Below are 72,089 nucleotides of genomic sequence, written 5' to 3'. Positions count from 1 at the left end.
TTACTACAAAAGTGTTGCTTGGATAATCGGCTGGCAACTTCTTCATTGGACCTATTTATGCACTCTGAAACTGCTTCCAGCGTCTCAGTACTGGTACCGTCACTTCTCCACAGTACACCAAAGGACAATTAGCGCAAACACCACAGTCCACCTTTAAAAAACACCACACTTCTTCACTAATAGTTCGACACACCACATCTGTCCATCTTCACCCTATCGAGTCCCAGCTTTAACTAAATGCACTTCAGTCCTTCGAGCCCCCTTTTCCACGATTCATCGCTCATTTGTTACTTCCAATGACACGACACCTTTTCACAAAATACTACTGACTCTTCCAAAAATAATCAGGTATATTCCTTCCATTCATCTGTACAATGACACATCTTGCTGTCAACTTACTTACTTCGTTTAACGCTTGCCTCCCAATAAACAAAAAATAATAAAAAATACGTAGGAATAAAAATATTCCTTTAAGACCAAAGCAACCTCTTTTAAATGTATAGTACTTAGAAATCATAAGGAACAAGTGTTACAAGCGTTTGTGTTCAAAAAACATAACAACATATTTATTGAATACATTGAATTGTACAGATAAATAAGAATACTGATTAACCTATTAAATGAAATCAAAGCGTATACCGTTTATCATTGATAACTTTTGTTAGTTTGTGGCAAAGAAAAACTCAACAAATGCCTCCCAAATTCCAATAAAGATTAATTATTATTATTACAGTAACATATTGTTACATAATTTTATTACAGTTAGGACTATATATACATCAAAATTTAGAAAACTAAATTAAATTGTATGCATACACACAGTCATACCCTGTATTTCCCTTACTGCAAAGAGACTAGTGCTTAGGTGGCCGGAGTGGCCGTGCAGTTCTAGGCGTTTCAGTCCGGAACCGCGTGACCGCTACGGTCGCAGGTTCGATTCCTGCCTTGGGCATGGATGTGTGTGATGTCCTTAGGTTAGTTAGGTTTAAGTAGTTCTAAGTTCTAGGGGACTTATGACCTCAGCAGTTGAGTCCCATAGTGGTCAGAGCCATTTAACCCATTTTTGACTAGTGCTCAATGCCCCATTACATTTCACTGCCCTATTCATACGTTTATAAACAGTTCGTGACAGAGCAGTACTTCAGGTGTCTACACTGTTCCTCGACACTAAGTGCTTCATAAGGCACGCCTCTTTGAATGTACACATATCTCCGCTGCAGCCAGAAAGCTTATCTGGCAGGTAAACCACCAATCGTTTCAGACCTTGACGACAGATGCCTTCAACAACCACTGGGTCGGTTATGGTAGTAATTCTAGTGCTAGCAGTAACTTCCCAACTGTGTCTTGACTCCTTAGCGGCCAGTTGTTTACCTTTTCTGCCGATATTCATCTCTTCACCATAGTCTCTCCCATTTTCTTGGTCTCCCAAGTGCTTTTCTATCAGATCTTTCTTTGCTTCAGATTTGTTGGCTTATTAACTAAACTTTCTGCTGATACTAAATGCTTCGCTACAGCGTTGCTTGCTTCATACTGACTCCCAGCTTACTGGATTCCCGAAAAGACTTCTTTTCCTATATCATTTTTTATATCTGTGTCCATGACCTCCTCCTTTTCCTCTTTGCAAACATCTTTCTCCACTTTATCCTTTTCGTCTGCTTTAGTAGAAACTCATCCCAGCCACTTCATCTCATCTTCACACCATCTTCCATTTTCGAAATGTTTCCTTCTTGTTGTAAGGAAATCAAGAAATATGTATGCTAGAGAAGAAATTAACAACTCGAGCAATAAAATCAAATCGATATGGACTGTTGTTAGATGGGAGACAGGGGAAGTAGCCACTGGGGTAGGTAGTATTACTGTCAAAGACAATGAGACTATCTTAACCAACAGTACACAGGTGTCCAATGTATTTAACAATCATTTCTTAAGTGTAGGAGAAAAAATTGGTGAGAATAGCTCAAACGAAAAACCCAGGCAGTACATGGAAGAGTGTTGAAAAATATTTGTCAGATTAAGTTTCATCTAACAACCTCTTGTGAAAGAAGGAAAATTATTAAATCTTTGAAAAATAAAGGATCTGTTGGAGTAGATGACATCTCTAACAAGTTATTAAAACAATGTGGAGCAATTACAGCTAATGTTTTGAGTCACATAGGTATTGCATCACTGACTCAGGGTATTTTTCCAGACACGTTAAAATATGCCAGTGTCAGGCCTCTCTACAAAAAGGAGGAAACCACCGATGTCTATAATTACCGGCCAGTATCCTTGCTTAAAGCATTTTCGAAAATCTATGAGAAAATAATGTATTCAATAGAGGTTAGCCAGTCAATAGGATACTTAGTATATCACAGTTCGGATTTCAGAAATGCTGTTCCACTGAGACAGTAATATACAATTGAAGTGTCCATATAACAGAGGCTTTAAATAGTAAAATGTCACCAGTAGCAATATTCTGTGACTTATCCAAAGCATTTTATTGTGTGAACCATGACATTATGTTAGAGAAATTACAATTCCATTGTATAAATGAAACAGCATATAAGTGGTTAAAGTCATATCTACAGAACAGGAAGCAAAAAGTCTCTTTATGCTTCAAGTGCTTCAAAGGAGTTGGCCACTTCATATAACAGGGATGAAATTACATTAGGTGTTCCACAAGGTTCGATCATGTGTCCCCTCCTGCTCTTGATGTATGTGAATGACCTCCCTTCCTATGTGAAACAAGGTGCTAAACTGACACTGTTTGCTGATGATACAAAGATAATTATTAATCCAGTAAATGAAAGTCGAATAGAAAATGATAGAAATAAGGTATTTGGAAAAGTTATTAATTGGTTTCTTGCGAATGGGCTTGCTCTGTACTTTGAAAAAACACAGTACTTCCAATTTTGTGCTGCAAAAAGTATAATTCCTTCAATAAACATAATATCCATAGAAGTCAATAGCTGGGGTTAAGCATACTAAGTTTTTGGGTGTACATATAGATGAGAATCTCAATTGGAAAATTCATATTTTGGATCTCCTAAAGTGACTAGGCTCAGCAACTTTTGCAATCAGATTAATTGCCAATTTTGAGGATGTAGAAATTAGTAATCTAACATACTTTGCATACTTCCACTCTCTGATGTCATATGGAATAATATTCTGGGGCAACTCAACACTTAGGCAAAAGGTATTCACTACTCAAAAGAAAGTAGTTAGAATAATGTGTGGGGTTCATAATCATACATCTTGTAGGCATCTGTTTAAAAGGTTAGGAATTCTTACAACTGCTTCACAGTACATTTACTCAGTAATGAATTTGTTTCTCAACAACATGGACCAGTTTAAAATCAACAGCGACGTTCATGATTACAATACCAGAGAAAAGAAGGACCTACAATATCCTTTAGTTAACCTATCTTTGGCGCAGAAAGGGGTAAAATATGCTGCTATAAACTTTTTGCTAAATTACCAGATGAAATAGAATGTCTGACAGTCAGCAGTAATAGTTTGAAAAACAAATTGAAATCATACCTCCTTGACAACTCCTTCTGTACCATAGATGAATTCTTGAATATAAGTAAATAAATCTGGAGATATAATATATGCATTTTGTGCCGTTTAATGGAATGGGATATGTAATAGAAATATCTAGGTATAACACTATAATGTAAAAAAAAAACCTTGTTTCCTGTGCGCATTTCTTGTGCATTTGACACGTTCCACATCATAACGTTTTTTCCGTGCTATTGATCAATGGAACACGTAATTAACTAATTAACTAACAAGCTTTGATGAGTGCCAATTATGGCTTCTAGTCTACTTTATCTTGCGGTTATTGGACCTGATAATTCATCATAATTGGCCTCCATTTTATATTCTAATCTCTTCATAATTTTGAGTAACTGTCTCAACATGATATTTACGTTAATTTCTTCCATTGGTCTTGCTTCTTTGCTGATATCTATCTTACATAAAGATCCTCCCCTTCTCTTACATGATCTTCATTCTCTAATTTCCATGTACTGGGTGGTTACAACTAAGCTTTCGCTACTTGAGCCACTAATTACTGCCGTGGGGGGTAGCCCCGTGATCTACACTGCCTTGCCACCGTTGGCATGGCTCGCCCCGTCGCAAGTTCGAGGCCTCCCTCGTTCATGGGTATATGTTTTGTCCTTAGCGTAAGTTAGCTTAAGTTAGACCAAGTAGTATGTAAGCATAGGAACCGATGGCCTCAGCAGTTTGGTCCCATAGAAAATTGTTAGCAGCACTATTTACCGCAAGAGTATCCAACTATATAGGAAAATGGGGAGATAGACCACTGCTACAATTGCGTTTTTAGTAGTGCTGTTGCCATGAATTGCAGTTAGGCACCTATACTGGAATTGTGATGTTGGAGGCACTCAGACCCCAAGGACAAGGTCATACTGTAGGAACAATACACGTTCCACTCATTTGTTTCGCGAAACATGTAACCGCTGCAATAAAGAGCACAGATGTCCTGGACTCACCTGTTCTGAAGCACCATACACCTCCACTCCGTAACACATTTGGGGCAAACCGAATCACTGACCGATGGTTTCAAACTGCGTGGCCGCTAATGTCACCAGATTTGAACCCACACGATTCCTGGTTGTGGGGTTACCGGCAGTACAGGGGTTACCAATGGGAAACTACCACACTCTGGAGACTGAAGATGAACATAGTTAGGGACGTAACCAATATCGCACATGAAATGTTTCAAGCAGCAGTAGAGCAGTCATTAAGTTGGTTCCCGATTGCGTGGATGGTCGTCACACTGAGCAACGTTTGTGAGCTGCAGTGGAAACATAGTACAAAGTTAACAAAAGTTACACTCTCATGTAGATATTAAAACTAATTGTTCAACTGTTTGTTCGTTATTTCTCTCTCGTATGCCCTTACAAAAGCTTGCTCAAAATTGTAATTGGCCTACCATCACTCGTATCTCATAGAGGTCCTCTCAAGTAGGGAAAGTCTAATTATAGGCACCCTGAATTTCTATTATAGTCATATTTTCGGCTCCTTTCACAATAGACGTTAACGGTTCCACCTTTTTTGACAAATTACAGTGACATCAACGTTATTACCTTTTCTCCTTCAAACGTCTTTGGCAACTACATATTATTGTGAGCATAGGTCAGCCCCAGCTTAAAAAGGACACTGTGAATATTGTATTTATGTTTCCTCTTAGTGGCTCAGTTTCGATCGTGCAGAAAATATAAGATACTTTAAATCGTGACGTGTTTGTGAAAAGACTGTTTGAAACAGAGAAAAAACAACTAACAGAGTGTTGTGAACACGCATTAACAAACCACATATGCAAATATCTATCCCCGTGAGATCCAGTTTATACATATTTTTTGTCTTCCGAAAATATGATGTATGTGGGCAGAAAGAAAGGAAAGAAGAACAAAGATGAGGAGTGAAAGGAGGAGGAACTAGGAGGCTGTCAAGAAAGAAATGGAAAGTATTCCTGAAGAACATTGGTAATACTATGAATCTTCAAAACCATCCTTTAATGAAAAGCTCTTATGAATTTATAGAATTCACAGTGAATGAAAACACTTCAAGCCGCTTTATCTTTTTTGTAGTTTCTTATTGGGAACACTACCGGTGTCACACATTTGCATGTCCATCCTCCAGGGATTCACTGTTAATTAAAGAGCAATTCTCCGAACGAGATTTTATAAAAAATGAGGAAAATTACAAAATCTTTTAACGTTATTTCCTAACTAATTGTGCATTAACTGAATCTTTATTTAAAGAAAAGCCAGTCAGTCAATAAGCTGAAACTTCCCTTAGTTCAGATGTAAATTTAAACTCTTAGTTCATGATTGGTTATTGTGAACTATTAAACTGGTACTAATGACCAGTAGATGAATGTCAAACTGGACACCAATGGTCACAAGACCTAGCAGAAAAAGTAACTAGAGGCATAAAATATATGGCTAAAAATTGTGGCTAAAGTAATCTTTTAACGATGTTCACGATATGTAATGTCTGTATGCTCTAAAAGTGCAGAAGTTTGTTATGCCAATGTTATGGACTGGTAATTGGAGGTGTTATAGTAGAAGCTCAAGAAAGGAACTGCTTGCAAATTATCTGGCCGACGGTTATGGTTAACCTAGTGCCAATAAGTGAATGTGGTTAGTCACCAAGGTTTTTTTTTTTAATTTTATTTTTATATATTTTTTTCTTTGCAGAGACTCCTTCATAAAGGCATAAAATAAGTAAACGTATTCCTATAAGAAGTGTTTTATTCAATAAAATGGTCTTTTAGTTCTCTAAAGTGACAGATTGAGAGGAACGTTCGTATACAGGCTTGTAACATCGAACGTGATCAGCCTGTTCTAAGGTGTGCATTCCCACATTGCTAACGGGATAGATACTGATTGAACGTGGGGTTGATCTGTCATTCTGTTATTCTGCGCAACAGATTAATCTGAGATGTATCCTTTACCCTGTGGCTCCTGCAAGGTGCAATTTCCACACTCACACTACTACAGAAGTCAGACAGACGCTCCTAACGTTTTAAAGAGAAATGCCTGAAAAACTTTCAGCAATAAATATCTTCTGGAGTCGTCCGCAGTAAGGAAACGACACAAAAATTCACAAAATTTCTTATGTAACTAGTGCGACACTTGGGTACTGGAGTAGTGCTAGTTAGTGTAAGAAAAATGTGAAACTAACGAAAGTTATTATTTATTTTGCAAAAATTCTGAGAGATCACAATGGCACTTTTAGTTATGAATTGAACAAGTTATATCCTGGTTATTTTCGGAATGTGAAGTTACCTCTCAAGGATAGGATTCGCTAATGAAATTTCTATACAAAGTTTAAGATTCTTGTTGACTTGGCAGAATGGCTGAGAGGCGCGCCTACTCAACTTGAATAATTATCCTTTAGAATGTTGCTAGGTACAGTCGAGGCTGTCACGTGTGAAATGCAGTGAAGTGTACTGTTGTGGAGAAAATATGGGGCTCGCAATAGCTGTAACGCACAATACCATAAGCTGCGATGACTGCTGTCTTCGCCGCTCGCTGCTGACAAATAAGATAACTCTCGTTCTATCTCGATTGACCTTCGCCAATCAAACTCACCCTACGTCTTGATGAAAAGGATTACTATTCGCCCCTAGTCTAACTCTTGGCGTGGTACACCGGTCAGATAACCAGTCCACCGCGATGCCACTCAAAAATTCGCTCACAGGCGTTTAACTATAACTCTATCCGTTCACACCGCACAATAAGTGTGTCGGCCAACACAGTGAACAACGCTTAATTGCAAGGACTCAATATAGAGTGTCGCACTTCGATTCGATCTCGACAGAGGCGCTCTCCCAGTGAAGTACTGAGGAGAGACATGTTCCTCGCTCCAAGAGCGACCACGGAATGGCGCCTCTCCATGCCAGACGTGAAGGGGTATATCATTCAGTCTCTTCCATTACTCCTTAAGCTCAAGGTGTCAGAAGTATTGTCAGCCAATCAGCATTGCTCTTGTAAAACGGGAGAATGACGATTCGTTTAAGGTGACCAATCTGGAAATCTGTAATATCGGCGTTTGGCGTTTTCTGTCTCCCTGTGAAAGTCCCTGAAACTGTATTCTATATGTAAAGAATGTGTAGGCTAGCAGCTCCCACATAATTTAGTCGAATTTGCTTTGAAGCCGAACACGGGGTCCTACCTCCTTTCCCTCGGGCGAACGCTGTCTGCTCCACAGGCATCCACCAGCCGACGTAGATGTGTTGGGACTGGCCTCCTGGCGTGCGGTTGCCTCTCTCGAACTAAAAGCTCTTGTTACCGTCATGTCTGGAGTGTATGTGTATATGCCAGCCTCGAGTATTTCAACCACGGTTCGCACTTGCGATTTATTAGTTATTTGCATATCGTTTACATGAATTCATACAACATTGACTTTATCTTATCGAGTTGGGGTTCGAATGAAGTGTCTTGTTGTGCGGAATATAATTGTGAGGGCGGAATATGTAAGAAATGAAGGTCAGGAGACCACAACGTCTTATAACACTCTCAACAGAAAAATTACATTACAAAATTAAAGAATTAGTTACTTCTGAACGTAATTTTTCTGATAAAAATAGTCTAGATGTGGTTAACGAAATGGAAATGCTTGAATTCGCACTTCACACTAATCTGATCTCGTTCGATATTACACTCCTGTGTACGAACTTTCCTACCGATTTGACACTTAAGATTGTTGCAAAGGAAGTACTATTGTACAAAAAAACCAACAAAAGTGCAAACCGCCGAACTCTTGAGCTTATTAAAGGTAGTGTGTAAGCACAGCTATTTTATCTTTAACGGCAGATATTATGTCCAGTCCCTATAGGTAGTCCTTCATTATGAATCCTAGCTGGCATCTTTATTAACTCCCTATAAAATGAATTCTGCAAACAACAGTTTGAAGAAAAGTTCAGTACACAAGCTAAAAAATGAATAAGATTGTTTTACACACTCAGACATCCAGAAAATGTTATGTAATAGTTGTCCTAGTTAGTGTATAGGACAGACTGGAAGTGGAATTACAGTCAGGTATAAGTATCATCTGCTGGTAATGGAAGGTGTAAATGTAGACGGTTCTACTTATGGAGAGCATCCGCTTATTTCTGGCCATTCTCCAAGGAAATCTAAAGAAACATTTACAAGCAAAAGGCTGGAAATTAGATCTGTTACAAAATCATGAAATATTCAAGCATTTAGCTGATAGAGATGGTAACATCTTGAATGGTGAGCTGCAGCTAGTAAGCAAGAACTTTCTAGACGGCTTTACGCTGCTGCTCACGGCCGCGCAGGATGTGTTTACCGATCGCCGATAACTTCTGGGAGCTGCACTTTTTCGTTACAATGTATAACACAGATTCACCTGTATCACAATTTTTGTTGTACATAGCTTTAGTGATAGCCTTTTTTACACATTCTGGTAATATTTTGAACCTAATCTGAGATCAGAATTTCTGGCTGTTCTGTTTTATGTGCCGTTTGTAAACTTATTTAATGCTAAGGTGAAGTTCCTACATTTTAACCATTAGCTTCTAACAAAAGTTTTGGTTCATGGTACCCCCTTCTGTACAGTATTGAAGACTTTAAAGACTACTACTCGCAGGGAGAAACGTCACTGCCATTTTGTTCTCTTAGAAGCTTCTCTTCGTAAAGTTTCTTAATGCTTAATGTAGAATTATAGTCTTAAGTCATTGCTAGTGATTCTATGTTCTTAAGATAGATGTCTCAAGCCAAATACCATTTAGCTGTTCTGCTTCATCTGGGATTTATAACCATCATTAATACTGAGCAGAAATCGCTTAATTTTTGTAACTAGTTTTCAACAAACTTTAGTTTATAGTACCCCATCCCCTTGTCTTACAGCAATTATTACGTTTAACTGCAATATTAGCTACAAACACAGCGAAATGTCGTTGCTATGTCGCTCCATTACATGCTGCTCTTTATAAACTTGTCTAATGCAGAGCAAAATATTTTCCATTATATCAATAACATGTCTCAAGTCAAATACCATTTAGCTGTTTTGCTTCATCTGGGATTTATAACCATCATTAATAGTGAGCAGAATTCGCTTAATTTTTGGAACCAGTTTTCAACAAACTTTAGTTTATAGTACCCCATCCCCTTGTCTTACAGCAGTTATTACGTTTAACTGCAATATTAGCTACAAACACAGCGAAATGTCGTTGCTATGTCGCTCCATTACATGCTGCTCTTTATAAACTTGTCTAATGCAGAGCAAAATATTTTCCATTATATCAATAACATTCATGGTACCCCGTGCCCTCCTTTCTATACAGTGTTCATTACTTTCAGTACACATCTTTCTGCGACGGACGTTCAGTATTTAATGCAACACTACTTTTTCTGAAGATTATATTTATTCATTATTCCAATACACCATGGTATTCCCCACTCTTCTGGCTACTAAACTCTATTTTTCAATACAATCTCGTTCAGTGTCAACGGCTTTCGCCACCTTATGACTGCTTGGTTCCCGTCTGATGGTCGACGTCGGAGATAAGACTTGCTGCATCAAAAGACTCCCCATCGACCAACCAGGTAGTGTCTCCCGCGGAGAGCATCTGTCGTTGCTCTTTATGGTTCTCTATTAGGCAACGAGGAACGCAGCGGGCACACAACTTTGAGTACCCCAACTGATGGAGGAAAGTGTCACGCCTATCAACAGAGACATACAGTCCTGCAGCGATGTTTTTGGTTGTGATCCGTCGATCATCTCAGATGAGAGTGTCCGCACGCTCCAATACTGCTGGCGTCACAGCTGCCGGCACGCGGGGGATCGGACAGGTGACGCGACATTATTGTGATGAGGACAGATGCTTCACCCAACGACTCGCCGTTCTTTTGTCAACCACCAGGTTTCTGTAGACATTCTTCAAACGCCGTTTCTGTAGACATTCTTCAAACCCCTATGAATATCTGCGTATATAAAGGCAGTTCTTTGTTTGGAATGCACCTCCTTTAGCGACTCCATTTTCAAGGCCGTGATTAGCGCCGTCACCGATCAGAGATTCGTGGAAGTGTAAAGACTACTGCGGGATTATTCTATGACGTCGCAGAAAAAATTCCACCTTTTCTAAACCGAAATTAGGGGAAAAAGAAAATATGTTGAATTACTTTTTGGACGCTTGCGCATCAATGCTATTTTTGTCTGTAGAAGGTGCTGTTTACTAAGTTCTTTAACGGTAAAGAGAAGTGTGTCTTGTAACACCTCCGATTTAATTTTAGCCGATCTGGTCTGATGGAATAGCAGCCCAATGATCATTAATTAATGTGACCGTGTACCTAATGGGGCTGGCAATCGGAATTGACTGCTACTGAGTTGTTACTTTCCAGTTTGTCCTTCTCAAATACGGTAATAACGAAATGTCTGGTAACAAGAAGAACACCAACACAGTTTCGCTAATCAAGAACCTATATTCGTCTCAAAGGCACAAAAACAAGGAGACAGCCACTGCCTTCGCCATACACATCTAATTACGGCTAATCTCAGCACAGGCTTCTTTGCTATTCATTATCGTCACACGCTAATCCAATCACTGCAATCCAACACTACAATCCAACACTGCAATCGAAAATGATGCCGGCGCGGTAGAGGCGAAACCAAAATATCGGCACAGAAATATCTCTGATCACTCTCGTAATTATACTTCTTCACTTTCCCCGTATTATTCTAGCACAAAGGGGTTAAACCGCGGCGATGGCCACTCCCTTTGTCGGTAAAGCCTTGCATTACAACAACTGGCCTCCACACAGCTCGGCCCGCAACATGGGACTGACTCAACTCACACTCGCTCTCGCAACACGAGACTATCGATTGTTTGCCCTATTGACCTGTGCCGAGTGCAAACTTATAGTAAGGGCCTACGGACCCCTTACATCCCCGCCCTAGAAAACTTCTTTGGAGCCTCCGGCGTAAAAGAATCGGCAAGGGAATTAGACATTACTACATCTGAACAAAACACATAGTGTAAATAATTAACGAAATTACAATTCACCAAATTATCCCTCGACTCTGGTAGTGGGCTGCCTCCACAATAATATTCTACAAAAGGTTATTACATCTCACAAACATGGCATTGTCCAAATCACAAATTTTTATTCAGCAGCAATAATCCTCTATAGTCCATATTGAATGAAACGCACAACATACTATCAAAAATTATTACGTGAACACATGACATATGAGTTATTATATTACAAACTAGTTATTACAGGTTTTACACCCATTTTCAGATAATCGTCGATATGAAATATGAAGTTCTAGTTATAATACATCAGAGAATACAATGCAAATAAACATTCCCCTTTTTAAAATGTCCGTTTAACAACTAAAAGTCCTAAATATCTTAGTAGGTTTATTCGGGTCCTGGTAGCTCTCACTCTTGACCGGACCTGATCTGGAGTGTCATTCAGTTTTCCAGTCCCTCCACCTCTTCCTCTATAATCAGACGAATGATTATAATGATTCCTTGGGTTCTTCCTTCCCTCTCGGTTTTGATCATTAGCTTGATTGTGTTCCTGTGATCGAACAGATTCCAACTGCTCCAGTATCTCCATCAAAGCGTCCCTATCTTTAATTAGGCTCCCAGATACAGTTTCTTGCATTCTCCGATTCAATCTTCTTTTTATCGCAGATATCATTACGTCATCACTCAGGGGTTGTTCCAAGGTCTCGTTCAATTCCCACAAATGTTCGGCAAACTCTCTCAACGTTCCTCTCCATGTACTAAGTGACTTGTGGTGTAGTAGGTCCTCAATTCCTGCACACTGATGACTTTTGGACCAGTATTTCTTCAAGAATTCCCCTTCAAACTGATCAAAACTATTAGTCCCTTCCTTCTTCCTGACTCCCCAAGTGAAGGCGTCACCTTCCATCCTATCTATTGCAAATTGAATCTTGTCTGAGTCTTTAAAATGTGCTGTGAAAACTCCTTTTAACCATTTCATAAATATCATTGGGTTTAACCCTCCTTTCGGTTTAAACTTCTGCCCTGTATTATTTTGGACGTACCGATTATCACTGCCAACCAAGGTAACAACTCTACCTTCCCCAACGGTTAAAGTGGCATCGCTAATTCGTCTATTAATCTCTTCTGTCTTGCTCTCCAATTGTTGCACCCCCTGTTGTAATTGCCTGACCTCCATTGCCACCCTCTTGTTATCCTCTTCTCGTTGTACGGCTATAGCATTTTTCAGATTGACAGCCAGTTGGTTTTGCCTATCTCCTATTCCCTTAGCCGCATCATTGCATTGTTTCTGCATCTGCGTCACCTCGGTGATTCGATAATTGCAATTTGTTTCCACTTCGGTGATCCTTTCTCCCAATTCGGCTTTAGTTTCTTCAATATCGTCTTCTATCTTTTTTGTTAACTTTCCTTCCATCTTCTCCACATCTCCCTGGACTTGGTCTATTCTCTTCTGTAGCTTCCTCTCTCTCTCGTCAATGTCCATCTTCAGTTGTTCTTGTAACTCCTGTATTTCCTTCTTCAGATTACATTCCATCTTCATTTGCGATGTTTTGAGCTCCTGTGTTAGAGTTTCCTTAATTGACTTTTCTAAGCTTTCACTAGCTTCTTGTAAACCTTTCTCTATTGATTTGCGGAATATTTCTTCCCTTTCTCTAGTTTCTTGTAAACCTTTCTCTACTGATGCGTGGTACATTTCTTCCCTTTCTCTAGTTTCTTTTGAAACGTCCCCTTTTGAACAATTATACATGACTGTGCTTAAACTGACACACAATATTTTTTAGCGCAACGCAATCTGACTTTCAGATATCCCTACAAAGGAATGGTCCTGACTAACATTAACCTGTACCTATCACAAATCACTTACCTCACAAAAATCTTCGTTACTCAAGCTACTGCAATACAGCGAGTGCCACTACTGCCAGCTAAATAAAAGATTCAAACTACAGAAGGCACTAACTACTGATAGGCATAGTTAGCAACTGAAAGATGTTAATAGAGAACAAACAATGTATTTACCTTAACATCATAATATATATAGCAGTTCATGCCAACCAGTCTTATAAATTTCACAACTCCACCATGTCTCACCCCACATCCACCACTGCTGGCGGCTCACCTCCAACTGCGCAACGCTACGTGCTGTTCACATCCAGCTGCCGCTGCCCAACACTACAATGGCAGACAACAATGCAAACTAGCCACAGACTGCACACAGCACAGCCAGTGATTTTCATACAGAGCGCTATGTAACGATGCCAATAAGAAAACATAAACAGCCTACTTACACTTTTAGCAAGTCTTCCTTTAATGATGCTGTGGCCTCCTTTATCAAGTCTGCCAACATCGACCACATATCGGCACCCTCTGAAACTGACTTATTTCTCGTCGTTTGTCCCGGTGTCGCGGGATAACTAGTTGAATGTGCTAATGGGCTATCTAATGACAATCCACAACCACTGATTCCTGAATCATCTCTGTCTTCCTGTCCTATCCCTTTCCTTTCAACTACTGCCTCACAAACCTGCTTATTTCCAGTAGACATGTTTGGTTTATTTTTAATGCACAGGCAAGTAATATAAAATAACCTCTAGTAACCCAAAACACTCCTAATTACCACGAAACTAATCAAACAGTACCTGCAGTATTTTCAGTTAATCCCCAAAATTGATACAATACGTATGAATACTGAACATAACGACTCTCAAAACCTAATAATTTCAAATAGCAATTTTCACATACACAGTTTATGCAAAATGTTTTAAATAAGATAAACCACACCCTTCATCAAATCTATAAACGTAAAAATCCCCAAAAATATTGAGCATATCTGTATAATCACTATTTAGACAGCGCAGCATGCATCAATAAGTATGCTATATTTCAGAGTACGTCTCGCAAACTTTTCGGAATACTATAATTGGGCACTTTTCCTAATGTAAAAATCAGTTAAAAATTGTTTATTTACCGCGAAGACTGGACACTGCAATCGAATAGCAGCCCAATGATCATTAATTAATGTGACCATGTACTTAATGGGGCTGGCAATCGGAATTGACTGCTACTGAGTTGTTACTTTCCAGTTTGTCCTTCTCAAATGTGGTAATAATGAAATGTCTGGTAACAAGAAGAACACCAACACAGTTTCGTTAATCAAGAACCTATATTCGTCTCAAAGGCACAAAAACAAGGAGACAGCCACTGCCTTCGCCATACACATCTAATTACGGCTAATCTCAGCACAGGCTTCTTCGCTATTCATTATCGTCACACGCTAATCCAATCACTGCAATCCAACACTACAATCAAACACTGCAATCCAAAATGATGCCGGCGCGGTAGACGCGAAACCAAAATATCGGCACAGAAATATCACTGATCACTCTCGTAATTATACTTCTTCACTTTCCCCGTATTATTCTAGCACAAAGGGGTTAAACCGCGGCGATGGCCACTCCCTTTGTCGGTAAAACCTTGCATTACAACTGCTGGCTTCCGCACAGCTCGGCCCGCAACGTGGGCTCGCCCAACTCTACACTCGCTCTTGCAACACGACACTATCGATTGTTTGCCCTATCGACCTGTGCCCAGTGCAAACTTATAGTAAGGGCCTACGGACCCCTTACAGTCTGTATGAGCAGTTCCGTTTCGTAAATTTGGTATCTCACTGCCCCCCTTCTTATAGTAGTTACTAATTTAACAATTTTATTACATGTACGGTGAAATGTCGTTTCTCCCTTATAGTGCTTTGTGAATGTTCCCACATTATATTTGTATAAACACTTTTAAATTCGTTTAAGTTCATATGATTTTACATTACCAGTGGCCGTACAGAAGACACGATTTTCCTCTCTTTTTCTATTGTTTCTACATAAGCTAGTCAACGCAGTGTGCGAACATTTCTTACGCGCGCATCTTAACTCCCTCTGCAGCTGTCTTACATTAGTGTCAGAATATTTATATTTGGGCTATTAACTTTGGGTCGTCTGGACTGCACACATGTTTACCAAGATGGCGGACACTGAGTGACGCGCGTTTCTTTGGCTCGCGAGTTTTTCTGCTCATTGAAGGTGTTATAGAGAAGTGCGGCAGTCCACAACGTGTGCATCCGACTAAACAGGTGTTACTTGCCGTGGTGTGTTGTTCTCCGTTGATTACCACAAGTGATAAGTGATAAGTGAGTGAAAAATGGGAAGAGCACGAGTAAGCGGCAGCAGGCGAGGCTACAGGGGCGCAGGCAGTGCGGGCGCCCGGTCTCCGGCGGCAGGTGTGGCCTCGCTTCCCGACATCGGGGAGCTCGCCCGGTCCCAGGTGAGTGCGGCGCTGCACAGTAAAGACACGCTAGACGTAATCGTGCAATCTATCACGGACTCTGTGACGGCCGCGGTCATGGACAAACTGCAAGAGTCTGTCGGGCGCAACAGCACCGAAATCCAGTCTCTTAAAAAGTCGCTGGCCGCACAAGAGAAAAAAGCCGCCGACCTAGAAGCTAAACTGTCTGCGGCCACCGATGAAATTGAGCAGTATCAGCGAAGGAACAGCTTGCGCTTGTTCGGAGTATCCGAAAACGTTCGTGAAAACACCGACGACCTGGCCATTAGCCTCGTGCGTGAGAAACTTGGCGTGCAGATCGACGTGGCCGATATTGACAGAAGCCACCGTGTTGGGCGCAGGATACCAGGTGCGATGAAACCCAGGCCCATAATAATTATATTTGTATCATACCGGAAAAGAGCTGAGGTGTTTGCCCAGAAAAGAAAACTCGCCAAGAGTAGGGTTACCCTGAGGGAAGATCTGACGTGCGAAAGACTAAAAGTTTTGAACACTGCGATCACACAGTTCGGCCTTCAAAATGTGTGGACCCAGGATGGCAGGATCGTAGTCAAGACGGAAGGAGGGAGGAAAACGGTGACGAACATGTCCGAACTGAAAGACTGAGCGAAATCTCGCGAGACACAAAGTTTCATATTGTACTCTGTCTAATATAAGTTAATTTTTATTCTTTCTTTTCATTTTTTTACGTAAATATTGCTTCGTTATTTCTATAAGTACCATGAGTACTCTATTTAAAATCAGTCAATTGTTTCACATAAATATTGCTTCTTTATTTGTCTATCATAAGTGCTCATGTATATTCATATTGTCAGTCAAACAGGAATTAACATTCTCCATTAACAGGAATCTCCTTAAAACCGCCTTTCTGTATCCGTTATTTTCATCCTCGTCACTACCACTCCTACTACTATTATGTTTTTCGTAACCACTACTGCCACTTTCCATCTTTCTTTTTGCACCCTTCTCCGATACCTCCAGCTTGTCTTTCACCTTTAGCCCACAGACGCTTGAGTCAGTCACGACCTTGGACACACCTGTAAATATGTCTTCCCCCACGAAATCCAGCTTTTGTCCCTCTTCCGGCCAGCAGGTAGACGGAGCGCGCTCAGTCCTACAGGCGGCCACAATGGGACGGACCGGTTCCGGCGGCGGGCTCTTTGTGGCCCACGCGAACGCTCAGTCGCTAACGGCTCACTTCGCGAGTTCTGTGACATGTTCTGCCAATGGCTGTTCCATGTTATCCTCGTCTCTGAAACTTGGTTGAAACCAAACATTCCTTCCGACGCTATCCGAATCACTGGTTACCCTCTCCTAAGGGCAGATCGTGAAACACGACGCGGGGGTGGTGTGGGTGCCTATGTTCGCTCTGATCTGAGACCTACTATACTATGCACATCGGATGCAAAGGGCGAAGGAGAAGCAGAGTTCTTGTTTTTCGAAATAAATACATCAAATCAGAAACTGCTAATTGGAGTAATCTATAAACCTCCAAACGTCGGTGCTATGTCCTCCTTTCAGTCTGCCCTGTCCTCGCTCCTGACACTGTATGAACACATAATCATTATGGGCGACACAAACATCGACTTACAGTTAAAATCTCCCTCTGCAGAAAAACTAAGGAGACTGTTCCACTCCAATGATATGAGTTTAACACCGCTGGACCCAACTCATCACACACCACACAGCCATACACTCATAGATATAATAGCAACAAAGCGACCAGATAAAATAATTCACGCCAATCAGACATCCGCTCCAGGAGTCTCTGCTCATGACGTGATATTCTTAAATTACTCAGTACATACTACCAAAGAAAAATCTCACCTGGTAACCTACAGAAACCTAAAAAATGTTAACCATGACGCTCTTCAAAAGGTTTGCTCAGACTTCCCTTGGCATGATATAAGCAATGAACCGACATTAGACGGAAAAATTCGGGAATTATGTCGCAAAATTATTGCACTGTATGATAAACATGCTCCTCAACGCACTGTCAAGGTAAAGAGAGCTCCCGCTCCGTGGCTCACCACTGCATTACGCCAGTTAATGAATAAATGTGATGCTGCCCATAGGGCCTTCAAGCGTAACCCAACTCCCGAGGCATACGAAGCTTATAGGAAACCCTGAAATGGAACCAAGCAAAGCGTGAGGAATGCCAAAATCAGACATGCCCGCTCTGTTGTATGCGGCATATCAAAACCTGCTGCACTGTGGAAAAAGCTGCGCAGTTTCGGTATAGGGAAGCGAAGATCTGACGCTGTTTATCAAGCGTCTGCAGAAGAATTAAACGATTTCTTCTCAACAGCTGTAAACTGCCACGCAGCGACAAATTACCAGTCCCAAGATAACAATCTCTCGAGAGACAAGTTTTTCCTAAAACATGTCACTACCGGCACAGTACACAAGGCAATTATGAGAATCTCTTCAGAGGCAGTAGGAAATGATGGAGTGAGCATTGGCATGATTAAGAACGTCGTAAACACTATTACTCCAGTTATCACAGACATCTTCAACCTGTCTCTTGTCAGTAGTACATATCCTACTGAGTGGAAGCAAAGTTTAAATTCAACCTATACCCAAGACTGACAGCCCTAAGTCGCCAGGTGACTACAGGCCGATCAGCATACTACCTGCAATATCTAAAGCCCTAGAATACATCGTCCATGAACAGCTGACGGATTACCTCAAAACTCATAACATCCACGACAAATATCAGTCAGGCTTTCGAAAACACCATAGTACAGCAACTGCATTAATCAAAGTAACTGATGACATTAAACATGCTATGGACAGACGTGAAGCTACCATCCTAACACTGCTTGACTTTAGCAAGGCTTTTGATACAGTTGACTTTGATATATTACTAATTAAAATGAAGCAGCTGAATTTCTCAAACAGTGCAATACACTGGTTCGACAGCTACCTCAAAAACAGAAGTCAACAAGTCATTTGTGGGTCGGAAAAGTCATCATGGAAAAACGTGCGCTCTGGTGTTCCCCAAGGCTCCATCCTTGGTCCATTACTCTTCTCACTGTACATTAATGATATTTCTCCAGTGATTCACTCCTGCAACTACCATCTATATGCCGACGACATCCAACTGTACATAAGTGCAAGCCCCAAGAACATTGCTGACGCAGTAGCAAGTATGAACGCAGATCTTTGCTCTGTTTCTCGATGGGCACAGAACCCAGGTCTGAAACTAAACCCCAAGAAATCCCAGGTCATACTTATATCTCATCCAAAGTTAATCAGTCGGTACTTTCGCGAAACAGTCCCTCAAATACTCCTCAATGGTACCCAACTACCATACCAAAAAACAGTAAAAGACCTTGGAATAATCTTGGATGAACACCTAAACTGGGAAGAACAAACAGTCACAGCTTGCCGGAAATCGCTCTCCTCCCTACATGCAATTCAAAAATTTAGAAAAATATTTCCAACCCATGTTAAACAAAAATTAGTCCAAACACTAGTCTTGCCTAATCTTTACTACTGTGATGTAGTTCAACACGGCACAAATAGTGAAAATTCGAGATGCCTCGAGCTAGTGATGAATGCTTGCGTTAGATACGTATGCAATATACGGTTGTATGATCATATCAGTCCTTCATACTCCCAGCCAGATTGGATACGCCCACATAAGACATGCGATCTCCACACGATGTGCTTACTTCATCGATTTCTTAGCCACTGGTGCCCCCAATACTTATCTTCTCACATTAAACACCTATCATAATTCCACAACTGCAATACCAGATCGGATACGTCTAGCATTTTGGCTGTACCTTTACATAACACAAAATCTTTCTCCATGTCATTCTCCATCTCAGCCATACGACTATGGAACGCGCTCACCTGTGATCTGCGTCTTAATCAGAACCACTCAACATTCAAGAGGGAACTCAAGACTTACATATTAGGGACAGTATAGCCACCATTGTTGTGCCCCTCTCATCTTTTTCTTTCTCCTCTCCATCATAGCTTCGAATTTTACCATTCTATTTCTCTTCCTCTAATCTATCTACCTCTTCTATATCTCTTTCACCCCATTGTATCGTCTTATGTCTCTGCTTGATGAGAATAATTCACAAGCTGCGAGAATATAACGAGAAAATTCCCAACTAGCAATAGGACTGACATTCATAAAAGAAAAATATGTTTACTTTCATATACATAGTCATTATTTTTATTATTATTATTCTTGATTGTTATAATTATTTTTTGATTGTTATAATTATCATTGTACTACTTTTATAATCTCTATTTGTTTTCTTTAACATTAATACTGTATAACATGTTATATGCCCTTAATGTTCTGTAGAAACTGAAATTTGTTGAATCTGAGTATGCCTGGTTAGGTGTAAGAGAGGGCCTGAAGGCCCTAATCTTGCCAGGTAAAATAAATGCATAAATAAATAAAAAATAAGTAATACAATGTTGCTTCAGTGCTAAGTGTTCCTAAGATGGGGGTCGTATATGACAGGAGCTGTTTGCCCTTGTTTAATGTGCTTAATCAGTATCTGATGTAAGTACCCATATCAAACGATGTTTTGGCTACAGTTGTTACTTTGTCCGGTTTAAAAAAGTGTTGTAACCATTAACGTAATTTTTAGATTCCGTGACACGTTCTGAAGAAGAGAAATTGTCGGAACCTATGTCAAGAGTTCCAATAAACCTCTTTTGCGACTTGTTGGCTGTTTTTTTACGGCATTAAAAGATTACTGAATTTTTTTGAAATTTCTACTTAAATTATCCCTCGTTCTGTCTTTGCATTTATTTCATTGAGCATTGTGGAATATTTTACGGCATCATCATATTTTGAAAGACAATCTTTTCGGTGTGTATTCCATTCAACATTTAACGTTCCCCTGTTATTTGTTTGTGATGTGAGATAAATTTCTGCTGAACGCTTTCATCATTAATGTGTGAGCGCACCGTGACAATCTCTGCAGTTAACTTGCATTAAATTCTATTAGAGAAATACAGCGATTAGTGACTATTCTACGAATAAAATTTCCAGATTCCAATACGTACTATATTTTAAATAAAACATCTACATCAGTACTCCGCAAGCCACCTGACGGCGTGTGGCGGAGGGTACCTTGAGTACCTCTATCGGTTCTCCCTTCCATTCCAGCCTCGTACTGTTCGTGGAAAGAACGATTGTCGGTATGCTCCTGTGTGGGCTCTAATGTCTCTGATTTTATCCTCATGGTCTCTTCGCGAAATATACGTAGGAGGGAGCAATATACTGCTTGACCCTTCGGTGAAGGTATGTTCTCGAAACTTCAACAAAAGCCCGTACCGAGCTACTGAGAGCCTCTCCTGCAGAGTCTTCCACTGGAGTTTATCTATCATCTCCGTAACGCTTTCGCGATTACTAAATGATCCTGTAACGAAGCGCGCTGCTCTCCGTTAGATCTTCTCTATCTCTTCTATCAACCCATCTGGTACGGATCCCACACTGCTGAGCAGTATTCAAGCAGTGCGCGAACAAGCGTACTGTAACCTACTCCCTTTGCGTTCGGATTGCATTTCCTTAGGATTCTTCCAATGAATATCAGTCTGGCATCTGCTTTACCAACGATCAACTTTATATGATCATTCCATTTTAAATCACTCCTAATGCGTACTCCCAGATAAATTATGGAATTAACTGCTTCCAGTTGCTGACCTGCTATTTTGTATCTAAATGATAAGGGATCTATCTTTCTATGTATTTGCAGCACATTACACTTGTCTACATTGAGATTCAATTGCCATTCCCTGCACCATGAGTCAATTCGTTGCAGATCCTTCTGCATTTCAGTACAATTTTCCATTGTTACAACCTCTCGATATACCACGGCATTATCCGCAAAAAGCCTCAGTGAACTTCCGATGTCATCCACAAGGACATTTATGCATATTGTGAACAGCAACGGTCCTACGACACTCCCCTGCGGAACTCTTGAAATCACTCTTAATTCGGAAGACTTCTCTCCATTGAGAATGACATGCTGCGTTCTGTTATCTAGGAACTCTTCAATCCAATCACACAACTGGTTGAGATGGTTTGTGGGATTAAAGGGACCAGACTGCTACGGTCACCGCTCACCACACAATTGGTCTGATAGTCCATATTCTCTTACTTTGTCCATTAAACGACTTTGGGGAACTGTACCGAACGCCTTGCGTAAGTCAAGAAAGACGGCATCTACCTGGGAACCCGTGTCTATGGCCCTCTGAGTCTCGTGGACGAATAGCGCGAGCTGGGTATTACACGATCGTCTTTCTCGAAACACATACTGATTCCTACAGAGTAGATTTCTACTCTCCAGAAAAGTCACTATACTCGAACATAATACGTGTTCCAAAATTCTACAACTGATAAACGTTAGAGATATTGGTCTATAGTTCTGCACATCAGTTCGACGTCCCCTTGAAAACGGGGATGACCTGTGCCCTTTTCCAATCCTTTGGAACGCTACGCTCTTCTAGAGACCTACAGTACACCGCTGCTAGAAGGTGGGCAAGTTCCTTCGCGCACTCTGTGTAAAATCGAACTGGTATCGCATCCTCTTTTGAGCGATTTTAATTGTTTCTCTATCGCTCTGTCGTCTATTTCGATATCTACCATTTTGTCATCTGTGCGACAATTTAGAGAAGGAACTACAGTGCAGTCTTCCTCTGTGAAACAGCTTTGGAAAAAGACATTTAGTATTTCGGCCTTTAGTCTGTTATCCTCTGTTTCAGTAATTTTTGGTCACAGAGTGACTGGACATTTTGTTTTGATCCACCTACCGCTTAGACATAAGACCAAAATATCTTAGCATTTTCTGCCAAGTCAATACATAAAACTTACCTTTCGAATTAATTTAACGCCTCTCGCATAGCCCTCCTCACACTACATTTCGCTTCGCGTAATTTTTGTTAGTCTGGAAGGCTTTGGCTATGTTTATGTTTGCTGTCAAGTTTCCTTTGCTTCCGCAGAAGTTTTCTAACTCGGTTGTTGTACCACGGTTGCTCTTTTCCATCTCTTACGATCTTTCTTGGCACATACTCATCTAACGCATATTGTACGATGGTTTTGAACTTTGTCCACTGATCCTCAACACTAGCTGTACTTGAGACAAAACTTTTTTGTTGAGCCGTGAGGTACTCTGTAATCTGCTTTTTGTCACTTTTGATAAACTGAAAAATCTTCCTACCTATGTTTAATATTTCTATTTACGGCTGAAATCCTCGATGCAGTAACCGATTTATGATCGCTTATTCCCGTTCTCCGATAACTACTTCAAATAATTCGGGTCTGTTTGTCACCAGAAGGTCTAATATGTTATCGCCACGAGTCGGTTCTCTATTTAACTGCTCAAGGTAGTTTTCAGATAAAGCACTTAAAAAAAATTTCACTGGATTCTTTGTTCCTGACACCGGTTATGAACGTTTGAGTCTCCCACTTTATATCCGGCAAATTAAAATCTCCACCCAGAACAATAACATGGTGGGGAAATCTACTTGTAATATTTTCCAAATTATTCTTCATTTGCTCAGCCACAACAGCTGCTGAGCCAGGGGGCCTATAAAGACATCTAATTACCATGTCTGAGCCTGCTTTAACCGTGACCTTCACCCAAATTATTTCACATTTCGGATCTCCGTCAATTTCCTTCGATAATATTGCATTTCTTATCGCTATAAACACGCCTCCCCTTCACTGTCCAGCCTGTCTCTGCGGTATACATTCCAATCTGAGTTTAGGATTTCATTACTGTTTTCGTCTGGTTTCAGCCAACTTTCCGTCCTGCCGGCCGCGGTGGCCGTGCGGTTCTAGCGCTGCAGTCCGGAACCGCGGGACAGCTACGGTCGCAGGTTCGAATCCTGCCTCGGGCATGGGTGTGTGTGATGTCCTTAGGTTAGTTAGGTTTAAGTAGTTCTAAGTTCTAGGGGACTTATGACCTAAGATGTTGAGTCCCATAGTGCTCAGAGCCATTTGAACCATTTGAAACTTTCTGTCCCTGGTACTATATGGGCATTGTGACCGTTTATTAATGAGAGCAGTTCTGGGACCTTTCTATAGACGCTCCTGCAGTTTACTATTAGCACATTAATTTTGTTATTCCCTCTTGCATTTTGCCTACTCCTACCTTGCCGCGTCTCAGGAGGCGTCTTATCGGGCCTAGGGAGGGAATTCTCTAACCTGAAAAACATACATGTGCACTCCACACGTACTCCGCTACCCTTGTAGCCGCTTCCGACGTGTAGTGCACGCCTGACCTATTCAGGTGGACCCTACATTTCTCCACCCGATAGCGGAGGTCGAGAAATTTGCACACCAGATCTCCGCAGAATCGTCTGAGCCCCTGGTTTAAGCCTTCTACTCGGTTCCAAACCATAGGACCGCGATCGGTTCTGGGAACGATACTACAAATAATTAGCTCAGATTCCACCCCACGAGGCTTTCCGCCTTCACCAATTCCGCCAACCACCTGTACGAACTGAGGATGACCTCTGAACCCAGACGGCAGGAGACATTGGTGCCAACATGAGCAACAATTTGCAGTCGGGTGCAGCCAGTGCTCTCTACCGCCGCCGGCAGGGCCTCATTCACATCTCGGATGAGACCACCGGCAAGCAGAGTGAACACTGGCCTTCTTCCCCGACATTTTCGCTATTTCCCTAAGGGGCTCCATCACCCGCCTAACGTTGGAGCTCCCAATAACTAATAAACCCCTCCCCCCGTGTGCCTGCTCGGACCTTGCAGAAGGAACAGCCACATGTCCATTCACAGGCAGAGCGGGCGATGTCACACGGCCAGCTTCCACATTGACCCTCTTCCTCGTGCGCCACGAACTCCGCTGAACCCGCCACTCCCCTTCGGGAGAGGGTGGCCCAACCGCGCCCGGTACTCGCGAAGATGTCTCGCCGGAAGGACAGTGGGTAAAGCATGTAACACCTGGGGTGTACCATGCGACGAACCAGACTCCCCACTGCCGCTACACTCCGAGGCAGCAGCCTGAAGACGGCTGACCGCGGCCATCAACACGCTCAGCTGTTCGCGATCAGTGGCCAGCTCCTCCTGCGTCCGTACACAGCAGTCACACATCCTACCCATCCTAAGAAATCAATTTACTGTAGAGAGTTCATCAACTTTTAACTAGATTGCTAATTCACAAAAGGCGGCTGATAGTTGACTAAACTGTGGTTGCTAGACACTTCTAGTATCTATGGAACACTATTACTAGCACTCGACAATTAAAGCTTCCTAAAAGCAAAATCACATGGAAGAAGAAGTGACAAGTAAGAAAAATACAGTTAATGCCAAAATTAAAGTAGCTCGCTGCACAGCAGACGCGAAGCAGACGGCAGTTACGACGACACTGTTTTGAAATACATGCAAAAACGTCTAGATACCCGTAAGATAACGTTACCATCCTTTTTAAAGCAAATGCTGCTATACAATATTCAAGCAGTATCTTACGAAGGAGGTTGGGAGGTGAAGACTTTGGGAGGAGTGGGAGGGAGTGAGAGTGAGGACGAGCGGTGGAGAGGGACGACGGTGTAGGTGGGGGGAGGATCGTAGAAAGTAATACAATTACTTACCGTAACGAGTTATCTTTCATATCAGTTCTCTCGCATGCTGATGAACGTTGAAATTGCCTATCGTCGATATTAACGGTGCAGCAGAAACGGAAACCCTGCTCCAAAAAGAAAAGAAAATATAATCCATAAGTAAATTACGTAGCTGAAATTTTGCCCAACCTGATTACATCATCAATCCGAGGTATAAGGGAAAACGATGAACTAAAGTGGGACTCCAAGTACTGAGTACAGAAAGGAGATTTTTCATTCCGTTTGACTTAATGTGATGAAGACCCTTGACTGTAATACATCTGTAGTTTCGTGAAAACTAACGTCTCACATCGTGACAACTGCGTAGCGTTCGAATGCAGTTACCTACGGAATGAGAATATTATATGTGAAGCCTGGAGGTGGTTGGAGAGCATTGAGGCTTGTGCGGAATTTGTTTCATCGAAGAAATGTCTAAATAAAAAGACCGCTGAAATGTGAACGTGAAACGTACATCATTGTACAAAACTGATGTAATAAGCAGTCCTTCTTATTTCAGTAATCCACTTGAAACCGTTATCTCTTTTTCAGCTACTTTTGCGTTTGAGGGAGAGCAGAGATACTAATAACGAATGCCCGTCTCCGGTTAAGGGGATGAGTACAAAATAGAAAAGGAAAAACACACCGTGCCACAGACATGTTTTTTTTCCTGACGCTCGTAAAAAGTGAAACACGGCCCATACGCATGAAGTTCGCAGTAACTGTTCAGTTTAACAAAGTTTGTCTAACATGCAGGATGCATACGGAACTTCTTGGTTGCTCCTGGAGTTTTGCATTTCTACTGGCAGAACAATACTGTCAGAAACATTTTGTCTCTCCCAGTGTAGTCAGCCTCATTATAATTTTTAAACTAGTTTATGCTACGGCGTTGTTTAGAATGTTATGCCCGACCATTGTACACTCCTGTCACAGCACATAGGTAACGGAAAGGAATAGTCTCTGTATGGCGTCTAATGGTTGTCGCGCTGAGTACTGATTCATGGTTTGTTTTCTGTGAGTTCTGATAACTAGCTGAGGCATATATTGCTTCTTCACAAACCACCGTTCCTTGGCCATACTCAATCCAGAGAGTTTCTCATATGCGGAATGTTGACTGCTACTCATTAAGACTCAGAAATATCGTCTATATTCAGAAATGTTTACGTGCATTCAAAAGCAGCTCATTCATAAAATCCTTTGTACTATGAAAATTGTAAAATAGACAATATTCAGAAGCGTAAAAGGTATCAAATTAATTTGTTAATGGGGCATCGCCGGACAAATTTCTTTGAGTACATACATATGTCACATTAATGGGACCACCGTCTGTGTTCGATGTCTAAGTACAACAACACTCGCAGTCGTCAGGGGGTGGAGGGTACAAAAAGTGTGCCGGGGAGGCGCTGGAAGCAGAACAGTAACAGTGTAGTCAACGCAAATGGAGCGTTCCATCTGACGTCCTAGGAACATGATCAGACGCTTTCGGGCCAAGGGTGGAAGCATTTCGGAAACGACTATGTTTGTAAACAGTTCGTGTGCCGCCAGGATTAAAGTGGACATGGTGCCCAAGGACATATGCTTCCTTGTGAACCACGTCAACCCCTATTCTGCAAATTTATGCTAGGCAGATGGCATCTACCAGTAGGAAAATGCAACGTATCACACAGTTCGCAGTATATGTGCGTGCTTCAAAGAGCAGTAGGTTGGGTACAAGGCATTGGCCTGTACACCAAGCTCACCGAATTTCGACGCAGTCGACAACACGTGGGACCACCTCGGTCAGGCTGTAAACACCACGGATCCTCTACCGTGAAACCTAGCGTAGCCCGCTGCAGTTCTGTAGTCGGAATGGCTCCACATCTCTGTCGGTATGTTCCAGATCCTCACTGAATGTCCTCCAGCTCGTCTCGTAGGGGGATGAGCACAGAACCTGGTTATGCAGGCTTTTGAAAGGTGGTCACATTAATGTGACAGACAGTGTCTAATAATTGCACTAAATTATCAAACAGATATTTTCAGAGATCTGTAATTTCAGGGAAACGTCAGTTGTATGGGAACTCGTCTAACCAACTGTGTTAAATGAATTTTTCGTTTCAAAATATATATACTGATACTGGCTTGAAGACAAGTAAGCAAAAGAATAGTTGCTTTTAATGAGTTGATCGAGGGAAGAGATGTATCAACTCAACACAAAATCTCGAGGTTAAACGCTAAGAAATGTTTCTATCATTTGAGAAACTCTTTGTATAAACTTATATGACTTTTGTGTGCTATCGATATCCATCATCTCTGTGCTTTTGACAGTAAAGAGATCAGACTTTACCTAAAATCACATATCTACTTTTCTGAAAATCAAAGAATTTTTAAAAAGTTGAGGAACACGGTGTGTTTATGAATGTTATGTAAATTGTACAGATTGAAATAAAGGTGTACTGCATGGTTAGGAGCGAGTGGGCTCTGGGTGGGGGTTGTGCAGGCATGAGCTTGCTTTGACAAACAGTATTTATTAAACAAAATATCTTTCTCTAAAATACACAAAACAGTAGTTAAGCGAAGTGAATTCAAATATGGCCCAATTATTGTTCCTGGAGCTCTGGAAATTAGAGCAATATATTAGGTATTCCTCAGCAACATCCTAAAGCAGTTGCAAACTAATTAACACCGCCCCAGTACGACTAAAATTTAGAAACAAAGCAGAAGCATTTCAAAATATTCACCTTGTAGACCTGGAAATACAATAATCACAAAATGAAAACTACCATTAATGAGAACCAATTAAGATAAATAGTAAAACACCACCCCGCAACGTAGCATTCATACATTTACAAAGACACAATATATGTATACGCTCCTGGCTACACTCAGGCTGAAATGAATGGAAACTGGATTTACAGCCCTCTCTTTTCGAGACGACAAACGCACGCCAGAGTTCAGGGAAAGACCAACTTTTAAGCTCATGCGCAAACTGTGCACTGTTCTTTGTTGTGGAATATGACCTGGAATATCGTTAGTCAGTGCAGACTACTTCCACCCTGAACGGTACGCTGTACATAGCTCTGAACAAAATCAACCGAAGAATTCCCCAATCGGTCATCCAAGCACTCTGCTAGTACTTCTCTTGCAATACGTTCCTTCTAGGATCGCTACCCCCTCGTCCGGGAGCGACAGCTACCGACCTCTTGACCTACTGTCAGATCCCTCAGAGTTCACAAACGCCCTTTCAATCTGTCCCACGGATTTTCGATATGGTTCATGTCTAGAGAACATGCTGCCCACACTCGTCAAGCGATGTCGTTATCCTGAAGGAAGTCATTCACAAGATGTGCACGATGGAGGCACGAATTGTCGTTCATGAAGATGAATGCCTCGCCAATATGCTGCCCATATAGTTGCACTGTCGGCCGGAGGATGGTATTCACGTACCGTGCAGCAGTTACGGCGCCTTTCATGACCACCAGTGGCGTACGTCGGCCCAACATAATGCCACCCGAAAACAACAGGGATACTCGACCTTGCTGCAGTCGCTGCACAGTGTGTCTAAGGCGTTCAGCCTGACCGGGTGGCCTCCAAACACGTCTCTGACGCTTGTCTGGTTGAAAGCATATTCGACACTCATAGGTGAAGAGAACGTGATGCCAACACTGAGCGATCCATTCGGCATGTTTTTGGGCCCATCTGTACCGCGCTGCATGGTGTCGTGTTTGCATAGATGTTCCCCGCCATAGACGTCGGGAGTGAAGTTGCGCATCATGCAGCCTACTGCGCACAGTTTGAGTCGTAACAAGACGACCTATGGCTGCACGAAAAGCGTTATTCAACATGGTGAGGATCCTCTAAGCAATAGTCCGTAGGTAGCTGTCATCCACTGCAGTAGTAGCACTTAGGACGCCTGAGAGAGGCTATCATTGACAGTTCCTGTCTCTCTGTATCTCCTACATGTCCAAACAACATCGCTTTGATTCACTCCGAGACTCCTGGACACTTCCCTTGTTGAGAACCCTTCCTGACACAAAGTAACAATGCGGACGCGATCAAGCCGCGGTATTGACCTCGTTAGTTGTACGAGAAAAATTAATCTTACAACCAACAAACGCAAGAGGACAGTAAGAAGTTCCTGTTGAGCAACCTGGTTAGGTGTAAATCCAAATGAATCTACTGTCTTGTACACAGGCATGCGTGAACGACGATATACTCTTCTCCTCCTGTAAGGCATTGCTGTGTGCTGCATGCTGCTGCTTCGACGGGAATGAGCATGCTGTTGCCTCCGAAATGAGATATACAGTCCCACGACGTCATAGAGATAAGCTTATCAGGGCGTGGCAGTGGAAGTAGCGGCTCGACCCAGCGCAATGGCGGACCGGATGCTGAGTTTTCCAGCGGATCGCGCTTAGTTAAAACTATGCGCGATCCCCGCTGGCGCTGCGGCAGCTGAGCGAAGCTCGTTCAAGATCACCCGCCAAGATGGCGGCGGACACAGCAACGGGCTACAGACAATTCAAGCCGTATACATCCTTACTGGTGCAATGACTGGAACTGATCTGCAGTCGGACCCCCTCCGTCTAATAGGTGCTGTTCAAGGGGGTGTTGTTTACTTCTTCGGGCGGATTTAGTGACATCTTTGAACTATCGAAGGGACTGTGTCTGTGATACAACACCCACATGCAACGTCGATCTTCAGGAGTTCTGGGAACCCGGATGATGCAAAACTTTTTTTGATGAGTGTAGAACCTACTTAATTATGTACCCCCCCCCCCCCCCCCATTAATTACGTTCGAAGGAAATTTCTAGCTTAAAAGAAGATTAATCCACCTTTAACCTATTCGTCAGAATACTGATTCAAGGAGAAGGGGCAAGCATCTACAAATTCAACCACAAGATATTATAGCGGATGCTTTAACGTACCTAAAAATTCAATGTAACTAAGTGGAACACCACTCGTTCATGGATGACTTGTAGTTCAGCGTGCACACAGAATGTGCTGTTTGTCGAAAAGAGGAGAACTGTTGTCAACCTAAGCCCAATATCTTCTCACAGACAGGAGTTGATCGGTGTCTGACTCTGATTTATACGAGGATTCCCTGTAACCTTGGCAAATATGTGATAGGGAACAGCGCGAACGCACTTAATGCAAAATATATGGTTTAGTGTCACCATGAGCTGAGATACTGAATTGATTTGAGGAAAAATTAATTGATTGCTAAACTTTGTTTGACAAGGGACCAATTGAAAGGACACCTTCGGAAGCATCAGATAAACGTAAATTTGGTTATGGCGGAGGGGTGGGAACTAAAACTATAGAGGGAGATCAAGGCGTAAATACAGTACAATACGAGGGGAATGAAATTGAATGGTATATTATAGAAAGAGAAGAGGAAATTATTCAGATGCAAGCTATGAAGTTGTCAGAATAACTTGACAGAGAAATGAGAGACCTAAATGGAAACAAGGCATCTGGAGTAGTAAATACTTCCCTCAGAATTAATGAAATACTATGAAAACTAAGCTATGAAAAAACTATTCTACCTGGTGTGCAAGATAAATCAGACAGGGAAAAATCCCTCAGGTTTCGTGAGAAATATAATAATTCGAGCTGTTCATTATAAAATTTGATCAATTTTATCATTCATGGTGGGAAAATAATGACACGGATTATTTACGGAAGAAAGGAAAAACTGCTACAAGCCTTTTTCAGAGAAGCATTGTTTGGTTTCCGGAGGTATGTAGGAACACATGAGACGTTACTGACCTGATGATTTATCTTAAAGAGAAGTTGAGAAAGGCAAACCTAAGTTTGTAGGATCTATAGACACTGAGATATATTCTTTGAAGTTTTGAAGGCAGCTGAAATAGAGGAAAGGAAAGGTTATTTGCGCACTGTACAGAGACCAGACAGGACTTGCAACATGCGAAGGGCACAAAACGGGAGCAGTGATTGAGATGGAAGTGAGACAGGGTTGTAGTCCATTCCGGATATTAGGACTGAACAAGATGTAAACAAAACCAACGGTAAATTCGAATTGGCAGGTAAAGTTCAGAGAGGAGACAGAAAAAGACTGAAGTTTCCGACGACATTGCAGATATCTCAGGGATGGAAAAGGACCTGGAACAGCATTTGCACGTTTTGGATAGTCTTTCAAAATAAGATTGTAAGAAGACCATCAACAAAAGTAAAACCGGGGTACTGGAATGTAGTGAAAATAAATCAGGCGATGATGTGTGAATTAGATTAAGAAACGCGGCAGTGAAAGTGGTCAGCTAAGATCTGTTGATTCCAGAAGTAAAGGGTAAAAAATGGCATTAATAAGAAAAGTAATTTCGAAAAAGTGGATTTTGTTGACATAAAATAATTTTAGGTGTTAGGGGGACTTTTCCGAAAAGTATTGTCTTGAGTGGAGTCTTGCACGAAAGTAAAACGAGGACGATAAGCACTTCAGGCAAGACGACTACAGAACATTTTGAAATTGGGTGATACAGAATATGATGACCGATTGGGTAGGTCAAGAAACCAATTAGGAGATACAGAATTGATTTGAGGAAAAATAAATTGATTGATAAACTTTGCTTGACAAGGGACCAATTGATAGGACACCTTCGGAAGCATCAGATAAACGTCAATTAGGTTATAGAGGGAGGGGTGGGAACTAAAACTATAGAGGTAGATCTAGGCGTAAATACAGTATGCAGGTTTAAATGGATGTAGGTTGCAGTGGTTATTCAGAAAGCGACAGGCATACACAAACTAGCAAGGGAAGCTATGTCAAACACACACTATGGACTGAAGATGACAACAATTTAAGGTTCGTCAACAATACTGTTCGATAGACCTGTGGACATGACATTCCACAATATCCATTGCGCTCTTAGCGATATATCCAATGTCCCACACCCAAAAAGGTTGCTAGACTTCATTTCCATTGAGATGTTGTCGGACATGAGACTGCAGCATCCGGTTTGGGCTACACTGCACGGCTCACACCTTCATATTTTGCTCTGCTACGTTGATAAAGCGTGAAACTCTAGTTCCCAAGATGACTTTCAGCATTTTTATGATTGTCTCTATTTGGTTAAAGGCCTAAATTGTAACTATAGAAATTTCCAATGATATTGATGTGGTTGTCACGCACGATATATCCTTAGGTTAAGGAACCTGAGTACATATGGCTCACATACGGTATGACACGACGTGCAAATGGAAGTTTAATAACATGAAAACACTGCTTCATTTTTCTCCAATGCAAATGTGATAAGAGTGGTTTCAGTTGGCTGTAATGAACCAAGATGTTCGTAACTCATAATTTAAACGTTGATTGATTCTTCCATCGCTGATTGGTAGGCAACGTAATAATCGTAAATGAAAGCGTGACTATAGCTTGTAACCCATAGACCAGTTAATAGGGTAAATTAATAAGATACAACATCGAAAATTTCACGTATTTCATAGATAATCACTATATAACACTACGGGAGACATTCCATCACGATTCTTTGGGTGAAACTAGTTCTCCACTAGTATCAACATATTTAGAGGAAACAGCTATCGTTCCTTAAACAAATGCGTTCAGTGACATTAGTAATGCTCCTTACTAGATTCTAGCGCGCTTTTCACATGTTATACCTGGCAGAAAGTCTTGAAACACGTCAACGATGAAACTCATTGATACATGTAGGTCACACCATTTACTCAGGTCAAAAATAAATTACATGTTAAGGAGAATGCCAAATTAGACTAATGAAATAATCAACACGGTATACATTGTCAAGCTAAGATAAATTCAAACGTGCGTTTACTTGTACAAATTTAGAAATGAATCGTACAATGTATTTGTACATGGAATGTCTCAGTACAAAATTTAGCAGTATATTCTGTAGGCATTTTATCTTTCTTCTTTACTGTGGATTTCTCACCGTGCAGCAGACGTAGATGAAGTGCGACATAGGCTTTTATTTCATTGCAGTATCAATACTGTTACCTATTGCAAGAATTTATCATTTTTTAAATTAGAAATGTTTGAAATTACTAAAGTAGCCTCAGTTGTAACACTGCTGAGATGATTCTTCTTAGAGCCGTTCTGATTAATCTACATGGGCACACCCCAACGGCTTAGTTCTCAAACTGCCTATTTACTGGCTTAAGGCAAGCACTTGAGAATTTCCTCGATAAGATTTACGAAAAATGGGGCATCATGTTCTGCTGAAAAGCGTATCTTACAATTCTGACAGAGTAAGCAATATGAAATATATCTATTATGGGGGGGGGGGGGGGTTGGCAGAGTGATTTAAATGAAACATGCCTGTACTAATAATAAGTGGGGGAACCTAAATATCCTGGCAGTGTCAGTCAAACGAAACAAGTCTACTTCGATGTTGGGAGGAACTAAATGTATGTAAGCTGTTGGTACTTATTTTGCCAATGATTTAACACAAGGGTTGCCAGATGCCTGAGCATCTGCGATTGACGCAAAATAAAGGATTATCTCCTATGGCCTCTTGGCTAATGGGAAACGGAATGGTCATGAGAATCAATGCCCCTTACATATAAGTAGAGCTGATGGCCTTGGTTAATCTGTATTCAAGTGGCTTGCGATTAACCAATTATCAGTGGAATTCTAGTGCTGCACATTTACTTTACTAAGATCTACATGCATGAAAGAAAAATTAACATAGCGAGTATCTTCGTTAATAGGTAAAAAGGAATACACGAAGAATTTAATTGTCTCGAACACAAGTAATGCACATATGTTGGATCGGCAAGGTACTGGGAAACACAGTGTGAAAGAGGCGTTACTGCCAATGATCGTGACTGAGTCGACATTAAATGATGTTTTAGTAATACCTGCGTTATATTATCGGTGGTGTTAAGAAGCTCTTAGACGTGCTCCAGAGCTAACACGTGCACCAGGAGACTTAACGAGCAAGTCGTGGTATATCAATATTCACTGTGACGAACGTTGAGTCCCGAATGGTGAAAGAACAGAAATGGACTGTTAAGAATCGCTAATTATGCTTTGAAGCAGTGCTAACAAGGTCGCATACGATTCGGTTCTCAGTTAGTTCCTAGCACTGCAGCGACAATATTCACCATACTGACCGCGGCCTTGGATCTCAAGGGAAGCAACAGCTCCCAATCCATCTCAGAAACCGGAAGCCGCTGTTCTCTGCCACATTCCAAATGAGAAACTTCTATCGCGCTCCAGAGGAAAATGCTCTCCGATTCCGAATGGTCTCCGTAATCAGTCGTTTCGCTAACTCTGGCCTTACAACAACAATAGTTTCTCCAAAAATTGACGTCTACCAACCAGGGCTCGTGTTTCCCTGTTTTACCTGTTGGAAGAGGGAAAATTTTCCTGATGGCTCCCCTCCTCTCGTCTTATGGGTCTCAGAAAGATCCACGCCAAGTGTTAGCAGACACTGACGTCTCTAGGCTTGGCATAACCTATGAGATGTGAAGAAATAATATTTTATGTCCCTTACACTCAGTCAACGGCCCTACTGCAGTTGTAACACCGGGTCCCGTCAGATCACCGAAGTTACTCTCGTGTGGGCTAGCACTTGGATGGGTGAGCCTCCAGTCTGCCGAGCGCTTTTGGCGAGCGGGGTAGTCTCAGCTCTTGTGAGACAAAGCTACTTGATTGAGAAGTAGCGTTTCCGTGTTCGGACATTGAAATACGACCGCGAGAGCGGAGTGCTGACTACATACCCCTAGATATCCTCATCCAGTGCCACCTGTTGACTGACGATGACACCGCGGACGGTCGATACCGTTGGGCCATCATGGCCTATTCGGGATGACAGTTAGTTCCCTTACACCCTGAATAATTTTCGAAAGTTTCTTATCTTTTCTCAGAGTTTTGGGTACACCCATTTGGCGGCAATACGTCTGCCAGGGGCGTAACTTCCTTCTTAATCGACAAGCTGTCAACCTTCGACTGGCGCCAGTCCGTCGTCTTGGGGTATAAAACTGCCATTCGTGCGTAGCGGCTTTGCTGAATACTTCCATTAGGCCTCCATTGTTCACGAGGGACAACGGGTCCACATAGCTGGATATGGCGCACACCTTTTGTGTGAAAATCGTCAATCCGAACAGTACTTCATCTGAACGAAAAAGAATAATATCTCTAAGATCTGACTTACTTGTTTCTTTTTCTGTTGAGTGTCGGGTTGTCTATGTTCTAATAAAAAGAGTTAACTACGAGGGTGTCGGCTATGGATTTCCCTGTGTTCACTGTGAAATTACTGGTCACCAAACTTAACTGACTTTGACTCAAAGCTGGCGGATGTCTCATTCTAAATTGCAGTAGTGAGACACACACCAGCAATTTCCAGTGCCCTGTTTATTAAGCTCTCTTTGTCACACGATGTCAGGTCGGATTTTTACATTAGTTCGTTGGCAATGAAGAAAGGACCGCAGACATAAACTATCATCTAATAAAAATGTGAACCTGAATGAAACTATGACACACTTATTTCCGAGACGATGGGTATATTCAGAAACATTAGCCTTTGGTGGAAGCCAGTGGATAGCTTAGAAAAGTAAAGATGTATGAAATGGATCTGACGGATCCCTCCCATCACACCAGTACAATGAAAAGAAACTTCCTGAAAGATTAAAACTGCGTGCTGGACCAAAACTCGAAGTTGGGACCTTTGCCTTGCGCGGGCAAGTGCTCTATCGACTGAGTTATTCAAACAAGACCCACGCTACCTCCTGACACCTACCTCCTGACACCTTCTGCCAGTACCTCGTCTCCTACCTTTAAAACTTCACGGAAGCTCTCCGGCGAACCTCGCAGAACTAGCACCCCTGAAAGAACGGATATTGCGCGGACATGGCTTGCGAAGTCCGGGGGATGTTTCCAGAATGAGATTTTCACTTAGCAGTGGAGTGTGCGCGGATATGAAACTTCCCGGCAGATTAAAACTGTGTGCCGGACCGAAACTAGAACACGGGACCTTTGCCTTTCGCTGGCAAGTGATCTACCGTCCGAGCTACCCAAACACGACGCAGGCCCCTTCCTCACAGATTTACTTCTGACAGAACCTCCTCTCCGTCTCAATTACTCAGTCATTCTCATTTGCCCATATGCACTGGATAGTTCAGTTATTGTTACGATCATCAGGCACTTCGCTTAATGGTGCAACTGCTGCGAAAGATCAGTTTTTCCCTTTCAGAAGGAGTGGCTAACCGTTTCCTTCCAGCGAACGTGTAACTCCACCAGGGAAGAGCTGCTGGCGTGGCTTATTACGTCACTAGTCCAGCAGGGCCACCACCAGAGCCGCCAGCAACTTTCTGAGCTGTCTGTTGTTGGCCGTCGGCTGGTCTCCACACGATGTCTCCACGGCTCACATTGGTCATCGAAGGACAGGGAACAAAGGCATCGTCAACTCGCCCCGCTGCCTCGTTCTCGTTCTGTCGCGTGACTCTTAATGTATAAAAAAATTTAATCCAGATAACAAGTACATAAATATACTCACACAAAAATACACACTTCCTTAACACTATTTTGCCTCATTCACGTTATATAATGTTTGCATTACCAATCCTACTTTACAGCATTAAAGTTTCTGTCATAATTCACAGAATTTACAGCCAGTTGACATGGTAAACATAGCAACAACAGTATCGTAAATTGATATAAACTGAAGAGCCAAAGAAACTGGTGCACTCACCTAATATCGTGTAGCGCGCAGAAGTGCCGCGACACGACGTCGCGTTGACTCCAGCCGTGCTGGAGGGAATTGAGACAGTCAGTCCTGCATGGCTGTCCATAAATGTGCAAGAGTAAGAGAGGTTGGGGTCTCTTCCGAACAGAAGTGTTTAAGGTATCCCAGATATGCTCAATGTCGTTCATGTGTGTGGAGTTTAGTGGCCAGCGGAATTGCTTAAACTCGGAATAGTGTTCTTCGAGCCAGTATGTAGCAATTCTGGACGTGTGGTGTGTCGCACTGTCCTGCTGGAGTTTCCCAAGTGGCTCAAATGGTTCAAATGGCTCTGAGCACTAAGGGACTTAACGTCTGAGGTCATCAGTCCCCTAGAACTTACAACTACTTAATCGTAACTAACCTAAGGAGATCACACACATCCATGCCCGAGGCAGGATTCGAACCTGCGACCGTAGCGGTCGCGCGTTTCCAGACTGAAGCGCATAGAACCGTTCGGCCACACTGGCGGGCGAGTTTCCCAAGTCCGTTGGAACGCACAATAGACATGAATGGATGCAGGTGAACAGACAGGATGCTAACGTACGTGTCACATGTCAGATTCGTATCTAGAAGTGTCAGGGGTTCCATATCACTGCAACTGCACATGCCACACCACTGAAGAGCCTCCATCAGCTTGAGAAGTCCCCTGCTGACATGCAGGATCCATGGATTCATGAGGTTGTCTCGAAACCCGTACAGGATGCAAACTGAAACGAGACTCGTCCGACCAGACAACATGTTTCCAGTCGATGTTGAAGGGTCCAGCTGAGGCGCAAAGCCTAGTGTCGTGCAGTCATCAAGGGTGCGCGAGTGGGCCTTCGACACCGCACGCCCATATCGACGATGTTTCGTTGAACTGTTCGCATGCTGACACTTTTTGATGGGCCAACATTGAAAACTGCTGCAATTTGCGGAAGGGATGCACTTCTGTCACGTAGAACAATTTTCTTCAAACGTCGTTGGTCCCGTTGTTGCAGGATCTTTTTCCGGCCGCAGCGATGTCGGAGATTTGATATCTTACCGGATTCCTGATATTCATGATACACTCGTGGAATGTTCGTACTGTAAGATCCCCACTTCATCGCTACCTCAGAGATGTGTGTCCCATCGCTCGTGCGTCGACTGTAACACCAATCCTAGACTCATTTAAATCTACTAATAACTACTCATAACCTACCACTGTAGCAGCAGTAAGCGATCTAAAAACTGCTCCTGACACTTGTTGTCTTGTATAGGTGTTGCCGAACGCAGCGCCGTATTCAGCCTGTTTACATATCTCTGTATTTGAATAAGCATGTCTGTACCAGTTTCTTCGGCGTTTCAGTGTAAATTCATGTATATGTGTACAGTAAGTGGGAATGTATGCACAATTTATTTTTGACAGTTGTTGTGAGTAAAATTAGCACGCATCAGCCACTCAAATTCCATTCGTAGCGCACATGTTCACATAACTATGCTTCTGTCTGTTATCCAATAACCGTCTATGCTTTACAGGAAGCGTTAATCATTATCACACTGACACAATTTTCATAACATACCCCCAGGTACATACAAAATACTCAAACCATCCAGTCCCATTCCATTAATCCACTAGATTGCACCCAAACATCATTTTTGTAATCAGTGAACTTACCTGTGGGTAAACTAAATACCCAACTCTCTAATCACAATAAAGAAATCTGGGGAAAAACCCAAACATCAGTCTCTCAGGGAATTATTATCCCAAATAAATAAAATCAACTAGATTATATACAAACTGTTCTCTCCCACTACAGCTTCACTTCCACTTCGTCCATTTCTTCCTATTACAATCGCAATTAATTTCCCCCACTAAGGATTCTTCTTTGTATCTGGCTTGATTTTTTTTTTCATTTTCCCATCACATTCCCTTTTGTTTCTTGAAACATCAAAATCTCATTACACACCCACTACTTTACTAAAGAAAAAAAAGATTTCTGAGACGGTCGAAAACTGGTGTGCACATAGTCCGCCGCTACTCTACATGTTCATCTCTCTGATAGGACCCATTATCACATAAACAACCAAAATGGGCTTGAAATGTAGGGTGCTGTGGTATGTGTCTGTGAGGGCACTTGTTTTGATATAACCATACTGCCTCTTGACTGTTTCCGTCTGTTTCAAAGTACATAAACGTCATCTTGGTTTGGTGTCCATAGCACCTTTTACTCTCCATTTCCAGCCATCAATTCGTCCCTGCAGTCCGTTTTTCATGTATACCCTATATAAACTTCACAAAATAATCTGACCTGAACCGATCCTTTACTTACGCATTTCCATTCAGTGGCCGAGGATGATCTTTCCTCTCGCTCACTGTTTCTTTGCTATCTCGCTCCAACAGTGCAAGCTTACTGTTTTCGTAGAGGGCATCATACACCCATGATCTGACATACACGATATCTGAATGTCTCCTTTAAGTTCTCTTCCATCGCTGAAGCGGATTCAAAACACAGTACTTAAGGTTACTGGCATTTCGTATTTCCACATAGACATACTTCTACATCTACATTTCATCTACATTTATACTCCGCAAGCCACCCAACGGTGTGTGGCGGAGGGCACTTTACGTGCCACTGTCATTACCTCCCTTTCCTGTTCCAGTCGCGTATGGTTCGCGGGAAGAACGACTGTCTGAAAGCCTCTGAGCGCGCTCTAATCTCTCTAATTTTACATTCGTGATCTCCTCGGGAGGTATAAGTAGGGGGAAGCAATATATTCGATACCTCATCCAGAAACGCACCCTCTCGAAACCTGGCGAGCAAGCTACACCGCGATGCAGAGCGCCTCTCTTGCAGAGTCTGCCACTTGAGTTTGTTAAACATCTCCGTAACGCTATCACGGTTACCAAATAACCCTGTGACGAAACGCGCCGCTCTTCTTTGGATCTTCTCTATCTCCTCTGTCAACCCGATCTGGTACGGATCCCACACTGATGAGCAATACTCAAGTATAGGTCGAACGAATGTTTTGTAAGCCACCTCCTTTGTTGATGGACTACATTTTCTAAGGACTCTCCCAATGAATCTCAACATGGTACCCGCCTTACCAACAATTAATTTTATATGATCATTCCACTTCAAATCGTTCCGCACGCATACTCCCAGATATTTTACAGAAGTAACTGCTACCAGTGTTTGTTCCGCTATCATATAATCATACAATAAAGGATCCTTCTTTCTATGTATTCGCAATACATTACATTTGTCTATGTTAAGGGTCAGTTGCCACTCCCTGCACCAAGTGCCTATCCGCTGCAGATCTTCCTGCATTTCGCTACAATTTTCTAATGCTGCAACTTCTCTGTATACTACAGCATCATCCGCGAAAAGCCGCATGGAACTTCCGACACTATCTACTAGGTCATTTATATATATTGTGAAAAGCAATGGTCCCATAACACTCCCCTGTGGCACGCCAGACGTTACTTTAATGTCTGTAGACGTCTCTCCATTGATAACAACATGCTGTGTTCTGTTTGCTAAAAACTCTTCAATCCAGCCACACAGCTGGTCTGATATTCCGTAGGCTCTTACTTTGTTTATCAGGCGACAGTGCGGAACTGTATCGAACGCCTTCCGGAAGTCAAGAAAAATAGCATCTACCTGGGAGCCTGTATCTAATATTTTCTGGGTCTCATAAACAAATAAAGCGAGTTGGGTCTCACACGATCGCTGTTTCCGGAATCCATGTTGATTCCTACATAGTAGATTCTGAGTTTCCGAAAACGACATGATACTCGAGCAAAACACATGTTCTAAAATTCTACAACAGATCGACGTCAGAGATATAGGTCTATAGTTTTGCGCATCTGCTCGACGACCCTTCTTGAAGACTGGGACTACCTGTGCTCTTTTCCAATCATTTGGAACCTTCTGTTCCTCTAGAGACTTGCGGTACACGGCTGTTAGAAGGGGGGCAAGTTCTTTCGCGTACTCTGTGTAGAATCGAATTGGTATCCCGTCAGGTCCAGTGGACTTTCCTCTGTTGAGTGATTCCAGTTGCTTTTCTATTCCTTGTACACTTATTTCGATGTCAGCCATTTTTTCGTTTGTGCGAGGATTTAGAGAAGGAACTGCAGTGCCGTCTTCCTCTGTGAAACAGCTTTGGAAAAAGGTGTTTAGTATTTCAGCTTTACGCGTGTCATCCTCTGTTTCAATGCCATCATCATCCCGGAGTGTCTGGACATGATGTTTCGAGCCACTTACTGATTTAACGTAAGACCAGAACTTCCTAGGATTTTCTGTCAAGTCGGTACCTAGTATTTTACTTTCGAATTCACTGAACGCTTCACGCATAGCCCTCCTTACGCTAACTTTGACATCGTTTAGCTTCTGTTTGTCTGAGAGGTTTTGGCTGCGTTTAAACTTGGAGTGAAGCTCTCTTTGCTTTCGCAGTAGTTTCCTAACTTTGTTGTTGTACCACGGTGGGTTTTTCCCGTCCCTCACAGTTTTACTCGGCACGAACCTGTCTAAAACGCATTTTACAATTGCCTTGAACTTTTTCCATAAACACTCAACATTGTCAGTGCCGGAACAGAAATTTTCGTTTTGATCTGTTAGGTAGTCTGAAATCTGCCTTCTATTACTCTTGCTAAACAGATAAACCTTCCTCCCTTTTTTTATATTCCTATTAACTTCCATATTCAGGGATGCTGCATCCACAGCATGTGGATGCTTCATCCACAGCATTACTGATAGTAGCCAAACACCGTACTATAACCACTCACACAACATGCTCTCGAAGAAGGATGTCTTTTCGGTTTCATTCACCTTACTTTCCAATTCTCGTGTTGTTTCCTTACCATTGAATCTGTCCTATGAGAGGATGGCAACTGCAAGCCCGTACCTGTAGTCCATTACTCCATCGTATTTCCTTCTCTATCATGGTCATTATACTTAGTTCGTGGTGGTGTACTTCATAATTCCGTCAGTATACACATAAGAAAGTTACCTTCATCTGAAAACCAAATCTCATTGATATCCTCTTACTTACAGGCAGATAAAAATTAACAAATCATGAAAGTTTAAGAGAAATAGAAGGTTTCTTCATCTTTCGGTCGGCAATGTCCTTCATTATTCCCTTTAACAGCTGTAGTGTTTCCTGCACTAGCGTCTAATCTTTGAAATTCTGATTATTGGCCACGCACCTCTCACTTCGAGCGGGAAAAATGAATTATTCATCATAAACTGCGCTTACCTAAAGACAGTCCTCTCTTTTCAGGTGCTTGCAATCCCTATTTCTAACTCAAAATGGATTTCTACTGAATGGCCATTATCCTCTTGTGTCAGGCATGCAAAATCGTTCATACGTAACCACTTACTACCACACTAAGCATAATTATAGATTCTATGCAGTCCCTCTGGATTACTGCCAGGCTATACCCACTAACCAATGTTTCGAAAAATCATCAGACTCAAATAGCTCAACCACTGCAACATCAACATAGCAATCAGAATCACAATGCCATCCTCACTAGAGCCTCAAAATCACAGAAACAGCCTCCTGAAGAGAGGTCCAGAAGCACCAAATATGTCAATGTAATGGTCACTTAGAGAGAACAGATAAACATCAAAGCTCGCATGGTATAACCAATTCGTAGAATAATTACTCTGTACCACCGTAGCCTGCGTGGAATACAAATTATACAAAACAAAAGAAACTTACTGAAAAAGACAACTTCATGAGATCTTACGAGTCAAACCTTCATTAAGCTTGCATTTCACAAATCCACACAAAATAAGGCTGCAAACTAATTTATTCTTGAGTCTTCTGAATCACATAACACATGCTTTAGAAGACCTAAACTTCTGCAACGTGCTACAGGGACCTAACAGATCTGTCTCGCTCGTAAATTACGAGTAAAATTTGCCAAGTTCTGCATTCCGAAAATGGTATTCTGCATGTGACGGGGAATTTCCTATTTGGAAGGGTGATGGAGGCAGGGAACTGCATCTAAGGACAGTTAGGCTGCGAAACGACTACTGCTCATTACTGCGATCAACGTGAAATATTGGCAATAAACGACTTTTAGGTGACAGGTGACCAATTACGACTGAAGCACATTCTCGTTTTTGCTGTCACTGTGCCAATATGTTGATCAGAATGGAGTAGTTTGCTGCCTTATTTACATACAACCACCGTTAATTGTCTCGCAGAGCATACAGGAAGCCGAGCCGTTGTTTGTGATCCGGCACTGATGGCTGCAGTCCATATAAACGTTGCGATAAATCCGTCGCTAACGGGATGCGCCTCAGGCTGTCAACTCTCGTTACCATTTGTACAACGATCGGTACGGTGTGTTCCACCTGTTCGCAGTCTCAGCTATGCATTCATAGCATTGCGATACATCGAATACTACATAGTGTAAAGCAATGAAATGCTTAATATTATAATTGTTATAGTTATGACTAAAGCAACGAAATGCAGTAATAGAATATTATAATTGCTACAGTTGTGATGACTGAACGTTGATTTGCGAGTAAACAATCTGCGTTACAGGTCTCTGTGCGATGAAAACTTATTTTGGACTATCTGTAACCCCCCCCCCCTTTCTAATCGGCCTATTCGATTGCAGTATGAATGACAGTGATCGTGTAGGCCTACTGAAATTTTGCAGTGGCTAAGGCAATCGTTACCGAAGGAAAATGATACCGGTTTGAGTGGGGATAATCTAAATACTGCTAATAATTTTGAAATGGGTGGAACTTGGTGCAATGGCCAAGGAACCACACGGGGGTGGGGGCGGGGGGAAGGGTACCACGTGATATTTAATACTGATTAACAAAGGAAAGAGAAAATTAAACGGTTGCCAGACCTGTAGAGCAACTAATATCCAAAATCCTAAGACAGGTAACTGCAAAGAAAATTAAGCATATTATCAGTGGCGTGGCAGCAGAAGTTTGTAATGCTTTTCCACAACCCGACAGTTCACAAAAAATAAATTAGTCTGGAAGCAATGAGTTTGCAGTTAATTATTGTCAAATTCCAAATCTTGAAAGTGGAGTTAACTGAGGTTTCGGGCTAAATAAATGGTTGACTGTAACTAAAGCTTTGTTACGTAAAATATGATTTTCAATAACCGCAGCGTAGCGTAATCCCAAATTTGGGAAGAGACAAGCAATTTAACTTGAACTATTGAAAGACCGTGTTAATTAACTTCATCAAAATGAGAAACTGGTTTAGCTTTAACATAACAACAATAAATAAGTACCAACCCAGCAGAATTCACTCGCTAACCTAAATACAGAATAAATTGAACTCCGCACCCTTAAATTGTGCTACGTCTTTAGTTATTAGTTTTTTCAATGAAATTTTACGGTACTTTGATTTGATGAATTTAATACTGAAAATGCCAATTTCGTTAAGCCTCTATTATGCAACAGAAGAAGGAACAGTTCTTGAGACAGCAAAGTTTTGAATGAAACTGGTCATTAGCCAACAAACAAAACTGGCAGTAAATAGTTAATCGAATTTCATATTTTACGAAAGTGAGTGATTGCATGGAAGGGAAATGGACTCTGATTGATAATTATGTCTGAGGAAATGAAAACACAATACCCTTCAAGTTTCAACTATTGCAGGTTAATATTCGAGGAAGTTAGTCCTCAGAGTTTGTGAAAGAAACTGGGTAATTGTTTCACAGTATTAGTTAACAGGCTTATAATGTTGCAACCGTGCGGAAGACATTCTTGGCATTATTCACAAGATGTTGGTGTATATTACGGCACTTTGGGCCGAAAAGAACGTGAAATACGTAGAAATTGGAGGTCGAGTGATACTTTATAACAGCGTGGCTCTCTGTTTTCTACGGACTGGCAACTTGCAGAGCTGTGAAGTGACAATGGGAAGCCATAGAGTATCATATTACACTGTGGGGAAGTCAGACGTTTCCTGCCAGTATATCTTTGTCTGTGGTCAAGCCGAGTGGGATGAGGCAGTCCTGACACAAGCGACGTGAGCTTGCAGTTAATTTTCGCGTTTTTACATCATTGAAGCTACGATGGCAAATCGAACTGGTCTTATGGAGAACAAGATCCTCTACTGTTTGGAGAATGTTTCACCGACGCAGTCGAGTGGTGAATCCGCTAGTGAGGCGAATATGGAAGAGGGCGATGATTTTGTTCCAGTGGAAACTGCTGACTCAAGTAATTCAATGGAAAGATTTAGAAATTTGGTAGTTTGTGGTAAGGTCTCATGGCACCAAACTGTTGAGGTCATCGGTACCTAGCCTTACGCACTACTGAACGCAACTTAAACTAACTTACGCCAAGGACAACACACGCACCCATGCCCGAGGGAGGTCTCGAACCTCCAACGGAGGGAGCTGTGCAGACCATGACAAGACGTCTCAGGCCGCGCAGCTACGTAGCCCGGCTGATTCAGATGCATCAAGTGAACAGCAGGCAGAATCTGATACATCTAACGATGACCTGCCTCTTGCACAACGTAAGGAGGAACCATTCCACCTAAGTTTTTCAACCAATGAGTGCTCAGTTCAGTGTAATGCTTTCTTTCTTCTGTCCTTTAGGCGTTGGATTTACGAATTCCACCCGAGAGCGAGGACATACATCTCAACGACGTGCCTAAGGTGCACGCAGTGCAAGACAGTTCCGTCGACAAAGATGAGGACAGCAGGGCAGGCGTGTTTCCTGTCAGCTACCTGCTGGAGTCGATAAATCACTGACAAACAGATCTTTATTCAAAACTCAAATCCAATGCCTAATAATCTAAAGTAAACATGTAAGTCAAATTACATCATTGCCAGACCTTTGCCATCAGTCCGTATCTCTCACCAGTTCAAGGAGTTTTGCCATGCGATTCAGTTTTCGCTGACAATGCCGATGATCCATGTGTTGTGGACGACTCACAAGGCATAACGGTGAGGCGATTGGTGCTCTTGACGGAGCAGCAAGAGACATGGTCGTTTTAGATTGGATGCCAGACATGATGCAGCAGCTCATCGTGGACGAGGAAGAGGAAGCGCCGTGCAGCATCCACTCCCCGTCGAGGAAGTGGAAAGTTCTAAAGGCACCAAGTGGGCACGGATCGAGCCAGGCGACACATCAGGTGGGTGCAGGACCCAAAATGTGTTGCAGGAGGTACCTGGAGCGATGGGTCACAAAAAAAAGACATGTTGTAGGCGACTCCAATCCTGAAACTGTTTTAAGGGTACATAGAGGTAAAGGCTCTCTGCACAGTTGGTAATTATTGAGTAGTCCGTAGCCTACAACAGATTGATGCTTTCACTGTTCGACGCCCTTGGATCATACGGCGCTTGTGGTATTTCGCACAAAAGTTTGAGGAGTAATAATTTGGGACTGCCTTTCTTTCAAAGCAACATGTCAGGGAACAGATTTGCGGAAATCTGCAGTCATCTTAGGTTTGATTCTATGTCATCAAGATGATAATGCAAGGAAACTGATAAATTTTGCCTTGCCTGAGAAATACACAGTCTATTTACTGATTACTGTATTGACTCCTACAAACCAGACGATAATGTGACAGTCATCGAACTATGTCCTTGCAAGTGCAAATGTTCATCCATATAACAGAACCCCAATATGCTTAATAACTACGGGAAAAATATTGGATGTTGTGTGATGCTGACGAGTCCTACATCCTGAATGGATTCCCTTAACGTGGCAGACAAGAAACTCGTTATCCAAGCAAGGGTATAGGTCACCAAATCGTTATGAAGCTGGCACAGTAATCCTCAACTGTGGTCATAACAAAAAAACATGGTGAAAATGGCTGTGAGCACTATGGAAGTTAACATCTGAGGTCATCGGTCCCCTAGAACTTAGGACTATTTAAACCTACCTAACCTAAGGACATCACACACATCCATGCCCGAGGCAGGATTCAAATCTGCGTCCGTAGCGGTCGTGCGGTTCAAGACTGAAGCGCCTAGAACTGCTCGGCCACACCGGCCGGCTGGTCATAACATCACGACTGACTATCACTTTCGTAAAACTGGTGTAAGAGGTGAAACAAAAATGAACAAGTATAATTGGCACTCTTAGGAAATCACTCAAAGAAGTCACCTTTCTGATGTGGAGACAATACTTTGCACACAACATACACGTACAAGTCAGGTGACAATATACTCACAGCCTACCAAAGGTATAAGAGAAAAAGAAGTCCTAATTCTGAGTTACAGTAATGCTGGATATCAAGTGAATCAGAACACTAAGAAGAAACATCGAGAAACTGTGAAGTTATCTAATGAAACTAACGCTGGCGTCGATATAGTTGAGCAAATGGCTAGACACTAAAGTGTCGCGCTTGCACACACCAATGACGTGTGGATATCTTTTACAGTACACTTGCACCATTTGACATAGTCGAACGCTTTTCCCAGATTGACAAATCCTATAAATGTGTTTTGGTTCTTCTTATGTCTTCTTTACCGCAACGTCAGAATTGCCTCTCTGGAGCCTTTACCTTTCCAAAACCTAAACTGATCATCATCTAACATATGGTCAATTTTCTTTTCCAATTTTCTGCGCATTATTCTTGTCAGCAACTGGGATGCATGAGCTGTTAAGCCAATTGTGCTGTAATTCCCGCACTTGTTGGGTCTCGCTATTTTCGGAATCATATGAATGATATTTTTCCGAAAGTATTATGCTGCATCGCCATATCCATTCATTCTGTACACCGACTGGAAACCCGTTTTGTTGTCAGTTCCCTCAATGAGTTTTGACTTTCTGATGGAGTGCTATCTACTCTTTGTGCCATTGTTGACCTTAAGTATTCAAACTCTCTTTTAAATTTTGATTGTGCTACTTGATCCCCTAACGCTTTTATATTGACTTCTGTGTCTTCCTATATTGTGTTATCAGAAAAGTTCTCCACCACATAGAGGCAGTCAGTGCACTCTTTCCACCTATCCACTCTGTCCTCTGCATTTGAAAGTGGGATTCCGATTGGGCTCTTAATGTTAACACCCTTACTTTCAATTTCCCCGAAGTTCTTTTGACTTTTATACATGCTGATCTGGTCCTTCGACTAACATTTTTTTCCAGAATGAGATTTTCGGTCTGCAGTGGAGTGTGCGCTGATATGAACCTTCCTGGCAGATTAAAACTGTTTGCCGGACGGAGACTCGAACTCGAGGCCGCCTTTCGCTGGAAAGTGCTCTACCAACTGAGCCACCCAAGCACGACTCACGCCTCGTCCTCACAGATTGATCGTGAAAGGCATAGGTCCCGAGTTCGAGTCTCAGTCCGACAAACATTTTTAATCGGCCAGGAAGTTTCGTATTATACACTCCTGGAAATTGAAATAAGAACACCGTGAATTCATTGTCCCAGGAAGGGGAAACTTTATTGACACATTCCTGGGGTCAGATACATCACATGATCACACTGACAGAACCACAGGCACATAGACACAGGCAACAGAGCATGCACAATGTCGGCACTAGTACAGTGTATATCCACCTTTCGCAGCAATGCAGGCTGCTATTCTCCCATGGAGACGATGGTAGAGATGCTGGATGTAGTCCTGTGGAACGGCTTGCCATGCCATTTCCACCTGGCGCCTCAGTTGGACCAGCGTTCGTGCTGGACGTGCAGACCGCGTGAGACGACGCTTCATCCATTCCCAAACATGCTCAATGGGGGACAGATCCGGAGATCTTGCTGGCCAGGGTAGTTGACTTACACCTTCTAGAGCACGTTGGGTGGCACGGGATACATGCGGACGTGCATTGTCCTGTTGGAACAACAAGTTCCCTTGCCGGTCTAGGAATGGTAGAACGATGGGTTCGATGACGGTTTGGATGTACCGTGCACTATTCAGTGTCCCCTCGACGATCACCAGTGGTGTACGGCCAGTGTAGGAGATCGCTCCCCACACCATGATGCCGGGTGTTAGCCCTGTGTGCCTCGGTCGTATGCAGTCCTGATAGTGGCGCTCACAAGCACGGCGCCAAACACGCATACGACCATCATTGGCACTAAGGCAGAAGCGACTCTCATCGCTGAAGACGACACGTCTCCATTCGTCCCTCCATTCACGCCTGTCGCGACACCACTGGAGGCGGGCTGCACGATGTTGGGGCGTGAGCGGAAGACGGCCTAACGGTGTGCGGGACCGTAGCCCAGCTTCATGGAGACGGTTGCGAATGGTCCTCGCCGATACCCCAGGAGCAACAGTGTCCCTAATTTGCTGGGAAGTGGCGGTGCAGTCCCCTACGGCACTGCGTAGGATCCTACGGTCTTGGCGTGCATCCGTGCGTCGCTGCGGTCCGGTCCCAGGTCGACGGGCACGTGCACCTTCCGCCGACCACTGGCGACAACATCGATGTACTGTGGACACCTCACGCCCCACGTGTTGAGCAATTCGGCGGTACGTCCACCCGGCCTCCCGCATGCCCACTATACGCCCTCGCTCAAAGGTCGCGGCATGCTACCAGTGTTAAAGACTGCGATGGAGCTCCGTATGCCACGGCAAACTGGCTGACACTGACGGCGGCGGTGCACAAATGCTGCGCAGCTAGCGCCATTCGACGGCCAACACCGCGGTTCCTGGTGTGTCCTCTGTGCCGTGCGTGTGATCATTGCTTGTACAGCCCTCTCGCAGTGTCCGGAGCAAGTATGGTGGGTCTGACACACCGGTGTCAATGTGTTCTTTTTTCCATTTCCAGGAGTGTATATATATTCATTTTGTTCATATTTTTGAGGCAGCCATTTTGCTTTAGCTTCCCTGCACATGCTATTTATTTCATTCCTAAGTGAGTTGTAATTCCTTATTCCTGAATTTCCCTGACCATATTTGTACTTCCTTCTTTCGTCAATCAGCTGAAGTATTTCTTCTGTTAACCATGGTTTATTGGCAGTTGTCTTCCAACGCACCTATGTTTCCCTTAACGACTTTTGTTATCCCCCTTTTTGGATATGTTCATTCCTTTTCAACTGATCTGTCCATCGAGCTACTCCTTATCGCATCATCCGCATACCGCTTATCATTGCTGATTCTTCCATCTTTAGAGGCAGTCACACCCACAAGGGCAGGAGAGCACCCTGAGCCTCTGGCCGCTGCTCTTACCTCTTTGACAAAGCGAATGAGAGAGATTTCTTATGCCATATGTCTTCGGGGCCATTACTAATGTTTTTTATTCAAAATATTATCGGTGGCGAGTTTTGAATCTGTAAACGAGAATGTTTTGATTTCAAGTCACAGATGCTACTCCTACGCTATTAGAATTAATGATAGATAGCTGTGAAATACCAAATCCACTTCCAAGGTCAAATTTCGTCTGAGGTTCCAGAGATAAGAAAGCTACGGACGTCATTATTAACCTATCCAGTTTGGGTTTAAGCATCCTTGTCTATTCTACTTACAAGTAGATTGTAGTTGATCTATCTGTCTCATCTAAAGACACCCAGCATCTCCATTATAGCTGTAAATTAATTTAGATATACGTTTATTGGACATACTTTCAATGTGTTCATGCCACTTGTGAGCTGTGCTATAGCTCACGTTGGCGTTGTTTGTAGGTTTCCGTCCTTTGTTGGAGGCCAGACCGTATCTTTTCGTTGACATGGTGAAACGTCCCCTTTGAAAAAATTATACATGACTGTGCTTAAACTGACACACAATATTTTTTTAGCGCAACGCAATATGACTTTCAGAAATCCCTACAAAGGAATGGCCCTAACTAACATTAACCTATACGTTTCACAAATCACTTACCTCACAAAAATCTTCATTACTCGAACTACTGCAATACAGCGAGCGCCACTACTGCCGGCTAAATAAAAGATTCAAACTACTGAAGGCACTAACTACTGATACCCATAGTTAGCAATTGAAAGATGTTAATAGAGAACAAACAATGTATTTACCTTAATAGTGTTGAAAAACCATAATATACATAGCAGTTCATAATATCCAGTATAACAAATTTCAAAACTCCGCCATCTCTCTCCCCACATCCACCACTGCTGGCGGCACACCTCCAACTGCGCAACGCTACGCGCTGTTCACATCCAGCTGCCGCTGTCCAACACTACAATGCCAAACAACAATGCAAACTAGCCACAGACTGCACACAGCACAGCCAGTGATTTTCATACAGAGCGCTACGTAACGTTGCCAATAAGCATACATAAACAGCCTACTTACATAACCCCCATGCTACCCACAAAAAATTTTACAAATTGTTTTGGGCACTGGGCAATACATATTTGTTAAAATTTTTTATAATCGTAATTACAATAACAAAGAAATCAAATGCACACACTTATTGATACAATGTTGATCAAAAGCTAAAATGTTTTCACAGTCCATAAAGACAGTCCTGATCATTCATCATAATAGTAATTACAGTTTTTTTTCACAAAGTCTCATTAGTAAAAGAAATTGCACACAGAAGTAGTGGATTTCCGTGCAGTCTTGAAGAAGTAGTGTTGTCCTTCCAACGGAAAGACAGTGCTGACTCTTGCCATGCTGACAGGTAATGGGCCACAACAGAGCAAACCCACAGCAGAGTCATTCGAAGTTGATGAATATTGGTAGGTAGGTCATCACAGAGCAGACCACTGTAGTCCTGGTAGAGATTACGGTATTGGTGGGCCACCAGAGGCGCAGACCCACTGCAGTCCTTGTAGAAATAATGGTATTGGTGGGCCATCAAAGATGCAGACCCACTGTAGTCCATGTAGAAATAATGGTATTGGTGGGTCATCAAAGATGCAGACCCACTGTAGTCCATGTAGAGACGGCCAGCAGCCATCTGTTGCGACTGTGCAGTTGCACATTCACCATCGAAGAGTCTTCAGACAATATAGCAAGTCCATAAACCACCACTTGTGCACGCACAGTTTTTGGAATTGTCCTTAGAACTAGCAATGCTGTTATCCAGTCCCTTGCTAAATTAGTAACACACGTGCAAACAATAACAGTCCCAACTTCTCAGATATTGTGCATTACTATGACCAACAGAAATGTGTGCAGTGAAATGAATGCTTACAAGTTACTTAATTTGATGAACTGGTGTCAATTACAATATTATAACATGAGAATACAATTACAAAGGTACAAAATACATCATTAAAGAACATAACAATACAGATAACATTTGTAGTACAGGCTTTACAACAGAATAGAAATAATATATACATCAGTGTTACAGGAATTATGACATAAATAAATATTTAAAAGATCAGAATAATTATTGAAACATCAACTTGACACATGAGCATTAAAACAAAACAGAATAAATAATGTCTAAACATCTTTACAAAGTAAATAACATAGTATTTATGTCAGTTATATTTGAGGATAACAGTATTCCTCATCATAGTGAATGTAGCTTAGTATTAGAAGAGAAAAAAAAATTCTATGAAACAGTACACAGAGACAGGAAGAAAACAAATACACAAGGGTACACAAACACATAGTGGGATAAGACAAAAGGAAAGGACAGGGTTTGTTTTACTGCAGTATTTTGCATGGAGATCTCCCTTCGTTCATCATTATTCTCAAAAAGTCCTATCTATACCTGCTTCCTGTACTTTTTTCGTATAACTTCTCAATGCATTTCTTCCAATTCATCGCAACTCATTCCCTTATATAGTCTACCCCTTCTTAAGCTAACTTAAATCTACTGAGCTCAGATGCTAAACTAAGGAATGAGGCAATGCAGCAGCACAAAACAATGAATGCTAACAGCAATGATAAAAATGCAGATTTGTGAGGCAAGCAGCAGTATAGAAATTAGCAAAGCAATTGCAATATTACAACTAATATAAGGCAATGTGCAGCAAACAAGAAAAATAAATCAGTAGTAAACTGGATTAGAAGAGTAACACAACGTCAAATTCAGTAACACTATGCCTGGCAAACAGTAGCAGCAAATGCTATAACTAATACCTAAACCTGGCAAAGATCAAGCAGAAAAAATATTACACTAAAGACAACAATGCAGACAAGGGAAATGTATATTCACATCTTAATGTCTATGTAATTAAAGTGGTGCACCACAACTTATTCTATGAAAAATATTACCAAGTAGTTGAAAAGAAAATTCTGTATGCAGTTATTGTTATCAGTCCCTTCTTATTGTTCTTTCCATTCTAAGAGCTCCTTTTTCGAAGTCTGTGGATCATAAAATTATTATTTAGTAGATCTGTTGACAGAAAGTGTTCACATTAGCAAATGCATTTTAATTTATTTTATAAAACCAATGCTGCAACACAGCTGGAGACCAGATATTAAACAAAATGAGCAATCTCTCAACTAGAAAGACAATAGATGTAAAATGTTTCTCATCATTTCATTAGGCATTTTAGTAAATATGATAAATTAAGAGCTTCACAGTGTAATCATATGTTTTCAAGTTAGAGCGAGTCGTATTTGCGATGCTTTCTACAAAGGAATATCAATGGCGAGGATAATGGCCCCTTTTTTTCTCCACCTAATGGCTTTCTTTTGTCAGACGACTACCTCTCAGCTGGGATCCCAAAACGCAACACGTCAAGGTCACTTACCTTTCTTACTGAAATATTTACCACAGCAGTTTCTGCTACAGTGACAGTCTCATAAAAAAAATTCAACAGGTTGGGATTTTGCGTTACAAATGTGTAGAAACAAAATCCTATTGATATAACAATGTCCAAAAAAATTTCGTCGGCATTGTAATACATTCACGCATTTACATACATTTCATAACTCTTAAAGTACGATTCTTGGTTTCCAACATCCTTTTTCACAAACCAGAGTCCCTAACCACTACTCATTATTCCTTACCTTATTACACATATACATATTTGTAGACACTTCTTCAATATTTCATCATAATAAATATGTAGCATAATAAACATTCCTCAACAGCACAATACACATCGTCGTCATAATAATAACATCATAACACCTCAGTCAAATCTCAAAAACGTCGTAGCTTTCTGCAATAATTTCAAAACCAAAAAAATTCTCTGCTTATGTCAAAAGTGTCATCTGCCTCAAACGTACTTTAAAAATCATGATCCCATACCAAATATATCATTCAAAGCTCTCATAATATCACAATGGGTCCGAAAAAATATGAACAGTTCACAAAGTACAGACAAAATACAATTTCGTAAGTGTGAAGTTATCGAACAGTGTAATTAAGTAAACATGTGTCACTGATGTAGTAAAAAAAATTTGTTTCTCTGTTAAAGAATCAGATAGCTATATAATTCTGTGTTAGAGAAATATGGTACTGATGTGTAAAGTTGTATAAGCAAATACCATATTAGCTAGGGCTCCTTGTGCGTGCCAAACACATGGTACACAAAGTAGGCGTGTACCCCCTTGAGGATCAATGTAATTATACCCTCAGGTGTTACAGATTACAGCAATGGAATGAAACGTATCACGGAAAACTTTCTTTGTAATTCATAAATCTTAAAAAATAAATGTTTTCAGTACAAAATTAATCACTGAAATACGTGGCCTGTAGTGCTAAATGTGTGTCTAATTGTAAGACAATCTCTGTGGAAGTGTCGTAGTTATTGTCCTCCGAAAGCTAAGTTCTGCAGAAGTCAATGTACTTACCTCATGATAAACAAAAGTGAAATGCTTTGCGTATAGATATCTTAGTTATTACGCTTATTGTTGTGATGAAGAAATTACTGTGCTGTAACGTATTGTTGTGCTATGGAAAAGGCTGTCTCATTGTAGCTATACCACAAAAGTTACTACTAAAACATGTTTTACTTTCCAGAATAATACAGAAAAACTATGCAGATATGAAACAGAAACACCGCAAAAGCAACATTGTAAATTGTCACTCATTAGATGTGTCGTGATAAAATCGTGTAGCTGTCACATAAACTAACCACTGTGTCTTCTGGTATCTCACAGAAAGTACTTTAAATCCAGAATGTATTTTCAAGTAAACCAAAATTTTGCAGTAAAATCTCATTAGAAGTACTGGTAAATGTTCTAAGTATGTGAGCCTTATAGTCGTTATGTAATCGTGCAACTAAGAAGCAAGAATGTACAAATAACAACATTGTGTTGTCTGTTCACTATAACAATGCATTCATAATTTCTGTTGAAATAAGTTCTCTTGGTTCTTGAGTGGATATTGAACTTCAAAACATTGTTGCATGTTAACAGTTTCTCAGTGTGACAAATTGTACAAGTAGCGTGAAGTGAAAATTGCAAAGACTAAGTTAAAAAGCAGTTTATCTCTCAATAAACGGTTTTACGTGTGAGATGTGGTGTAACCCTTTGCTCTTCTCAGTACGCAGAGTTTCAGCTTGAATGCAATTATCATGCGGTATTCGTCTGTAAAGAATACTGGAATTTTGCTAAAGGTTAGCGTCAATGTTATTTTTCCCTGAGCCAGCGGGCGCAAGTGGCTGCCTGCGGTGCGAGTCAATTTCTGTTTCTTTGTTGGCGCGCGTCGTTATTGGGCTTAGGAGACCTAACATTTACAAATTCACCATGACGAGGGCCCTGCTCTGTTTGAGTCCCGCCAGTTCTGTTGAAATTCAGGTTTGTCGTTTTGTCGGTAGTTTACATAGTTTCTTTCTTGTCGGTCACATGGTGGAGAATTTCTCCCTGAATCATAACTGCGCGCTGGATGTTGCGTCTAAAGTTATTCTGTCTCCCTTGATAATTATTATTTTGGTTCCCATATTGTCTGTTTCTCTGATTGTCTCTGTGATAGTCATTACCGCGGAGAGGTGATCTTTCCCTGTAATTATTACTACTCTGCCAACGGTTGTCATACGGGTGGCGTCTGCTTCGGTCATGATTTACATTGAAAGAATAACCTTGTCGTATATTATTTCTGTCATCGCGGAATTGTGACGGATGTGATCTGTAATTGTTTTGCTCCTGTTTTCGCGTTCCGCGATTGTCAGTGTCAATTTCCAGTTCTTGTAACAGTCCCTGAAAAGCTTCAATGTCGTCTTTGCAACGTCCTGCTAAAATAATATGTCTCAAATGTTCAGGCAGTTTGATTAAGCAAATGCGGATGAGTTCTGAGGGGCTGTATGGGTTTGACAGGCACTGATTCTTGTGCAACATGTCTTCAAAATATTTCACAAGACTGGAACATTCAAATTGTTCGAAATGTTTCATCATTATGATGCTATGTTTTACTCGGTCTTGTGTAGCTTGAGACCAATATGCTGAGAGGAACGCATGGTAAAATTCTCCTTCACTGTGACAATCGTGAATGACCGATCGCATTCTTACAGCTGGTTCATTCTCCAAGTAGCCACACATAAATTCTAACCTGTGCTCCAATGACCAGTTGGGAGGGAAACAATGAGAGAATTGATGGAGCCACGCTTGTGGATGAATGTCGTTGGCAGAATTCTTAAACGTTTTGAATTTGCGTGCAGTAATGAACAGCTTATACTCAAAATCATTGTGTTGGCGAGTATCACATCGGTCATTGTTACGTCGTGTCGGCGGTTCCATCTCAAAATTCGGTGTACCTTGCCAATTTCTTTCATAATTTCCGAAGTGCCCTGTGTTATTATTTTGTGGCTGTTCCGTATTTCTATGGTCCTCTTCCCGTGTTGGAGCGCGAGTGTCCTCTGAAATACGTAATTCTTGTATTACCTGTGTCAGCTGATCTTGTACTTCCCGGATTTCTCTTTGGTGTTGCGTATTAATTTGATTCAGATTTTGTTTCTGTTTCCTAATTTGTTCGCACTCTTCTGCGTCATTAAAGACTACCGGTTTTGTGTCATTCAGATTATCATCTACCTTCGTAGATAAGTTAGTGACCTGACCCAAAAGTTCGGCTACTTTCTCCGATAGTGAACACATTTCCTCAGTGTGGTTTTCTGAACCAAGTTTCAGAGTGTCCATCTGTGTTGAAATCGAATCCACTGTGTCCTTTAAGTTTTCCTGAGTTTTTGCAAGTTGCGTAACCGAGTCGGTAGATGCAACTGAGTCAATTTTAGCCCACAAGGTCTCATGATTTTCATGAACAATGGTTTGCAGTTCTTTTATGGCTGCTTCGTGATTCTGTAATGCATTTTCATGCTGCGAAAAAATAGGTTGAAAATGCTCACAAATTTGTGTTTTTCCGTCATTACAGACTTTTTGACATTTCGATTCAATGTTATGAAACTCAGTAGTTAAATCTTCACGTGTTTGTTCAAGTGTGGTGTCTAACTTCCGAAGATTTTGTGCCATTGTGTCTAACTTTTGAAAGTTTTGCTGTGTTTGTCTCTGATTTTGTTCCATTGTGTCTAACTTTTGAAGCTTTTGCTGTGTTTGTCACTGATTATGTTCCATTGTGTCTAACTTTTGAAGATTTTGTCCCATTTGTTGCATTAATTGTAATAACAATGCATTAGTGTCTGGAATCTGTTCCTCTACGCTTATCGGCAGTGCATTTGCACCGGCAACATTCAGATTTTGACAAGCAGAAAATGCGTCTTGATCTATTTGAGAAAACGGTGAGGACCCAAAACCTAAGTCTACAGTATTTGCAGTATTGTGTTCTGTCATTTCGGATTCCTGAGGCGAGCTGTTGCCGACCGATCGATCGATAATGCTTCCCTGTTCACTACCTGTTTCACTGCCTACACCATTATTTGCCGCCCGCTCCATTTCCCTATGCACAATTACCAAATTACTACTTCGAATGTCTGTTAATTCACTACACAGTGGTGCTGATAAGCTACGCTCGTCGTCACTATTATTTACCAGTTTACTTTGGAGCCTAGTATTACGTTTTTCACACGCCATTATTGTCACAATATTTCACACGACAACACAGAAAAACACAATTTAAAGAGCAAAAATAGGGGAACACATTAACATAGCACTGAAAATAATATCTAGTTAATTGCAAGCGCAGCTGCGAAATACTTGGTGCAAATCTACAGGCATGCCACAAGTGTTTTACTGTACAACAATGAAAAACTGCAACTACAAAGGAAATTCTCTCTACAATTGTGCACTAGCAATAAACAAAATGTACACTAATTACACAAACTACAAGAAAATATCAGAAGATTCCAGTGAGGTATCCTGGCAGGGTCACCATATGAAACGTCCCCTTTGAAAAAATTATACATGACTGTGCTTAAACTGACACACAATATTTTTTTAGCGCAACGCAATATGACTTTCAGAAATCCCTACAAAGGAATGGCCCTAACTAACATTAACCTATACGTTTCACAAATCACTTACCTCACAAAAATCTTCATTACTCGAACTACTGCAATACAGCGAGCGCCACTACTGCCGGCTAAATAAAAGATTCAAACTACTGAAGGCACTAACTACTGATACCCATAGTTAGCAATTGAAAGATGTTAATAGAGAACAAACAATGTATTTACCTTAATAGTGTTGAAAAACCATAATATACATAGCAGTTCATAATATCCAGTATAACAAATTTCAAAACTCCGCCATCTCTCTCCCCACATCCACCACTGCTGGCGGCTCACCTCCAACTGCGCAACGCTACGCGCTGTTCACATCCAGCTGCCGCTGCCCAACACTACAATGGCAAACAACAATGCAAACTAGCCACAGACTGCACACAGCACAGCCAGTGATTTTCATACAGAGCGCTACGTAACGTTGCCAATAATAATACATAAACAGCCTACTTACAATGGTTACGGTTGTTTGCCCTCTTCTCGTGTTGACTGGAACCACTTGATTTCGCAAGCATTGCTTGTTCGCTAGTGGCAGCAGCGGCGGTTATCGATATGTAGTAACTGTGGCCCTATCTTTGCAGCGACGTCGTGATGCTTCTGGGTCGTGTTAGTGTGCAGTTCGTTTGGAGACTGAGGAGGAGCCAGGTCCGCACAGTGTGTGAACACGCCGTGGCCACTGTCAGCACCTATGGACTGCCGGATGGAAGGGCTGTGGTCACGAGGGTGCACGACCTCGTCGTAAACCGGATCCAGCAAGCTTTAAGTTGAGTACATTAGGATTCTGGTAGAGAAACTTCCGCCATTGTGAGATCTTGCGATTATCTGGTGACTTCGGCTCGCGTTGCTGCTCATAGTGTTGCCGAGGCGAAGAGCAGCGAGTGCAATGCTTGGAGAAGGCGGATCTGATTAGCTTTCCTGTACTTGTAATTACTATTTATTGCATTCAGTTTGTTACTATTTGTTAAGTACAACAAGCGGTTTTTTTTCCTGCCTCTTGGCCGCTAACGCCCCAGTTACCTGCCCTGGGGGTTAGTGTTGGTTGACGATTCTTCTACTCTGGTGGAAGTGATTCCTTCATCGTTCCGTGCGCTCTAAGCACAGTATTCTGCGGACGAGGTCCAGACCGCCGGTTCTGGCTTTGGCGTACTTTTACACCTTTGCAATTGGTTCATTGGACGTCAGGTAGCCTGAGAAAGATTATCATTAGCCATTCGTTAGACTGCCACTTGTCTGAGTTACCATCATGTGAAGTGAGTGCTGTTTCTGGCTGCCTGTCGCATCGCTGGTGGAAGAGTATTTTGCCGGACCTAGTCAGAGGTCGATTCCTGGTGCACCGTCTGTGACTGTCCCTTACGTTTTATTATTATCTTTGCTCTTTTATTGTATGTTTCTGAAATTATTTTCTATAAATGCCGTTCTGAGCGTTACAGCAGGTTTATGTGAGTGTGCTGCCTTGTTTACCGTCATTTGTCTCACCTGTTTGTGATCAGTTGCTTGTCGTTTTAAATCAACCTTTTATGTTGTATTTGCTGTCTTACTGTATGTTTTTTAAGTTTTTTTATATGTTTGCCATTGTTGGCGATACAGCAGGTTTAAATGGTTGTGCTACCAAGTTTACCATAATTTTGTCTAACCTGTTTGTTGATCAGTTACATGTCTTTTTAAATTAACGTTTGGTATTCCATTGCTGTTTACAGTGTATTTGTTAATTTTTTTAATAATTTCCGTTCTTGGCATTAAAGGCCTTCAACCGAGATTGAGGTTACTTGTCTTAAAATTCTAATTGGGATCACATTGGCTTGTGTTTAAAACATTTCTTTTCCGTGTCTGTATGCTCATTTTCCAAATTGTAACGCATTGAATACACTATTAATTACACAGTTATTTATCCCTTCGTTAATAACGTGTGATATCTTTATTTATTGCTGAGTCTGAAATCACCGTTTTAAATTAACCAATAGTAACGTATTACGGCCCCCGTTCATAATCGTAACCGAATTCTGTCTTCCTTGACTACCAGGTTTCAGTTTCTTTCTGTAAGCCTCTATTTTTCGAAGTCTGCCCGCATCTCGTGGTCGTGCGGTAGCGTTCTCGCTTCCCACGCCCGGGTTCCCGGGTTCGATTCCCGGCGGGGTCAGGGATTTTTCTCTGCCTCGTGATGGCTGGGTGTTGTGTGCTGTACTTAGGTTAGTTAGGTTTAAGTAGTTCTAAGTTCTAGGGGACTGATGACCATAGATGTTAAGTCCCATAGTGCTCAGAGCCGTTTTGAAGTCTGCGTTTCACGAGATGTTAATTTGTAATGTCCCAATTCTTTATTCGATCTGTTAGTTTGTAACCAGCTATGGGTCTTAGAAGTGTATATAATGCGGATCGCACGCTGTAAACTGACTTAAGCAATGTCTTTATTGAATATGGAACAGTTCACACAGAATCTATAGTTAACACTACGACCCTAAAGGGACAACGCAAACTGAGAAGAAAAACTGATAAGTATTATGTGTCTAAAGGTATCCTGTGTGGAGTTGTATAAAACTGAACATCGCTTCCCTTCCCATTCTTGGCCCTCGCCTATGGGAACATGCTTGATCTGTGTACAATTTCCGACGGTCTATAAACTGGGCCATTTTGCCAGTAAATTTGAAGGGAGTGCGATCGGAACTTTCCCATGTGTTTCAGGAATCGCAGCAACAGTCTGTATTTAGGTGTAGTTTGAATTTCGTATTATCAGTAATCGATCTTACGACAAACAGATACAGTCTTCTAAAGAGGATCTGCATATCTGGCTTTCAGCACACTATGTACTACATAATATGTTACACAATCAGTTAATTGTCTTCCAGTGAAACTCCTTCATTTTATCACTCATTTCGTCTCCAAAGCTGGTTTGGGATGCCTAAGAAAGTCAATTTTTGATTCGTTCTGTTAAATTCATTTCATTCTTATCTGGTTGTATTCTTATTTCTCCACTACGTATTGTCATACACCGACTTATTTCAGACCTTTTCGAGTTCACCGAGAGAAAGAGCACAGAGTTTTATGCAATGGATTCCCGTTCTGCCAGTATTTAATTTGGTTTTCCGCGATTTCCTCAAATCGCTTAAGAGGCTACCACAAAGATTTCTTTGGAAGGGCACGGACGAATTCCTTTCGCACCCTATCTTAAACTGTTGTTGTGCTCTTGACGTCTTCATCGGCTGTACATTAAATTCCGCACTAACATTCATCTTGTTATAGAGCAATTTTTTCAGCCTCGTTTCTACGTGTCTGTTATAGAAGAAAATCTGCATAATGTCTCGTATAGACAAATAACAATGTGAAACAAGTGTGGGTTCTTATTTTGTAGCAAAGTTTTCTACACGGGTTCGTGTGTGCTTTTCAAGTAATAATGATGCACACGTATCCAGTTCCGGAAAGAAAACAGAGTTGAAAATTGACGGCAGCGTCCTAATGAACGTCAGGTTACCTACGAATAATTATTTAAATTAAAGCAAATCTTGAATGTACCAATTCTTGAAATCGGACTACGTCTGCATCTACATAAACTGAAAATCGCATTTAACTACCTGGGAGAAGGTACATAATACCACCTTCACCGTTCTCTATTATTCCAATCTCGTCTTGTGCGTGGAAAACGCCAACACTTATACCTTTCCGTGCTAGCTCAGCTATCCCTTATTTTATTATGGTGATAGTTTCTCCCTAAGTAGATAGGCGTACAAATTTCCCATTCGGAGGAAAAAGTTGGAGATTCAAATTTCGTGAGAAGATACCGCAGCAACGAAAAAGGCCTCTCTGTTAATGATGTCCATCACAAATCCTGTATCATTTCAATGACACTCTCTACCCTGTTTCGCGATAGTACAAAACGTTCTGCCGTTCTTGAACTTTGCTCATTACCTATCTGGTAAGGATCCCACACCGCACAGTAGTCTTCTAAAAGAGGACGGACTGGACTGTCTATTTAGTAGATCTGTTACACTTTCCAAGCGTCCCGCCAATAAAATACAGTCTTTGGTTAGCCTTACCCATCACATTTTCTATGTGTTCCTTACAACTTAACTTTTTCGTATTTGTATTTCCTAGATATTTTGTTGAATTTACGGGCTTTAGATTTAATTGATTTATCATATAACCGACGTTTAACGGATTCCTTTTAGCACCCATGGGTAGCACCTCACACTGCCCGTTTTTTAGGATCAACTGCCAATTTCCGCACCCCGCAGATATCTTTTCTAAATCGTTTTGTAATTTGTTTTGATCTTCTAATGACTTTATTAGTGGATAAACGACAGCGTCACCTGCAAACATCCTAGGACGGCTGCTCAGATTGTCTCCCAAATCGTTTATATAAATAAGGAACAGCAAATGGCCTACGTCACTACCATGGAGAAGGCCAAATATCACTTCTGTTTGACTCGACCACATTCTGTCAACTACTCGAACTGTGACCTCTCTGACAGGAAATCACAAATCCAGTCACATAACTAACACGATAACCAATAAGCATGCAATTTTACTACAAGACGCTTGTTAGGTACAGTGTCAAAAGACATCCGGGAATTCAGAAATAAGTAATCAATTTGAAATCCCTTATCAACAGCACTCAACGCTTCGTGCGAGTAAAGAGCTAGTTGTATTTCAAAAGAACGATGTGACTGTGTGTCAGTATACTGTTTTTTAAGGTAATTCATAATATTCGAACGCAATATATGTTCAAAAATGTTATGGGCCTATAATTTAGTCGATTATTTCTACTACCTTTCTTGAATATTGGTGTGACCTGTGTAACTTTCCAGTCTTTGGGTAAGAATCTTTCGTAGAGCTAACGGTTGCATATGATTGTTAGGTATGGAGCTATAGTATCAGCATACTCTGAAAGGAACCTAAGTGGTAAACAATCTGGACCGGAAGACTTGCTTTTGTTAAGTGATATAAACTGCTTCACTACTCCGAGTATATCTACTTCTGCGTCACTCACGTTGGCAGCTGTTCTTGATTCGATTCTGGAATATATGCTTCGTCTTCTTTGGTGAAGCATTTCGGAAGGCTGCGTTTAGTAACTCTGCTTATGCAGCAATTCCTTCGATAGTACCTCCATTGCTATCGCGCAGAGAAGCCATTCATCGTGTCTTGCCTCTAACATACTTCACATACGACCAGAATCTCTTTGCGTTTTATGCCAGGTTTCGAGACGAAGTTTTGTTATGAATACTATTATAAGAATTGCATTGAAGTGCTCTCTAAATTTCGAGCTTGTGTGAAAGATCGACTATTTTGAAGATTTTGCGTCTGTTTAAATTGGGCATGTTTGTTTCGTTGCTTCTGCAACAATGTTCTCATCCGTTTTGTGTACTAAGGAGGATCATTTCCGTCGTTTGTTAATTTTTTTGGTATGAACCTCTCAATTCTGCAGATAATATTTCCCTGAATTCAAGCCACATCTGGCCTACACTTACGTTGTTAAGTTGGAAGGACTGGAGATTGCCTCTCAGGAAGGCGTCAAGTGAACTTTTATCTACTTTTCTGAATAGGTAGATAATTCGTTTAGTTTTGGAAGGTTTGGCAGTTACAATATTCGATCTCACTTCGACCTCCTTGAGTTCACTAATCCCTGTCTGTTCTGTTGCACGTTATTTGCTCGGTATTATTTGTTGTTAAGAGGTCAAGTGTGTTTTCACAACCGTTTATTGTTCGCGTGGGCTCATGAAATAACAGCTCCAAATAATTTTCAGAGTGTGCGCTTAGCACAATTTCGGATGATGTTTCATGCGTTCCTCTGGACATAAAGATGTTGAGGGCAAATTAATGTCATCACCAACTACAACTTTGTGAGTTGCCTAAGTGTTTGAAATCAAACTCAAATATTCTTTGAGGTTCCAGCAATTGTATCATTTGAATTGGGAGGTCAGTAAAAGTATTCAATTATTATATTATTCCGGTTGCCAAGAATGACACCTGTCCATACTAAATCACAGGAAGTATCTACTTCAATTTCACGACAAGATAAACTACTTCCAACAGCTACAAACACACCACCACGAACTGTGTTTAGCCTCTACTTTCAGAACACCGTTATGTCCTTCGCAAAAATTTCGGCTGAACTTATCTCAGGATTTAATCAGGTTTCAGTGCCTATAACTATTTCAACATCAGTGCTTTATATTAAGGCTTGGAGATGCTGTACTTTCGCAACACAGTTACGACAATTTACAACTGATAAGCCAATGGTTCCGGTATCTACGTTCGTTGCATGTTCGGTCTGCACCCTTTCTGACTGAAGTCCTTTGCGTGTTTTCCTGAGTCCCTCTAACCTAAAAACCGTGCGGTCCACGCCACACAGCACCTGCTACACGTGTAGCTGCCTCCTGCGTATAGTGGACACCTGACCTATTCAGCAGAACCTGAAACCCAACCACCTTATGGCGCAAGTCGAGGAATCTGCAGCTTACATGGTCGCAGAAAAGCCTGAGCATCTGATTCAGGTCCTTCACTGTAGTATAGGTACGCAATCGGTCCTGTCGACTATGCTGCAAATGGTCAGCTCTGCTTCCATCTCACAAGCAGTACTGGCAGCCATTACCATTTCTGTTACCTGCTCGAAACCAGAGAGGATCTCTCCCGAGCCAAGGTTACACACATCATTGGTACCGACGTTAGGAACCACCTGCAGTTGGCTGAACCCTGTGCTCTCAATGGCATCGGGTAGGACTCGTTCCACATCTTATTAATTCCACCCATTACGCACACGGAGTGCCCATGGGCTTTCTACTTCTTCTTGGCAGTCATGTCCCCAAGGGGCCCCATGATGCACCCAACCTTTGTGACTACCCGGAACTAGCAGGCTGAAGGGTTTCCTCTGAAACAGGACAGGCGACTGCGTGTGGTTGAGCGACAGTGTCAGCCACGGAGAGTATCCGGAAACTGTTTGTCAAACTAACCGGGAAGGCCTTACATGGTGCCCCCTGGGAGGTCTTTCGCTACCTGCCTCACCCCGAAGGAACCTCCGACTCGGTCACAGGTGAGTGGTCAACCTCAGTACGAGCAGTAACTGGGCTGGCCACTGGTGAGGACCAATCGGAGAACTCGAACGTACTGGACGTCCGTTGGATCCCTACGGCCGGCCCACAACGGTGGTGCCCATCCACTGCAGCTTCAAGCCATGCAACTGAATCCGTCGCATTCTGGAGCTGAGAGCGAAGTGTCACAGCTCGGCTTGCGTCAGCACACAAAAATCACAGTACCTATCCATTCTACAGGCTGTGGAAATCTACACTACCCAGATAAATGGACTATCGGCACATGCTGCGGAACTCTATAGTAGACGCTGATGTAAATGCAGGAACCATGTCTAATAAATTAGATTAATATGCAGAGATTCAAACACCGAACTACAGAAGCACTCAGGTGAGACTAAATAATTCACCCCTGATTAGGAACTTATGTCAGAAAAGGGATTTCCTTTCTGACAAATCAAAACCACGAGAACTGTGGCTTCTAGGTAATAAATTAACACACTGAAACTCAAGAAACTAACTTACTGAACCTCACAGATGAAAGTATACAATTCGCTCCTGGTTAGGAGCTCATAGACGTCAGAAAATCGGTAACTTCCCAGTTACTGCGTTTGTCTCCGCCGGTCGGTGCTGCCTGACTGGCTGGTTGACTAAAATTATAAAATAATTTCTCATAGCCTACTGCTGATTTCGAACCCCATAAAGATAATTCATAAAATTTATGATTCTGAACTTTTCATGACAATGAAGATAATTGTAAGATCTATTATATACTGTATATGACTCATCTTTTCCTTTTTTAAATCGCACAATTAATTTCATATACAAATTTTCGGGGCTGTCTGTAGGGATTAGGAATGTGTATGGGGATACGCCTGACAAAACTCTACCATCTGGTGATGAATCAGACAGGCGAAATACCCTCAGACTTCAAGAAGAATATAATAATTCCAATCCCAAAGAAAGGAGGTATTGACAGATGTAAAACTTACCGAAGTTTAATAAGTCATGGTTGCAGAGTACTAACACGAATTCTATACAGACGGATAGAAAAACTGATAGAAGACAATCTGTGCACGTGAGGTAATACTGACCCTACGACTTATCCTATAAGATAGATTAAGGAAAGGCAAACATATGTTTCCAGCATCTGTAGACTTAGAGATGGCTTTTGACAATGTTGCCTGGAAAAAATTCAAATGGCTCTGAGCACTATGGGACTTAAAATGTGAGGTCGTCAGTCTCCTAGACCTAGAATTACATAAACCAAATTCCAGACTGAAGCGCCTAGAACCACTCGGCCACAATGGACGGCTTGAGTGGAATACTCTTTTCCTAATTGTAAAGGTGCTCGGCGTAAAATACATGGAGCACAAGGCTATTTACAGTTTTTACAGAAACCAGATGGCAATTATAAGAGTCGCGAGGCATGAAAGGGAAACAGTGGTTGGGAACGGAGTGAGTCAGCGTTGTAGCGTATCCCCGATGCTATTCAATCTGTATATTGAACAAGCAACAAAGAAAACAAAAGTGAAATTCGAAAAAGGCGATAAAATCTATGGAGAAGAAATAAAAACATTGAGATTCGCCGATGACATTGTAATTATCTCAGAGATAGCACAGGACCAGGAAGAGCAGTCGAACGGAATTGGCAGTCTCTTGAAAGGAGGGTATAAGATGAAATGAACAAAAGCAAAACGATGATAATGGAATGTAGTCAAATGAAATCGGGTGATGCTGAGGAAATTAGATTAAGAAAGGAGAGACTTAAAGTAGTAAATGAGCTTTGCTATTTGGGGAGGAAAATAGCTGATGATGGTCGCAGTAGAGAAGACATAAAATGTAGACTGGCATTGGCAAGGAAAGCGTTCCTGAGGACGACAAATTTGTTAACATTGAGTATAAATTTAAATGACAGGATGTCGATTCTGAAAGTATTTGAGTGGAGTGTAGCATGTATGGAAGTGAAACATGGACGATAAATAGTTTAGACAAGAAAAGGATAGAAGCTTTTGAAATGTGGTGCTACAGCAGAGTGCTGAAGATTAGATGGGTAGAGCACATAACTAATGAGGAGGTATTGAATAGAATTGGGGAGAAGAGAAAGAAGAGAAATTTTTGGCACAACTTGAGTATAAGCAGGGATCGGTTAGTTGGACATGTTCTGAGGCATCAAGGGATCACCAATTTAGTATTGAAGGGCAGCGTGGAGGGTAAAAATCGTAGAGGGAGACCAAGAGACGAATACACTAAGCAGATTCAGATGGATGTAGGTTGCAGTAGGTACTGGGAGATGAAGAAACTTGCTCAGGATAGAGTAGCATGGTGAGCTGCATCAAACCAGTCTCTGGATTGAAGACCACTACAACAACATGGGGATACGGGACTTTATTTTATGCTTTTTAGTCGACTTTAGAAACGTGTTAATTAAAAATTCATGTTTACTTAAAAATGGTTTTCTGCTTTTTAATCTCGTTTGTGTTAAATTTCCATGTCGATTTCAGTAATATTATTAGCATTACAGCAGAGACGTGTGATATGTTTACCAGCAATCGTTCCTCATGCGAGTCACTTGTGGCTGGAATGGTAAAAGAGGAAAGTGTCCCTAATACGTAAAATACACTACGAGAAATCTAATTAATTTGGCTCTGTCATCCTGTTATGAGATGTGTTCAAAATTTCATACCTGTAGTTCATCGGGAAGTTAGTTTGAAACCAGTTGCAGAAATTGTACCCAACAGATAGACCCGGTTTTATTCGAAACGGTACACGGAAAGTGACGGATGGCTGCATGCTACGAATAGGCGGTAAACGCTCTAAACAACGACAAAGAGGGTTTCGTGCAGAGATTCGGCTGTTAAAGGAGCATTTGGACATTCGTTCCAGAAACGTGAGAAAACCCTGGTTGACGAGATAAGCGGGTGGACGTAAACATAATCTCAGTAACAAAATTTTTACGTGAATACGTATTACCGAGTGCTGTTTCTAACAGTCGTTTGGAAAGGCGCATCGAAATACTCTCTAATAACAATAAAAATATAAAAGCGACCCACAACGAAGTAATTATCCGAATGGGATGCATGTCGGCACGTGTAAAGCACACGAAGAGACAAATGAATGATTACCGTTTCAGAGAAATTGCACAAACTGAGAAAGTCAATAGCGCGGACTGGTATTGATTTCTAGATTTCTCGAATGTCCTCCTCAGGAATATTGTTTCAAATTCTGTTCAGCTAGCGTGTTAGATCGTCAGAGTCCCGAGATCGTTGCAGCGCTCTTCTCATTATGCTCCAAACGTCCTCAACAGCGGGAGATATGTCCACCTTGCTGGCCAAGATTGGGCTTGGCAAGCGCTAAGAGGAGCACTATAAACACTCGCTATTTGCGAGTGGCCATTATTTTGCTGAAATGTAAGCCCAGGACGATTTGCCATGAAGGCCAGCTGAAAGGGGCGTAGAATATCGTCGACATACCGGAGTGCTATAAGAGGGTAGGTGATAACAACCAAAGTGGTTCTGCTGTGAAAAGGAATGACATCCGAGACGCAACTCATTGCCGGGCGGTAAGGTGGGCAACAGTCTGGTTGCTGTCTCTCCGCTGTCCGTGGCGTCTGTCTAGTCTTCGCTGGTTATCGGAACTCAGACTGAAGCGGGAGTCGTTGCTGAAGATCATTCTGCTCCAGCCATTGAGATTCCAGACTGTCGACAAGTCTGGAGACGGTTCGGACAGCGATGGGATCCCAACCTGACCGATGCCCACCATACGACCCGACCATCAGCAGTGATGGTCGGCGGCGCTATTTTTTTCATAGTACGACCCATTTGGTAGTTATACTACGTACCCTTATAGCGCAGCGGTACCTCTGTGATATTCTACAACCCGCTGTTTTTTCTTTCATGGCAACCAATCCTGGGTCTGCCAATCAACACACTCTTATCTACTGCTTATCTTCGTGATTCCTAAACCCTAACTTGGCTAACGAGGTCCCGGATCTCTCCCGACCTAAGAATTTTTGGAGCGTTATGGTCAAAGCACTCCTGGTAGCCCGGGATTCTCACTATCCAGAGAACCAATTGAACAGAATTTGACACGATATCCCACAGGAGGACATCCAACAACTTAGTCAATAAATGCCGAGCCGAATAGCTACTCGAATATTGGCCATAGGTGGACTATCGCGATATTGGTCAGTTTGGGAAATTCTTGAATAAATCTTCCATTTTATTATGAAATGGTTTGTTTATCTCTACACGAACATCATTCGAATAGTCCCTTCATGATGCGTTTCATATTTTTTTTTTTTTTTTTTTGTGGAATGTAATTCATACGCTACGGCTATGGATAGCTCTACTTCAGATATGGGCAGTGCATTCTGTTCTCAAAAGTTGTTGTTGGTGCAGGGTCCAGTCCCAGTAGTCTATCATTCGATCCTTATTGCCGACGAGTCCCACTTTCGGTGTGCTGTTGACGTTGTCTTTGGTACCTTTATCAGACTCACGGTACTCAGATTTTAAACCTTCGTCAAGATGAAATCTATGTCTCCATGGCCACTGGAATTATTTTGTCAAGGTAAAATATTTATGGATACCCACTGCGGGTCCTTATCACATTTTGAGCCATTGACAAGCTACATTACCATACTCATGTACCAGGTGGCTATGGAGAAAACCAAAATAGGCTTAATGTGAACGCCGAAAGAATCACGTATCTATTTAAGTGATTTAGGAGAATAATGCCGGCTGAAGTTGTAGACAATCGCCAATATCTCGCCAGTGGCACACCTTGCCATCTTCAGGGCCAAACTGCAAAAAGTAGGGACTGTGCAAGCGAGTTTAAAATCTCGGTTTCCAGAGTAACCAGGAAGAGCTCACATACACAGTGTAACCCTACCGCCATTACAAACCAAGGGTTACCGATGTCGTAGACAGTGAAATTAATAATCAAAGGGTGTGGTAGCATAAACACTGTTCCTCTGTTTCTTGGCAAGGGAGAGAGTGGGATTCCATGCCGAATTTGAAGGAAAGTCGCTCCCTGAGTTGGGCAAAATGGCAGCAAACTTTGGTTTCACATAGGTATCACACCACTCATCCGGTGCACTGTTGGTCGATAGCGCAACGCACGTCTCATCTACCGTTCACTATAAGCGTTAGGACGAAGTTGACTTCAAGGTGGGCTAAAAGCTGACAAACTCCGAGGGTCAGAGATAACATTGGCCCTGTAAGCCGTATGGTGACAGGTATCACACTGCAGATAAAAGTCAGCGTGAGTAGTCTTCCTACAAACGGTACTTCTCAACGTACCATGCACATTCCTCCTGACCAACACGTCAAGGAAGGGAAGACTTTTTCCACCTCCATCGTACAACAAATAATCGGGTGTACTGAATTCGGATGTTCTAAAGAGTCGTTGAAACTCTCTCTGCGATGAGGCCAAACAACAAAAGCATCCAGAACGAAATTTTCACTCTGCAGTGGTGTGTGAACTCCCTGGCAGATAAGACTGTTTGCCCGATGGAGACTCGAACTCTGGATCTTTCCCTTTTGCGGGAAAGTGCTCTCCTAGCATTACTCGCGACCATTCGTAACAGCTTTGACTTCCACCAGTACCTCATCTCCTACTTTCCAAACTTCACAGAAGCTCTCCTGCGAAACTAGCAGAGCTAGCATTCCTTGGAGAAAGGATGTTGCGGGGATATGGCTTTGCCACAGCCTAGGGGTATGTTTCCAGAACGAAATTTTCACTCTGCAACGAATTGTGCGCTGATATGAAACTTCGTGGAAGATGGAAACTGTCTGCCGGAAAGAGACTCCCAATCGGGACCTTTGCCTTCTGCGGGCAAGCGCTCTACCCACTTGGCTACCTAAGCATGACTCACGACTCGTCATCACAGCTTTATTTTGTCCAGTACCTCGTCCCTGCCTTAGAGAGGCAAAGGTCCCGAGCTGAAGTCCCCGTTGGTACACAGTTTCATCTGCCTGGAAGTTTGAACAAAAGTATCGTCTACAAATCTAAAAAAAAAAAAAAAAAAAGACGCGCAGTTTTCAGAGCCACCGTCTCCAACACACATTCCTCTAACTCTAACATAAACAAATTGGCAATAGTAGGTGATAACGGGCTTCCTATCGCCACTCCACTCGTCTGCTCCTATTACTGGTTGTCGGATAAAAACTGAGTGGACGTCAACGCATGTCGAAATAAGTTCGTTAATTCAGCACCAAACCTAGCGTCAATCATCGCTAACGAACCATACAGAGCAACACGAGTAAAGTGAGAGAGAAGTGCCTAGAAAATGCAGGCTCTGCTGCTGTGGAAATATAGGCAATTGTCGCTGATATCACGTGGCTGAATTCCTGTAAGTTATTTGAATGTTAATTATTCAAAATGACAGTCACAATCGCATTTTTTATTTTGCCGCAAACAGGTTTCAACTAGCGATGGGGTCATCTTGATAGTTACCAACCGTGCACCGGCAGGGTGACGACTCCAGCGAGCGACCAAATGGTGTAAGTTGCCCTGAAGATGACCCCATCGCGGGCTGAAACGGGTTGGCGGAAAAATAAATAATGCGATTGTGACTGTCATTTTGAATAATTTATTATAATTAAATTAATCGCTGTTTATCTCCATACAACTATATTGTCTACAAATTTATTTGAATGTTGTATACGTCGGGAGAAAGTAAGGTCTCACAATGTTTACCTCTACGGGAAGGAAATATATCATTCCTTGAGGAGTCTAACAATACCAGCACTTGTAAAGTGCTGTCTCTCAGTATAT

Source organism: Schistocerca cancellata, chromosome 6 (assembly GCF_023864275.1).
Source record: "Schistocerca cancellata isolate TAMUIC-IGC-003103 chromosome 6, iqSchCanc2.1, whole genome shotgun sequence".
Taxonomy (NCBI): Eukaryota; Metazoa; Arthropoda; class Insecta; order Orthoptera; family Acrididae; genus Schistocerca; species Schistocerca cancellata.
This window is presented reverse-complemented; position numbering follows the sequence as displayed.